Here is a 71,938-nt window from a genome sequence, read left to right as displayed (position 1 = left end):
TGCGTCATAGTTCATTTTCATAAAGTTGAGAAAATTTGAAATTTTCACTCTGTTGCCGTGTTGCTTGCCACTAGTTGCTAAATCGCGGCTACAAATCACGTATCTGGATGGTTGGAAAATGGCATGCTCTACAATCTGTCAGAGACAAGATCTCATATTCAAACACTTGTGCGCAGATAAAGAACACATGGCTTGTGGGAATGGTGTATAGCATTGGTTGCTAAGCAGTGACTGTAGGGCTGAGAAAATAATGCAGAGCTTGACAGAGAGAGTAATGATTTGATTGGCCATAACACAGTGACAGCACTCACAATAAATATTCTGTCAATATTGGATTGGGTAGGCTGGTGATCAATCTGGGTAGGCCCTATCCATGACTACACCAATAAATGATGCAGCCCTGGAGACTGGTTTGGGAACGACTGTTGTAGAGAAAACCCTGCTAACATTAAGTAGATTCTAAAAAACATTTTGTTTCATATGAGCTGCATTTATTTTGATCATTAATAGGCTGACTAAGGTCTAAAAACATTCTGTAACTTTTTAACCTGCATCTACATATCATCGTCTAATCCTCAAAATCAGAGCAGCAGACACCGTATTACTTCTAAGTTTGAAGTAAGAAGAACATTTTCCATCTCTCACCTTGTGCGTGTCTGCGGAAATGCTGGTCACGCTCTTGATCCGGAAGTCAAATGGCTCAAGTTTGAATCCAGCCTTTTCCATAAACACTATGAGGAACCCACCCAAGCACGCATCCACATGGAAAGGGATGTTGTATTTTTCTGCCAACTAAAAATAAAACAGTATTTATAATATACATATTTACAAACACATTCGAAGCATTAACTTATTCTAAAATCTGATGGAGAGCTTCTCTTGTTGCGAATATGAATCAAGACGCCTTTACCTTCCCCACTTCTACAATGGGATCTATGATTCCATGAGGGAACTGAGGAGCAGAACACACCAGCATGGCTGTGTTCTTAGAGATGGCTCTCTTCATTGCCTAGAAGGAAATTAAGGAGATGATAACTATCTTGTTTACAATATCTAAAAAAGGTGTCTGTTTATCATGTGCACTCTTAGAACATGTTACCTTCACATCAACTTTCATGGTCTTCTTATCCAAAGGTACATGAATGAGTTTCATTCCAAAATAATGTGCTGCTTTGTCAAACGCAGCATGGACACTCACTGGTGCAATTCTTAAACAAGAAAACGTATGCAACATAGAACATCAGAAGACATTACTAATAGTAGATGTGACAAAGATGTGACAAATAGTAGGTCTATGTTGAAAAATAATATGCAGGATCAAATTAAATCACTACACACACTAGCAGAAAACTTGGACTGACTAAAACAGGACGTACATCTCTGGATGCTTGATTCCTCGCTCGTAAGCCAAATCTCTGTATGCTTTACAGGCCATCAAAATGCTTTCAGTTCCACCAGAGGTGACCTAGGCAAATACACAAGGAGCAAGGGACAGATGCAGTATCAGCGTCAGTGGCAGTATGGTGTGTTGTACATCATTTCAATTTTAACTGGATGATTATTGGTTCATTTCAACAGGAAAGTTACAACAGGATATGTTTCCCTTGCGATTAGTATCCTCACATGTGAGCATTTGGCTGCTAATCAAAATGGGTTAACTAAATTTTGGAAGGAAATCCCCTGAGACCTAAACATCAATCATAATTTGCTTAAAAAGAATGAAAACAGACTGACTGTGCCACAGGAGTCTGGCCCGCCATTGAAAAGTGAACATGCCATCCGCACCACCTCTGCTTCCATCTTTCTCACCCCAGGGAAAATGTCTGGATGGAGGGGATTGCTCCAGGCAAAGTCACCATACACCTGGAGATGGGTAAAAAAAAGATCTAAATAAATGTACAATCCACATAACCTAACATAATTAGCATTGTTCCAACATGAAACCTGAGTTAATTATTAAACCAGATGGATTTTCTTTAGTTTTCTTGAAAACAAAGGAAAAGCAGCTAAATGTATTTAATGTTAGACTTGCTTTTAAAAATACTAAGCAAAAATACACCTTCACTAGGAGTTCTGTGAGCTTTTCATCCCCCCAGTAGACTGCCCCTGACACTTTGCCTTTGGTCCACTGCACTTCATCTGTAACAAAGAGAAAAATGTTGAAAAAAGGTTGCATTTACATTAAATGCCTGAGGTATAAAACAGTGTATCACATATGCTCTAATAAGGATTACAATACAAAATGAAATGGTAATCATAAGGAAAAGAAATATATATGTTTTATTTTTTATAGAAAGAACCTTAGTGTCCATGTACTGACTGATGTGTGTCAGTATTAATGTCAATCCAGTGCTGTACTGATCTTTTAAATGTAGTCCAACACCAGACAGCTTGAAGTGACTCACTCAGTGTCTGGTACTGCCTGATGCTGTCCAGGACTTGTTTCTGGGAGAGGCCATGTGCTGGCAGGAGCTTAGTGTAGCTCATTCCCTCCTTCAGCGTGCACAGACTCATCGACATGTCATCCAGAGCTTTGTTCAGCTGTTTCTGGATCTACAAAGGGGAAGTGAGAAAGACAGAAATGACAAGAAATTACTGTCAAACTGCCAAACCTTCTAAAGAAATTTACATACGGTTGATAAGCAGCACAGTTAAGCTTATAGATGAATGTTAGTGGTGTGAAATTGCACCGATGTTATATGGCGCACCTATTAGAAAGAAGAAATGATAGAAATTATAATCAATTATAATAACATTCAATAAAATATATTCTCATTTTTGGACTAAAACAAAATTCTCTGGCTATTTTCAAATGTCAAAGAAAACAGCATATTAAGAGTGTACTAATTGCTTGAGTATTAACTTTCAATTGTCTACATCACATTACTGTGTGAGTCGTTCTCCTACTAACATTCCTCATTCAAGGTATTTTTTAAAATAATTCTGCACTGTATTAGAATAATCCAATCGTGGTATAACCTGAGATGTCCGTGAGTCTGAAATCTTTTTTAAAACTGAATCAAATCATTGTGGGGTCAGACATTTTCTCTATTAGTGACCACAAATGTTTTACTTAAACAGCAAAGACTCATTCGGAAAAACATGACGATGGCCTGGAGTAATCCCTGGAATAATCACAGGGTCATGATGTAAAACGTTTTTTAAAAGTTTCACTGCTGCTACAGCATCATAAGGAATGAGTCAGATGTGTTAGATCAGCAGCAAATAAAACCCTAAAGCCTTTTTAAGGAAGCGGCAGAGAACAGAAAACCACAAGACACTTACTGACGTGCCAATAAATGGAATTTTTCTGATGAGTCGAAAGCACTGCTTCTTGATTCGAGACGTCAGACCTGCAGACCCCAAAACAAACATCAGACTGTGGAACAAATGTGACGTATTTTGGGAACAAACATGTCTGAATGCAACACTACAGATTTTTAATATGTTTTTATTATTATTACTTTGTAACAGCTAATGGCAGCTTACCAGCAGCCACAATCAAACCCTTCATATCTATATTATATATATATATATATATATATATATATATATATTTATAATGACATTACAAGACACAATTCAAGCAACTGCTTGAAGAGTGACTTAGAGGAGAAACTACAATGATTTTAAAAGCACCCTTAATATAATATTTCATTATTATCTAACCAGTTTAATTACAAAATGTTACTGTATAATGATTCCAGTTACATTTTAACACATTTCTGGCTTGAGAATTTATCCCACTCTTCTGATGTGTTGGTCTTGGCTATTTGGATTTACTTACTCTCCTGCTGAAAGAGGAAGCCCTTGGCCCACACTGTCCCAAGGGTGAGCAGCAGTGTGGCCGCAATGATCTGCCATGGCTCCAGATCCGCACACTGGGAGTTGACGTAATTCTTTGCCTCCTGACAGTGCAGCAGCAACATCTCCTTATACACTTCCAAGGCACTCTAAACAGAAGAGCAAAAATACAGTAAATCAAGACAGTACTGGTGCTAGGGATGAGCTATATGATAAGCTCGCTTAAAAAACGGACCCACAATAAATGATCTTTATTGTTTTTTATGGTCACATAGCTGCTTTACTGAAAAATCTCAGGTTGCTGTATCTCCACAGATATTATAAAGTAAACGGCTTGAAATCTGCTTGTAACTGCTGTCCCATCATTTCTTTTTTCTTCCAGTGACATTTCATACTTGCCAATAATAAAATTTACAAGCTCACCAGACTGCAGTAATTGCTGAATTCACATCAAAACACTTATTGTTACTGAACAATTCCTATTGTCACTCAAGTTTCCTCACTATTGTTCAACACAGGCGCCTGTCAACCCTTAAAATGTCAAGGTTACACAATTAACATTGTCATTTCACCAAGTACACCAAGCTAAGACCCTTCTGACCCGTCAGTGTTCCAGTTTTAATGTTACATTGTATATAAGACAGATGATTGATGGTGTTTTAAACTAGGTCATGTTCTTATAATGGTGAAACAGCTAGAAGTATGAGAAAACAGTATTTTAAAAAAAAATAATATAGTAATTACGTTAGTAGAAATAGCCATCTTTATATCTCTACAAGCCACATGTGAAAAAAGTAAAAAGACTACACAACCTCTAACTAAACCTGACAGTCCGGTGGAAACCGAACTTTATCCTGCTTGACACATTTTGCTGTTTGTTATCAATTATCAGAAACACAGACTGCAATTTCCCACTGAAACTGAACCAGATAGCAAACACATTTTTGTAAGCAAGCATAAAAATACACAATGAAAAAATCTTAATGTTAAATGATTAATGCATATCTAAGGCCTTTTGTAAGGGCACTAATATATATTACAGCTATTCTGCAAATGCACTTATCTCTTTTTTACAACACAAAGACACTAGATAACAATGCTGAGAGTTTCTCAAGAGACACATGCAGATGTAGGCTGAAGGTCCATGACATATTTTAACCACTTTCATAACTGCTGAATTAAGGTGTCAGCACATATGGCTATCTTGAACAACCATTGTGCATAGGTCCCTGATAAGATCTTTGATTAAATTAGAAGAGTAGAAATAACAGTGATGTAAAAAAGTTAAATTAGCCAAAAGGAATGACTTGTTCAACAGTCCACTATTCTTAAAAATACCTTGTTTTGTCGATTCTAAACTAAATGAAAAATGTATAAGGCTCAGCTGGAGCAGTCATACTCATTAGTGTAATCTAAACCACTTTCAGACTCGACCCCCATTTTACTTTTGATGAACGTTATGCATGACTCTGCTATTAGGATCGTCAGAGGGGTAACGAATGAACTAGTTAATGAGCATAATCACTACCTAAGACTACACCCAGTGAATGGAAGTTTAAAATCTGGTCCAAGCTCTCTGACAGGTTTGACAGGGTGAGCCAAGACTGGAAAGCAGGTAAACAGGTCACAGAGGAGCCACAGAAACCCTCTGACTAGGAAGAGCGTCCACTGTGACACTAGGATCCATATACAACAAAGGGGCAATGCACAGACATGAGTGCAGCACCAAAACCTGGGCAAAAACGTGGCAACTGTTTATGCATGTTGATTCAATAAATGTTGTTTATATAATGCGATAAAGAAGCATTATTTTTTGTCTCCAAGCCCCTGCAATTACCATAAGAGCAGAGGAGACCATGGTTTGACATCATTTGTGTTCATGGGCAGTTTTTTTGTGCCCGTTTTAAATTATATAGTTAACTCATACATCAAATAAACCTTACTTACTGTACATTTCCATGACTAATAGCAGATAAAGTAATTGAGTGATATCTTAGAAGTACATTAATACAACATGATTCAACATGGAAGTCAGTAAGCCTGCCTCCATTTTGCAATTAACTTAAGCATTCATTTTAAAGGCCAATTAGATTTTTACACATTTCTGCCTAATTTCAGTCAGTCAGAGTGATTTGATGCAAAAGCGTTCACTATAGAGAAACATACTGTTTCAGAATTATTTATAAAGGTGTTGTTAGGAACCAGGGGTTGCAATATGTACAACACAAATATAGCCATTTATTTTCCATCCAAAAAGACCAGGAAACCTATACATGCATTCTGAGCTTTTACATATAAGGTTAATAATGATAAAATTGAGGTTGATCTAAAACAAGTTTGTGGTAGATCTGCAAAACAAGTTTTGTATTGCAATGTTCTGTATGTATCTCTCCACTATATATACATCTTAAAAACATTCTCAGGCCTCAGGTAGTGTATTCATAACCGTTTAATGTTCTGTGAAGTAGCTTTTAGAGGCATTATACTCTTCAGATGTCTGGTTTCTATCACCACCACTGAACAATTCTGACTGTAAGTTTCTCTAGAATAGATAGGCCTGTCACAATTATTACCTAATCACCTAATGGCAATCATTTGAGAGGATCGCAATTATTCTCCACAGTCTACACATTTCACACTCTTATTATGCCACAACAAGCAAAATGTGAATTGTGTGGGTTGGGTTAAGGCACATTAATGTAAATAAGAGAATGCAGTAAATGCATTCATTGAGACACATCATGGGAGTTGTGAAAACAAGAAAAGTTCTAACTTGTAACTTTGTGCTCTAAGATGTTTTGGTTCCTAGCTGATCAACCATTTTATGCTTGTACTTTAGCTGCAGACAATGAAAAAGAAACGCCAATCAAATTGTTAATCGCAATTACATGACAATTCACTGTCAGCTAAAATGTCTTGATCATGACAGCCCAGAAAACACAACATTTCACATGAAAACCACTCAGAATGACTTAATTTATGTTTTACTTATTTAACTGTGCAAAAAATCACTTTAGTTTCTTATCAGGTCCTACCGCGTTTACTTCCTTAACCTATTACTTTAGAACCAGCACCAGGCAGGAATCAGTGTGATAGAAGATAATACAAAAATACTATCTTTATCTTCAGTCTCTTGAGAAAATGTACAATACAATACATCAACCCTCCTCTATCGGAGAAAGGCCCAGAATGGCACTAATACAAAACAAATGTATTAGAAATTACACAGAAGTGTCCCTAACACACTTCTGTGTAGAGTTGAAGACAACGCTTTTTTCTAAAATGTGTTAAAACAGATGAGAGTTACAAAATGTGTTTGAAAAAAAAAAGTTAGTGAGTGGACAGAGGCTGACAGCTGCTTCAATGTATGCATTTATACATTTTAAGTCATGTCTCCTCAATGTATCCAGGCTCTAACGTTCACAGAGCAGATTAGCTCAAAAGCTGAGGCATCAGTGGTCATAAACAGCTGAGATTAGGTTATCTTATACAGGGCAAAAGGCAAAGAGAGTAGCAATATGTTTCAATAGATGGATCCTTACACAAGGCTGCTTTGTTATCTAGCATATTTCTCTCTGTATTTGCAAGATAACATGATTGATTTTGCTAAACAAGACTTGTGAACATGTTTTTGAACTGAAGACTGAAGAAATATTTGGTCAATTTTACAAGGACCATAGCTTCCCATTGTGTTGCAGACACGAGCGCCCTTGTTACTCCCATGCTTAGACAAGCTTTGTAATGAAGGCTTTGTTGAGCCTGGAAGGAGATCATATTTCTATCTGAGAAGTATTAGTGTTTAGAAGGCAACAGACTGCTAATGTAGCATCATACTTTGTTCCTTCTCAACTGCTTCATGTAATATCTGACTGAGCTGCAATCTCAAAAAGCATACATGAATCAGTTCCATGTAACATGATGGAATCAGTGCATGGTGAAGCAGACCACGATGGTCACAAACACTGTATTGCACAACACATCACGAGTGCCTGACTTAAGCTGTGAAACAGAGTGAACAGATGTTGTTGGACAGCAGTCAAAGCAGATCTGCCCACTGCCCTCATTGTACATTGCTTTGTTAATAATAGCACTTCCTGTATGTTTGTAGCTCACACAGGAAGTCTCTTGATGGACAAGCACACAATGAACTGTTCCAATCTAAAAATTCCCCCCTACTGCACCTGCAGAAACAACTGAAACAGACAGGGGGTCTTTCACTAGGATAGATTGTTAATAAGCAGATTTTACTAACTACGATGTCATTTTGATAGGACTGTCACCCCGGCCTGAACCCATGTTGCTTGGAGATATTTAAAAAACCCAACATTTCTGTACTGCACTCCAGTGAGTGACAATATGAAAGAGATTCTGCAGAAAAAGTATGTAATCAGCCACACAAATCTACATACTCTCAACACACACTAGAAAACTTCACGTTATAACATGCTGTTTGTGCAGAGGACCTCATTCCTCACTAGCTATGTGGAGGTTTATTTTAAGAGATTCCTTCACTTAGTGATGGCTAGAAAGAGGTCCCTGTCGGTAAGTGCTTATGAGAACGTCTCAGACTTTTGAGCTTTATCATTTTCCTCTAGACCAAGCGTGCCTCCAAAAGAGACAAGCTTCAGTTCCTATGCTGATAAATGCTGGATAAGTGAAGAAATTCCACTGCAGTTCTTTAAAGGGGAAATCCACAGATTTCTCATCATGACTGTACAGTTAAATAGCTGAGATGTGAACAAAGTCAATTAGAGTTGTGTGATGTGAAATGCTTCATTCTTGAGATCTTGCCAAGTTAGAATTATTCACAGTGGTAGTGAGTAGGAACCAGAAGTTTTTAATGCCTCTAAAAGCTCTGTTATAGTCTGTCATGCTCTGTCATGCACGAGACATTGTGACATTGTGCTCTGTCATGCACAAGACATTGTTTTACTATAGTTTTGAGAGAAGGTTTTGGCCTTATTTTTTAAAAGGCAGAAAGGTACAGGTACACAGTTGTAAGGCAAAACAGTCCCCAAAGTAAACTTATTTTTCCTGATTTACCACTATTTTACCATCATTGACAGTACAAAAAATGAAACTCCAAAGACACGTGTAGGTTCACTGTTGGTTTTGGATAGGAAATAAAAGGGCTATATTGATGTAGTAGACATCAGGACTCCTGGTTCCTATCACCACCACTGTAAAGAAATTTCAGCTTTCCCCACAATGAGTCATTTCACAGCAAAACACTCTGAAAGGTTTTCTTGAAAAATCAGTGGAACTCCCCTTTAAGGTTCAGTTTCTCAGTACTTTAGTACGTTTTTTGAACAGGTACTACTGCACTTCTGCTCAAGTTGTGACTTTTACTTCACTTTTCTACTTGAGTCATAATTTCACAGAAGTAACAATACTTCTACATGATCATGAATTTAGGCGACTCTAGCGTACAGAAGCTTCAGCCTACTGGGCAGAGTAAAAACAGGGCTGAATATGCTCAAAAACAAAACAACACAGGGACTGCTCACACTGTACTGCCGTGTGATTCCAAGTGTCAAAGACACTGACTGACTGACCAGATCTCAAAATGGACCATGAATCTTTATCCGTGCCGCAACAACTGAACTGCTAAGACCTGGGGTTAAAATTTGCTCTCTGTGCACCCGGTGTGAACTCCTGCCTGAGCTGCTGCTGTTCGTGTGGTCCTTCATCATGACAAATTTGTTTAGAAGCGCTGCTCCACTTCTATTGTAACACACGTTCTTGAACTGACATTAAACATGAGACACACTTACCCAGTAGTCCATGTCGCTTTGTCAAGTGCACACCAGCAGAAAACAGATGTCGATGCTGCCTAGCAGTAAAAAAGCAACTGCTGAGACCTTTTGTTTGAGTTGTTACACGAACACCGACGACCGACTTACATGACCCAATCACGGGCTCAACCCCTCTATCAGGAAGTGCTCAGTAAGAGCCAGTACGATTCGTTTGGCAGCGTGCAGGCGGAGGGTAAGAGCTGAGCTGAGACGAACTTCAAGCCATATCCATTTCCTCACGCGCTAAACTTCACCGCGACACATGATGTGGAGATCTGCTCAGTCGCTTCCGCTCATCTACGCCGAGCGCTGAGCCAAGCACTTTCGTCGCCAGTGACGTTTTCCGGAAGACTATTAGGATCCCTTTTTTATTCATCTATTTTTTTTTACTGGATAATACCCGGATTACGGATAGAAAACGTTTTATAGCCCTGTTGTTCTTAGAATTTTCAATAGCTATAAAATAGTGTTTAATATTTGTATTTGTGAATATAGAATTTAGCATGAAAAATCAATAAATTAGTAAGACAGAACTTTGTTTCGATTGCAGATATTATAGAACTCAAACAATACATTTTTAAAAAGTAAAGAAAAATCAACTAAAAATCAACTAAAATATTGCCAATTACATATCTTGCCATAATTTCGTCGTATATGAACAGTAGGCCTACTACAATAAATGCAAAAGGGTTTCAGGACGCTCTGTACAGAATCTTTAGCCAAGGCTGATATCATTTTTAAACTCTTGTAAGAATACATTGGATAACATCTGTGGATCTTTTTTAAAAGACATTTCTTTAATTTTATTTGTAAACAAATATTTTTCAAGTCCAAACCATTTCCATCTCATATTATTTACTAAGCCCATTCAGTTCTCATCTACACTCGAGCAGCTCTCGGTGAGTAGCACTGTGTACACTGCGAGTAAAAGTAGAGCTTGATTTTGACTCGCTGGTATGAGATAGCACTGTTCAAAAAATCCTTTCTTTAAATGTGCCCCAAATACACAGTGTTAAATATCAAAGGGCCCATATTGTCACAAAAATTGCACATGTACCACATGTTCAGGCTACAGTAGTTTAGTCTGACTATTCACACTGAAGGATATAAGGAGCACAAGGCAGGGCTGTGAGTTAGAACAGGGATCATTTACATATCAGTCTTAAAAGACACAGTAACAAAAACAGCCTGCTGGAAAATGATCATGTAAAAACGAATTTTGGTTGTGTCTCATAAAATTGTGTAAACATTATTTGTGGATTTCTGGGGAAAAATAAAATACAAGAAAATGCAGTTGGGCCCTTTAAACTCATTTGTCTTTTACTCAAAACAGACAGACGCCCCAGTCCAGTACGGCCTCCAGCCTCATCCACTGTCCTAATTGGCTCAGTCAGTTTTTACTGACTCATGCTCACACCTTCATTTGAAGAAGTTACAGAAAGCAACCAAAAGATCAGTTGAATAGAATAGAAGACCTTGTAGATTACAGACATCTGTGGTTCACAAAGTAAGTTTGCTCCCATAATCCAACAAGAGTAGAGCTTATAAGAGAGATAAGAGAGAAAGAGTGACCCCTATCAACCAAACAGTCCATTTGCATCTGAGGTCACTGATCTCTGCTTTGTATTTAGCAAACATTCTTAAAATAGAAAGGTTCTAAACAAATATAAAACATTTTTATCTATATTGTACTCAATCTAAGGAAAGATTTTAGAACATATGGATTAATTTCAACAATCTGTTCTTTCATTTTGTTAATAAGAAGATTCATAAGAGTAAAGACCACACTTTTCTCCACTGCTATATCACCCCAATATGTCCACGTGATTATGTGAATGAAGCTCTAACAACTACATTCTGTGCCATTCTGATGCTCTGTTGAAATTCACCACATTATGATTTGAGATCTTCTAATATTATTGGCCAACCACTTTGGAAAACCATAAACCAAATTTTAAATTCTATAAAGATGTTATTAATAAATAATTAATGAATTAATAAAGCTTTTTTAATGGATTGTTTATCACTGACGTTCTGAAAATACAAGCCCAAAATTGACTTGTGTCCATGCATGATTACTTTCTAGTCAGTAAGACATCATTGATTCTTTTGGATAATATGCTATAAACATCCAAAGAGTGAGCCCTATAAGTAAGTCTGGATGGGTCTTAAAGTTTAGAACATAAGATTCTCCTTTTTGAGAGTAAATATCTAAATGTAATTGGTTTGTGCATTTTCAATAAGGGGGTTTACATTTTAACAAGCACTTTGTATTTTGTTCTTTGGTGATGACTGTACGCAGGAATGTTACCTGATTCTTTAGTTGGATATGGCATTCACATCCTTTAATGTCAACTTTAAATCAAAATAGATCTTTTATACCTGGTCATAATTAGCATGATTAACATATTAAGCATGAATTATCAAAATTCCTGTTCTCATTAGTCTAACAATAAAATGTAATGACTTTGCCTGCCAAACAGTCATCTGAGTTTTGATTATAACAGTATGCACCAGCAGGCAGGGAAAATAATATTAACCAATAATATCACGGTGCACTCTTTAAAAAGATGGTTCTTCAAGGGTTCTTTAGTAAAGACAATGGTTCTATATAGAACCATGAACATGCAAAGACCCATTTGCATGCTTACAGTTTCTTTGCATGGTCAAATGATTCTTCAGATTGAAGGCGAATGTGTTATATCTAGTACTATATTGAACATTTTTTAAAAGAGTTCAACATAGATCATGTCATATAATTAAATGTACATAAATGTCGACTACAATCAACATTTTTGTACATTCTTAAAAAAGATTAACGATTTGCACCAAAAAGTGTTCTACTATTGTCACGATGTCAAGCTTGTAACAATAAAAGAATCCTTTTTGTTGCAAATCGTTAATCTTTTTTAAGAATGTACAAAAGTGTTGGTTGTAGTGGACATTTATGTACATTTAATTATATGACATGATCTGTAATACCAATACCAATAATGTATTCCTGACAATTCCACAAAACTAGTAGTTCATATAATCACAATTACAAGATCAAAATTACACTTACATATTCTTATGGGCTGCCAAAGATGGGGCAAATGGATGAAGAAAATCAACAAATTCACAGCGCTATGTGTGAGGTGAGGTCATAACTGCTCTATAAATGTAGAAGAATTAAATTTCAGCATTGCTCAAAACATAGTAATGCCCTCAGGAAGCGCACTGTTAGAAATAAAGGTTCTGTGCAGGTACATTTTTCAGTCATCAAGGTACAAACAATGTAAATGTTCCCTCAAAGGTACAACAGTGGTTTTAAGGTCCAATTGTGTACACTAAGTAAGTTTTTCCCAGGTGAAAAGTATGCAGTCCTGTGTTTTCATAACCTAATGCTTTAAAACAGAACAATAAAATAAAAAGCCTGGAGATGAGATGGGGTGTGTGGATTCAATACAACTTAGAAAATATAATTTTAGTGGATTATGGTACAATTATGTTCCTTGACTAAAGGTACTGAGATGTAACCCTGAGGATACCACCCTAGTGACAGTTTAGTACTTTGATGGAGCAATTCTGTCTACCACTCAGGTAAAATCCATTGTTTTGACTGTGTAACTCCTTGATTTCTGTCACTGAAGCAAAAACAAATAAATGATTATCTGATGGTCAAATTCACACAATGCCTCAAAGCGTGAACTGAGGACAACAGAGAAGATCAAGCATTTATTTAGGATGTATCCAAATTTCACTGCAAGAGAGGGCATGTAGATCTCCCACATGTTTAACTGGTAATTGTAAGTATAAAGCAATTTTGGTGAAATTCGTATAACACCTGTTTGTGTCCACCTAAGTGTGGACCACCTAAAAAGTCTCAGTGCTCCAAGAAATGAGATATTTACTCAGTTGTGGTGAGCAGAAATAACAACAATGTAATTTATAAGAGCTGATGGGGCACCATAGACATACAGAGATTCAACACTATACAGGGTCACATCGATTATCTGATCACAGATTTTTTTTCCCCAATGACAGGCTTGTGAGGCTTACAAGGCCCAGGCTTTCCACATAGTCTCTAGGTCTGCTGGCTTACAGTCCATCAGCCAAGTCTTGGGACAAGAGGCACATTCATCTAGAATGTAAATGCCTACATTCAAACCCCTCGCTGTCACTGGAGGTTCTTGGTGAAGGAGGCAGCCTTAGTGAGGGGAGCAGCTGTTTGTTATTTTATCATAAAGCCATTAGTAAAACATGGTGGTTGCAACTCTGAATTGTGTGTGACATTCCCAGGATGAAGGGAAGCAAAAAGAAGACATTAAGTAATTGAACAGTCAAGCCAAGAGAGAACTACAATGAGTTGAAGTATTCATGCTATGGCTGCCCCAAAAAACCTAGTACAGGCAGTTTCACTGAAAAATGTTAGCTAAGCACTGAGAAACCAGTGGTGCAGATTAGGTTGTTAAGGGGGTGCAGTTCCGTAAGGTATAGTTAGATGACACAACCACACCCAGCTGTAGCCTCAGTTATATGTTAAAAATACCACTAGAACTGAAAGATAGCAGTTAGCATCTGGATTACGGCATCTATGAGGTGTGCGAAATGTTGCAGCTACCAAGTAACAGGCTCTAGAGTAATGAAACCTAAGGAAGGATGTGGCTAGATGATGCAGCTACCACTAGCTAGGGAGTGGTGGTTAACTTCCTAATTAGTCAAACGCTTTTTGTAGCCAGTACAGAGAGTAGTCTTTCTATTCTTGCTTAAACATTTTCACCCTCTCTTCTTGGCAGAATGTTTCTAGTTCTGCAATATTCTTGGGCAATCTTGCATAAACAACACACACATTTGAGATCTACCAGCAGATTTTGAATGATGTTCCATAATAATAAGGGCCATAATAATGACCTCAGCTTGCATTTCTTGACGTAGTTTTCGGTGGATTGTGTAGTCCATTCGTAGCAGCCAGTCTCCTTCCAGCTTCATTTTCTGACAGACTGTCCCATTTGCTTAATAATAATAATAATAATAATAATAATAATAATAATTAGTGTTATTTAATGGAATCCAGTCTTCCCTGTGCCACTGGCTGCCACACAGTCCCAAATCAAAGCAGATCTACCCCCATGCGTAACACTTGGTAAGATGTTCTTTTCATCAAATGCTGTCCTTTCTTCTCCAAACATATCTTTGGTGATTGTGGCCAGAGAGTTTCATTTTTACTTCATTGGTCCACAGCACTTGTCGTCTAAAATGCCTCTGGCTTAACTAGATGCTTTTTTGTATACTTCAGATGTTGATTTAGTGATGAGCTGGCAGGTAAAGTTTCCCTCTGATTACTCTTCAATGCAGATTATGTTGTGTAAGCAGTGCTGCACAGCAGAACGATAGACCACCACTCCTATGTCAGCTAAACCTTCTTGCAGGCCCTTTCGTGATAGTGTATGAGCAGTTCTATCTAATGTTTTTTTTTGGCTTGCCTTAACTTCCTCCATTCGTCTTCGCTTCTCTTGTTTTCTAATGACATTTTAGACATTTTAGTGGCAATTATGAACTGCAATAAGATATCTGTTTATAGCTTTCCTCTGTTTATAGCTGTCCTCTGCTGAATTGTCATCAGTTAACAATTCCTAGTGACAATTCTTGACCTGCCTAACCAGTCCTAATAAGTCATTTAAGCCCTAACAAGTTAATAAAGTTCTGAGACCTGTATAACTGCAAGTGTCCAACCTATTGGACATGCCACAAGTACTATTTTATTTTATATTTTGTATGTTTTTTATTTCTCTCTTTTTAAAGTTTGCTGCAGAGAATCAACTAAATATATAATTTGGCCAGGGGCACCCAAAGCGGGTCAGGGCCTGCCTCAGATGGTCTATTCCAAACCATGAAGGGCAAAGTTCATTAGTTTCAGAATGAACACAATTTAAATGAGCTGAGTTGCACTTCAGTTATAACTTCACTAAGTGTAGATATCTATTATAGAGATCTAGGCAAGACTGGCTATAGCACTGTGAGGCTGAGTAGATGTAGAAGCTACACCTAGATCTGAGGGGAAGCAGCTAGCTCTGTGCCAAAGTCTGATATGGCATTGTCCAGGCAACTCATGGCTAGCCCTGTAGCTTAGCAGAATATATATCTTCAGTACTTCCTCAACATTAGTGGTGGTATCCAAAGGCTATAACATCCTCCACTCTTCTAGGAAGGTCTCTTCTGAAGATGTGTGCCCATTCAGTCACAAGAGAATTTGTGTGGTCAGGCACTGATCTTGGACAAAAGGGCTTGGCTCGCAAGTGACGTTCAAATTCATCCTACAGGTGCTCAGTAAGGTTGAAGTCAGGGGTCTGTGCAGGCCACCGGAGTTCCCCCACACCAAACTTGTGAAACCATGTCTTTATGGAACTCACTTCGCACACAGGGGCACAGTCATGCTGGAACAGCAAAGAGCTCTGCCCAAATTGTTGCTACAAAATTGGGATTTCATAATTGTCTACTATGTCAATTATGCTGTAGCGTTAAATTTACCCTTCACTGGAACTAAAGGGCCTAGACCAAACCATGAAAAGGAGTCTCAGACCATTATCCCTCCTCCACCAAACTTTACTGTCAGCACTATGCATTCCAGTAGGTAGTGTTGTCCTGGCATCCGCCAAACCCAGATTTGTCCATCAGACATCCCGATAGCGAAGTATTATTCACCCATCACTCCAGAGAACACATTTCCACTGCTCCAGTGCTGAATCCAATGTTGGCATGTTTCACATCACTCCAGCCAACACTTGGAATTGCACATAGAGATCTTAGGTTTGTGTGCAGCTACTCACCCATGAACAACCATTTCATGAAGTTCCTGACACACAGGTTGTGCTGAGTGACGAACTAGAGGATAGGTGATTTTTATGCACTATGTGCCTTAGTGCTTGGTGACCCCACTCTGAGCATGATCTACCACTTCATGGCTGCGCTGTTGCTGCTCCTATACACTTGCATTTCACAATAATAGCACTTACAGTTGACTGGGGCAGATCAGGTCAAACATTTCATAAACAGACTTGGCAAAGGTGGCATAATGTGACAGTGCCATGTTTAAAGTTGCTGAGCTTTTCAGTATGACCAGTTCTGCTGACAGTGTTTGTCTTTGGAGATTGCATTACTGTGTGCTTGATTTTATACACCTGTCCACACACTTTTGGCCATATAGTGTATGTTGGCCAGAGTAATATAAGCAGGTAAGTTGCTTGTCTCACGGCTCGCCATGAAGGACAGGGTAGGATGTTAAAGCCCCAGGAGTACTGCTGGGCTGTACAAGAGTAACCAAAGCAATTGACATATTTAGGTAACTGAAAAAGAGGAAAGTGGGGAGGGAAAATTTTAATGGCTGTCACACATCATGTTACTACTTGTGCAGGCTGAATCATTAACATCATTAACATCATAGTATCATTAACATTCTTTTCCTTGCAATGTTAAGGTGAATCCAATATCAGACCAGCTAAAGGGATTCCATGTCAGTCTAAAAAAATGATGCATTCTGAGTTGGCATGTTCATTTTTCCATCCTTACAAATGAGTGATTTAATTTCAAGAAGCACTTTCACTGCTCAGTGTTCAGAATTGAGGCATCTTCATCACTGCTCATGACTATTTCACAGGATGCCCCTGTGAAGTCTCTGTCAAGACTCTTGAGATGGTGAATGTTAGCCAATTGGCGGACAAAACAAACTCTTAAGAATAAAGGTGCCAAATTAAACCCTAAAGCGTTCTTTGGAATGATGCCAAAGGAGAACCACGTTTGATTCCCTATAGAATCCTTGGAACCATTTGTATAAATGATATGTATGTGAAGTGCGAAGAACCTTTTTTCAAAGAACCTCCACATGATTCAAAGGTTCTACAGGTTTTTACCATACATCTAAGCCAAGAAACATTTAAAAAATACTCTTATTTTTAAGGGTGCTTAGTTAGAATTAAAGTCTCACACTGTTATTTCACTGATATTTAGTCTCTCTGAGGAATAGTAGGTCAACAAATATAAAGACATAAAGCTGTGTTTATTAAAATGTGTTATTTTCCATAAGAGTGGCATCACACTTTCATTTAACCAAGAACAGTGAATTGATTTATTGTATCAAAAAAAATCTACTTTGTATCAGACCACCCCTCCAAAAAAGCACGCTTTAACCTCGTGCGCGATCAATTAACAAGGCTAATCCGCGTTTTAAATGGGTCCGCCTCACTATAGTGCTCTGTCTGTCTCGGGGCGTAAATATATAAACATTTAGAGGAGCCAAATTCACTAGAGTCGGTGCGCACCACTCAAATGGGGCCCGGTGTCTAAACCCTCTGCCTTGAACTGGCCCATTCACAGCGCCAAAGCTTGATTAATCTGCGTGACCCCAATTGCTTAAGCGAAATTGGGGTTTACCAAGGAGTTCTCCGCTATTCACTTATAATTGGTGTATTCGGTCATCACAAGCATATGCGTGATAGCACAAAGGGAGGACTCTAAAAAGAGCTTCAACAGCACATTAAACTAGCATTACTTCTTCCAAGAAGTGTACTCAAGGTCATTCTGGTCTTGATGCGCACACCTCTCCAAAAGCGCACACGTCTCCAAAAGCGCACGTTTTACCTCACAAAAGAGTTGACATTGTTTGAGTTTTTACAAGAGGTGTACATATGGCATCCGGGTTGTAATTAAATGTTTTAAGTTGTGTGTTTTTTTCTTCCTCCGGAGCGAAGTTTCCTTTTCTTCTTTATGTGCAGCCTTTTCCCGTGTCTGAACAAGAGGGAAGAATTCAATAGCTTGTCTGCCAGTTTAGGACAAATGGATGGCAAAAAGCTGGTCAGCGAGTTTTTAGTCTTTGATTGCCCTCTTCAAATGTCCTCCAAACAAAAGCTGAGGATGAAAATAAAGCCCCACCTGGTACTTCTGTTTGCTAAAATAATAATAAATAGATTTCGTTTAATAAATAATTACAACAGATTGTAAAGTGGAGTAGTTGAGGAAGTATTAATCAAGAAGGCGAGGGCAGGTATCACCTGCTCTCCTAAGTCTCGTTTATTGTTAAATATTGTTAAATCGCGTTCGGACCAACTCTTTGTCGATATCTGAGATTTCCACAGCAACTGCTCGCTCATGTTTGCCCATACTTTGCATAACAAGCAGGATATTACACGACACTGATAAAAAAAAAGGAGGCCAAAAAACTGACAGCTCCAAACTCACACCTGTCTGCGATATCCGAATACAGATTTGGCATCAATGCTTATTTGTAAAGCGGTGAGATTTGGTTTACTTTGGATTATTTCGAGCCTTTTACAACAGCACGACGACATCCCCCCTATCTCCCTGCCTTATTTGTCCAGTTTATTGAAAGCATATGGTTATCAGATATCCTACAAAATACATATTTAGTTAGACTGTAGATGAGTGCTTTTGCGGAGACTTCGTGGACGATGGCAAATATTTTTCGTCCACGGTAACATGCTGTGCTCTCTCCAATAAACCAAGATTTATCAAGACTTGAGGCAGAGAGTAAACTTAGGTCAATCATTCATCTTTAAAACTCTTTTATGCGCCACCGCGACCAGATAGGGAATGCGCACTGGCCGTCAGCAAACAAGAGCTCCAGTTGGAGACCCCAGTGCGCACGCTTATTTGAATAATTATTCTGGATATAGAGGGGATTTATTGTGCTGCCCGTGAATGGCACGCGCCATAGACATCACCTGTTTAAAAAAACACCTGTTTTAAAGGATTTCTAAGGCCCCTTTTCGTTCAAAACTAACTTTGCGCACAAGAAAGTGTTTATTGCGCACGACGGCACATGTGCAAAGAATATTAGTACAAAGTACACTTGGAATAAAAGGCAGTTATTGTTGAGAGGAGTTTGAAGGAGGGCTGTCCTCGTGCGTGCCTACTTATAATAGGCAGATATAGATGGTTGACCTCAAAACAAACATGGAAAACAACACAGTCTTCTTTGCGCTTTGGTTCTGGTAACTCTTAGTGGAGCGAGTGGAACTGCCACGAGCTATCTTTATTGATTGGGTGATTTATGTATCATATAGAAATATATCATCTTGGAAATGTTTTTGACATCCTGACCACAAATAATTGAATCAGTAAAAGTGTCTACAAACAATATGTGTTTCGCAAGAAGACCAATATCCACAGAACGTGCCAGAATAATTGGAAATGATGGTAAACTCGGCCTGTTATTACTATGGACTTCTGATGATCTGCTCTTACACCTGTTCTCCAGACCTTCTCTTAACTGTGATCAAAAACAAAGCTGACTCTGAAAAAAAAGACCCAGCATGAGTTTTTGTGTGTGTGTGTGCGCTTGTGCCAACAGACTAATGCGCAGGAGTAATAAGAGAGTGCTCGCTCTTCAGGGCAATCTGATTGCCCTCCTCCCTCCCTCCCTTTTTTTTTACCGGCGCTCTTGCCCTACACAATCCAGATAAGATAAAAGGAACACACATGAACAGGGGGAGCATCACCTGCCTATTGTCTCTGCAGATTTATATAGTGGGGATAAGAAGCGCTCTCACTTCATTTCTCAGTCTAGTGAGACTTGGCGCTCCAAGAGCCTGACACTGAAGCGGACTTGTTGCTTAATAAAAGTAAGTAAATGCGGCACGTGCTCTCTTTAACAGTTTTGGACAGATATTTCTATATTATGGACTTTGGGTTGATAACCTGTTACTCTGTTTCATTTTGCAGGATGTCCCCCAAGTGCGCATCCGTGGAAAGACATGGCACGTGCGCATCTCGCGCTCAGTCCGCGAGGGATTTGACTGCAGAGCCCTTAGAGAGAGACGTCATCAGCTCCAGCAGTGAACTTGACCTAAGCAACGACGAAGACGCGCTCGCTTCGACCCCGAGGAAAAATCGCCACAGCGCAAAGTGGTCAGGCAGATGCGCTTCCAGGCCGTGCGGAGGAAGCCGCAGGGCAAAGGCCAACGACCGCGAGAGGCACCGTATGCACAACCTCAACTCCGCCCTGGACGCGCTGAGGAGCGTGCTGCCCACTTTCCCCGACGACGCGAAGCTGACCAAAATCGAGACGCTAAGATTTGCGCACAATTACATCTGGGCGCTGACAGAAACACTCCGAATCGCTGACCCCGCCCGGCACCCTGCGGACCTAGAGAAGGACGTGGAAGGTGTCCATGCGCCCGGCGCAGCCTGTCCAGCGAGCTGGCGCGGAGCGCAAGGACACTACACGGACATACTGCTGCAAGAGGTGGACTGCAGGTTTCAAGAGAACCTGATGCTTGCTTTTGATGAAGATGAGGTGTTCAGGAATGGATGGGCGTGTTTTCCAAAGACACACAGCGCTGGCATTAATGACTGCAGGTTGTGAGGACGGATAGAGAATTTTCTCGACAAAATTGGAGATGGTGCCATTTAGGCTACTTGTGCCGCATTCATTTTAAGCATCTAATTGAATGTCTTGCGTTTATTCTCCAAATGGATCAGTTCACAGAGCATAATGGGCGAAAATGACCCCATCTTTAAAAATATTTTTCTACAAAAAAGCAACGTTTTGTATCTTTTTGTAACGTTTTTGGTTCTTCTGGATAATTCTTTCAGAGTGGTTTGATGTAAAATAGGAACCTGATGTCTACAATACAAATATGTGCATTTTATTTACTTTCATATATATATATGTATATATATATATATATATATATATATATATATATATATATACACATATACACATATATATGTACACATATATATGTATATATATATATACATATATATATTATATATATATATTTATATATATATATTATATATATACTTTCATATATATATATATATATATATATATATATATATATATATATATGAATGCAAATAAAATGCATGTATATGTATACATAACGTGTAGGTTCGTTATATGTACTTGGCAGCTATTTTGAACGTCCAGTATGTCCCCCTCCCCACGAACATGATTTTTCATCTTAATTTTTGAAAAATCGATTTTCCTTTAAGAAGGGAAATAAAATAGTAATTGTTCTTTGTATTTTGACAATATTTAATTGTGTATATAATATTTCAGTGGAACATCATATTCCTGTTTCTTACTGTAACATATAGTTGAAAGTTCACCTTCTTGCCATCTTGTGCCTCAAAGACAAAAAAAAAGATTCTCTAGCACGGAGTAAGTGGATTATTTCTCTGGTCTTAAGTGCTTTCCAGTGATAATTTATTACCTTCAGGGGTTTAACCAGATCACATTACATCATTTCATGATGATAATAAGTAAAATCAGTTTCCTCAGAACCATTTGAAACAATGATAATCAGATGTGTCAACAATTAAATGACCAAAGCTAGTAGCATCTGATGAAAGTACTGAGTCCTTTCATCAGGACAACAGATTTGTTTCCACTCATAATAGCCCAGCATGGGCTTAAGTGTTTTTGTTTTTACCCTTAAGTCTATTCATGAGGGAATAAATCAAGCTCATCTGTTGCTACATTACAGGAAAAGTTAAATCACCCAGAATCTATCAGCCTTATTCTCTGATGGTCCCCACACTGTAAAAGATGAATAATTTTGTGAGTTTGATTCATTATACACATTTCCTCTCAGTTGACATTCTGGCAAGTTTCTAAATATTCTGTGGTGGTTGGAGGCTTTGTTATATTTTCTGTATTCCACCATGCCCTGCCCCCTTCTCTCATTGTAAAGATTAGCCATCTTATATTTGAACCAAATCAGTCAAAATAATTAACTTAAACTAAATGTTGAACATATTCATTTAGAAAAAGTTTGTCAGCAATAATTAATTACCAGCGTCTAATGGATCATATGTGGCACATAAAACAATGCAAAAATAAAAATGGGCAAAAAGGGATTTTCAGTTAAAACAAACACACACGCACACATGCGCGCACACACACAGTTTCTATTAAAAACTAACGAATGAACATATCTGCTATATATCTTCATATAATAAACTATTAACTATTGTAATAATTAATAATATCATAAATATAAATAATATATAATTATTGAGATAAGAATTTTGGGGCCATTAAAAATGTTTATGTAAACATTTATTTATTGAAACAAGTTATGCAGGCTGTACATGGTTGTCATAAAAAAAGATTATTCGTTCCATCATATTTATTACAAATGCTGCAGCAAAGCCATTGGAAGATATAATACTTTACATAAAAAAAATCAGTCCCTAATTAACCAATTTAGAGACTATAGAACGGCCTGTGATGTCGCTCATATATGGAGATGATAACATTTCACTTTTCCAGTAAGATGAGAACAGTTGGTCCCTTCATCCTCTTGGATGGCCAAAATAAAGTGGTAAAACTTATAATATAGATATAGTAAATGTGCCAAAAGGTCAATATTCACTACAGTAAGTTATTCGCACAATCCATGTCCAAGTTAAGTGCAAAAATGTTAGGTATTTTGTCTTTTTGAGTCTCAGCTTTTGTAGTTCTGTCACAAATGCACTGCTGTTTCTTTTTACTACTCTACATATGGAATGACTACAATACAGGAATGTCTGATATAAGTACCACTTCATATGGATAGTCGCCGAGAAATACGATGTGGAGAGAATAACCAAATACTGCCATTGACATCCACAGAGCCTCAAGTTGAACAGATATAAGCGTTTTTGTTTTTTTCCCCTCAAAACATTCCGACAAAAGCTTCTGGAAAACTATCCAAATGAAGTGATGGAGATGTCCTGTAGAGAATTCCCCAAAACAGGGAAAATGTGCAATTCTGAAGCAGATTTGAAGAAGGATCTACTTTGGGAAGACTGTGACGACATCATAGCCTTCAGGTGGAGTAACCCGTTCACGTGCATGCTTCTCACAGTAAATCTTGTCCTCGACGAAAAAGTGCCCCTTCTGTTTCAGATTTACCCCGCAGTCCGTGCAGACATAGCACTCAGGGTGTCGGAATTTATCTCGGAGCTTGACAATCATTCCCCTGTATTTGCAAAGTAAACAATAAAAAAAATACATGTATATAATAACATGAAACATGAAAGAGCTCAATTGTGTGTCATTTTCATAGGTCATATAAATTACAAAACTGTAGCTACATCCAGTGGAAAAAGACCAGTCCAGTAAATACTGAGCCACATTAAATCAAAAGAAAACAGAGAGCTGTGGGGATTTCCACAACCATCCACTAGGTGGCAAAACCACCACAGTAGCATCAGCTTAGCACTTAGGACTCTTGTCCAAAAAATAAAAATAATTCTCAAAATCAAGACTGAGTGAATGATTTACTTACACAATCCCTGATCCACATTTGTCACATACGTTGAGTTTCTCAGCACTGCCCACAGAAGAAGCAATTTTTGCAGTAGGAGCTTTCACACTTCTAAAGCCAGAAGGTTTGTCAGAATCACCTGTGCAAAGATTCAGAAAACAACAAAGCTCCCCTTAATGTTTGACCTTATTTCAGGGGTGTCCAAAAAGCAATTTTGAAGGGTGCTTACATTTGCTTTTGAGGAATACATCAATAATATATACAGTTGTATACAAATGTTTGAGCATCCCAGTCAAGTCAGTTTGCAGAAAAATCAAGTCAAGTTGCAGAAAAATCCCATATTTGCACGTGCTGTTAACTTATTTTTACTTAATTTAATTTGAAAAGGGTATGATCAAAAATGAAATTAATTAAAAATCACTTTAATATATTTACCGAAGATTCCTGCATCCAACAGATGTCCAAATCCCTCCCCCAAAGTGTAACGTCTTTCATTGGATTAGCACATAAGTTTAAAATTTGAAAGTTTAATATGCACGTTTTTCCCAATGGTTAGAGATAAACATGTATTAACGCTGCGTGCATGTGTTTTTTGTTGTTGTTGATTTTTTATTTTATTTTTTTTACCAGTCTCAAGGATCTCCTGCAGGACTTTGAATGACGCAGACTGGCGTGGGGGCTCGTCTGTCTCTTGGTTTTCCTGCAGCATTTTGTAGACCTCAGAGTCAGTGGCAATTGGTGGTCTCGGTTGGCTAGCTCTTGGGGGTTCTGGGCTGAGACACAGAACAGTTTAATTGACAGCACATATGCTTTTTTTGTCCAAACATATAATACAAAACACAATATACTGAAATCATTAGGATCTCTGTCCATAAATGGTGTCACACTGGACACATTTTCACTTCCATACATGCTTTCAAACATGTTAAAGGTACTCACACAATAGGTTGTCAGGCTAGATTATGACTGCACAATGACCAGACACTAAGCAGAAATCCACAGAATACTTACTTATTGCTGAAATCACTAGATGTGGCAACGGTCTTGACACCATCAACAGAGCTGTTAAAGCTCTTAATGTTCTCAGAAGAGTACAGGCCTGCAGGATTGTTGTACTGGCTGGTAACCAACTTAGAACCAGGTGAATTGAAAGGAAGAGCACTCCTGTTGTGAGCAGAGCCTATGTGTTTCACTTCCTATAGAGAGTGGAGAAAGAGGTTACAAATTCCAGAAAGAATATAAGGTAGTAAGAGTTACAGCCATAAGACACAAAACCACATAAAACAATAATACTGAATAACAATTTTGTGCAGTTTTGTGACAGAATACATCTTTGCATAACATGGAAAATGATGTCACTGTCAGAAAAAAACCTCACATCTCCAAAATGTTAACTTTACAGGAGAAGAAAAATATGTTCTTAACTTCTAAGAGAAGCAAATGCAGAATTTATTTAAAGTAATTTTGGACCATTTTTAAAGGTCCATTCATCATAAAATGTTGATATAATGCAAAGGACAGCTGGCATTTTCAAATTATGTAAAAGAAATGCACAGATTCATTTGTCTTCATTTGTCTGGGGATTAACAACGTTGATTTACTGCTGCCAATAAAACTCTTTTGTTCCTTTCTAAAAACATCATTGCAGAGTTTGCCTAAGAATACAAAAGACAAAATAAATAATAAAAACCATTCTGGTTTACAGCGCAATTTATCTTTCTTGTACATCATCAGCAGTAGTAGACTGCATTCAGTTCTCTAAGTTGTCAAATGCTTTATCTAGTTAAAACATCTTTCCTACTATGACAGTAAGAATTTGAAATATTACACCTCCCTCTCCCCTGAGACAAGCACATACATTTCCGGGACACGTTCACTCTTTGACCTCAAATTTCCAAGCTAGCCTGCAGGAACTGTGTGTTGCGTCATGGTCTGGCTCATAAACCCCAGTCTCCATGGATATAGTTTGTTGGAATATAAATAATGACTTCACTTGGCAGTGTGTGCTGCCCTGCCTTTGTTTGTTTTTTTGTCTATGAGAAAAGTCTCTGTTCTGCATGCCTTTAGTGGCCATTGTAAAACAGCAAGACCTGGTCAAAGGTCCTTTTAAAAGCCACTTAAAGTTAACTTCACACAAATACCTGTGGTTCTGATGCCAGATTCATCTTGTATGGATGGCTCTTCCCCTCTTCAGCAACAAGAGGAGACCACATTTTTGATTCGGATCTAAGAAAAGAAAAGGTATTGAAATTTCAAAGAAGAAATTTAACCGTGAGAGGCTACATTATGATAATATAATCTAAACACATGCAAGCAGGACCCTGGAGTAGCAAAGCTTCAGTTTGTTCATGGCTCTCCATTCCATGGCAATATGCCTCATTTTAATCAATAACAGTTCAGATTTACTTGAAAACAGAACAGGGAACAGTCTCTAACAATCCAGGCCCTGAGACAGCGAGAGCAAATAAAAGACAACCAACACAAAACTTTCAGAGAAAAGTCAACGAAGCAAGAAGTACAAAAGATTCAATTCAGTGAACTAGTCTGGAAGAAAAATAGCAGAGAAATGATGCCACTGGCACCACAGTGCTGCTGAGACTTGGCTTTTGAGTGGACAATGCTTTCAGCTTGGGTCAGTTATATCTTAGATGGTTTTAGAGATGAAAAAGGCACTTTCCAATGTACCTGTCAATGGAGAGGACCATTTCTTCTACACAGCTTTTGATCTTGTTCTGTGCTTCCAAGTGAGTCATGCCTTCAGTTGGATCCCCATCAATGGCAAGGATCATATCCCCAATACAAAGGTTGGCCTGGGCAGCTTTACTTCCAGGGGTCACCTGGAGATGTAACAGGAATGGGGGTGTTAGTTGGCATCCCCTGGGATTTACATATTTATTTATTCAAAACAGTGCAGAGAAATACTCGTATATCAAGGGAAACTTTTTTTTTAGTTTCCACTCCCCGAGGTCCCAAACGTTCTCTTGTCACAGGAGGATTTCCGTCTTTAGAAGATAAGGGAAGTTCTCTAACTGGAGAGCCTCCTCTTGTAAGTACCCAAGAACAGCAAGTCATCTCTGGGCAGTTGGTTGCAGATGTAGGTTACATAAGAAAGGCCCAAAAATGAAGTTGCTGTGTTATGCAGACTTTCACAGTCCATGCACTTAAAACATGGAAACTGAGAAGAATATTTCTACTGAAGCAACAGAAGCTGTATACTAATAGAAATTACGGGCTGATACAAATTCTTCCTTGAAAGCCTCTCTTGCCAGCAAGGTAGGACCGTACAGCTCAATACTAGCTAAAACACATTCTGTTAGCTAAAACACATTCTGTTACCTTAGCACTAGCCACCATATGGCGCTGGGCAGATGGCGATAGCATGGCTGTAACTTTGTGAAACTCAGGATCCATAATCTAGAGGTGACCTCAAATAAGGTAGGTTATATTACTTTACAAAGAGTGGGCATCACTTAGGGTCATTCCCCCAAAATGAATCGAAACCACACGACCACGTTAAATAATACAAGTGACGAAAAGTTTCGATTAGCTCGCTAGGACCCATGACTAGTTGTAACTTTTTGCCCTTCGTGGTTCAGTCAGCGCTTCGCTGAGAGCAACAGCTCGAAAAAAGACCAACAACGCGCTCATCCAGAGCTCCATACTTAACCCGGGTGAAAACTATGCACTTACTTACCCGTGAAATAGTGAGGGGCTGCTCAAAATCTTTCCCACCGACCAGCCTAAAGCCCCAAGGTCCAGGACCTTGCATTACAACTCGCAGCGGCATATTAAAATGATGTTTCCTTATGAGCAAGGTTTAGAGACCGCTTAGCCTTCCCTGTTTGACGAGCAAAGCGAAATAAAATCTTTCTTGGAAGTTCAGTCGGGCAGGGCGGTAACTTGGTAAAAGAGGGGAGAGGGGCGGGGCTTCCAGCAGAATGAGCCAATCAGCTCTGGGGGCTTTTCGCTGATAAGAACCCATTTCCTATGTTTGTTTAGAGGTGGGACGTTACATCATCATTGTGAAGCTTACCATGTATGGTAGAGCCAAATCCCAGGATGTGGAATGTGCCACTCCCGACTGTGAATTCCTGGCAGTGATAGGATTGGGCAGATGGTAACATGTTGAAGTGGGGGTCACATTCTCGACCTATCGATGGTAAGTTTAGACTAAACCAAAGAGGGAAAGGGTGAGAATTAAACTGTCTCTTTGGATTATATACCCGTGTAATGTACAAGACTGAATGTGCTAAAGTTGCTTTCACAAACGTGAGAATGTAAGTATGCGTAAGCATACATGATGGCATACAGGTAGTATAGGAATCTCTCTCTCTCTCTCTCTCTCTCTCTCTCTCTCTCTCTCTCTCTCTCTCTCTCTCTCTCTCTCTCTCTCCATTTCTCATTTCTCTACTTTTCCACATGCTCCTACAAGTACAAACAATATCATCCTTAGTTTGAATCACCAGTTGATAAATTCCTTTTCCATGGCATCTTTCATGGCTGCACATGTGAGATGCAGAAAAGCTCCTTATATGATGCAGCAAACTTACTTCCTTCACTTACTTCCACAAGTGTTTTTTTAATGGTGAACTCCTCTTGAATGGCTAGTTATGGTTACATAGACAGACATGTTTGTATCAAATGTATTACCATAGTTCATGTTTTTAAATTGTAAACACGAGTTGTGTCCGAAACTGTTAACCATTCACTATTTAGTGCACTATTTGGGGTTCCACTATTTTGTAGTTTTACCCAAAAGCATAATGCAGATGATCCAGTGCACTCAAACAATCCCACAGCGCACCACAATAAGTAGTGTACAACCGATGTACCCTAGTGAACAGGTGATGTCTATAACGCACATTGTTTGGTTTGAAGATTCTTATGACACTTCTCTGAGTAGGATTAGTGAGCTCAGCTACAATGTCTCCACACACCTCTCTTCAGACCTGTTACAGATGTAAGTAAGCTCTTCCGATGTGTGCAGTCAAACTCAAGCAGTTATAGTGGGCTGGTGGCATGGCGTTTATAGTGTTTATGTGACGGAATCGGCTGTTTATAGTGTTCATGTTGTTTACAACCATCACGAATTCAGATTTCTACAATATTGTTCTATGTAGTGATCCAGATTTTCAAATGTAGAACATAGTGATTAGGGGGGCCAGATGCGAGAAGCAGTATGAGCCTACACTGCTGATGCAAAACAAGTGTCATCTGGCTCTTATTCAGGGCAGAAAGAACTTGTTGCTCAACCACCTATTGCTACAGACCTTACGTCCCACATCAGTGAGACAAGGCCCTGGAGGCTGTGCCAGGACTCATGCCACTTCCCACGGCACTCACCAGCCTGTAGGCTCAAGCTGGCCTCATGCCGCCTCTTGCCAGCCCCTGGCACTGTTCTAGTACCAGGTAGCATGCTACTGCAGTAGCTTAGCCTGCAACAGTTTTACAACAGCACAGCTCACTAAGCCTCAGTGTTGAGTGTAAAGACTCAAATCTAGCAAGTAAACCTGTGTACTTAAGTGTGGACCTGTTAGCCTAAGATACTTTTTCAACCATGTTTGACCACATTCACTAGAAGCAAGTGTTACCTTAGCTTAAGGCTTATGCTTTACACGTAACCACACAAGTTCATTCTGGCTCACTGAAGCCTCATTGACACAAGTTTAGAGAATGAGACTCAAATCTGAGCAGGTGTGTTTTGTGTTGTGTGGTGTTAGCTTTAGCTACTTTTATTTATAACTTTTGTAGCACCAAAGTTTAATGTTAACTTAGCAAGAAGGCTAAGCCAGTGCTTCTGGCTCACATATGCTCCAAGTTTAGAGGATAAAAACTCAAATCTGAGAAAGTGAAATCAAATGATTAAATAATTGTGCATATTCCTATGTCTTCAAATTCTTAATGAGGATTGAGGTTTAGGGATGCTCCTGTGCCATTTTTAGTATTTTCTTGGGCATAACAATAATAGATAAAACTATTCATGCAAAGGTGAGTGTGACTTTGAGCAGAAGTGAAGAGATGGGTTTGCTACAAATGAACTCTGCAGATACATCCAGGTGAGTTCAAGAGCTCCTTTTTTATTGAAGTGTTTACACACAAGACGTATATACCTTTTCAAGAGGAGTTAAAAACAAAAGTTCAACTTGAGTTAACCCCAGTTAACCTCTGGCAGTCATAGAATATATTTAAAATACATGTATTACGTTGTATATAATTGAATGTCTCTTTAGAGCCTTTGGGTGCGTTACGCTAAAAACAATTCTGGTGAAGTGTCAGGTCCCTCTGACATCATCACAATTTAACATTTTATTATTCAACATAGATTTTTGTGTGTTTTAATTTATGACTTTAGGGGTACTTAGGGAATGGTTTTCTCTGTTTCTCCAGGTGAATCTTCAAGTTTGAAATGTTGGCCTTTAAAGTTCTCTGTGACAAACCAGAAATATGCACTGCAATTTATTACCTGCATAAATCATGGAGTTTTAATTATTTATTTTTTTTAAATCATCTTCCATACTATTTGCTTATGATAAAATTCTACTAGTTTCAGATTGTAATACTCGTGAAGATGATGTTTCTGATGGACCTACCTCAGAATTCTTAAGGAATATTGAATGTCTTAGGTTTTTGCAACTTGTTCCTGGCCCTTCATGGTCATAAACTGGATTGCAAAAATTGGAACAATTTTTACTGGCCTAAGTACAGAATTCTCTCAGTTCACTCAAATCAATGATTTGTCTAGATGTTTTAATGATTTATACACGTGTCAGGCTCTAGTCCTCATGGGCCAAAACACTGCAGACTTCAGCACACTGCCTCATTAAACACACCTGATTCAACACTTCAGCAAGGCCTTCATGAACTGGTTTTAGAGCGTTTGATGAGGGTAAATGCTAATCTCTGCAGCACTTTGGCCTGGAAGGTCCCCAGTTTGACATGCCTGATTATGCTCTGCCACATTAGATGATGTTGCTTTTTAAGATCACGTCTAAACCCTTAACTAAGTCTTCCCCTTGGTTATATTGGTATAGTTTGCATTTGAAAAGAGAATGCAGGTAGTTGAAGCATTGGTGGATTGGTGACTGAGCTTCAGGTTCATTACCTGTGTGTTAAGTGCTTATTGATTTTGTGTAATAGAGCGGTTAGAGATGCAAGAGCCATGAATTAACAGGGCTGGGATGTAACAGAATGCAAGTATAGGGAATTTTAAGAATTCAGAATACAGAAATTAAGTGTCTGTATTCGGTCCAAGTTACATTTCGTAAAGGCAGTTACTTTTTACATTTTTAGGACAATACTTTTAGAATACTTACCCACTAAAGAAACATCACCAATGCTTGTTTATGATTTTAGAATCGAGCGCACAACATGTAGCAAACATGCTTGTTAGACGAATTCTGAAGAGGACCTCAATTAATGGCTTTTTTTACAAACATTTTAAAGCCTGATTAGACTGATAAATCAGTGTCATGAACAATTATTAATCTCATTGTCACTGAGCTCTGCTAAAGCCTGAGTAGACTGATGAATCAATGTGATGATCAGTTATTAATCTCAGTGTTACTGAGCTCTGCTGAAGCCTGAGTAGACTGATAAATCAGTGTGATGACCATTTATTAATCTCAGCGTTATTGAGCTCTGCTGAAGCCTGAGTAGACTGATGAATCAGTGTGATGACCAGTTATTTATCTCAGCATTATTGAGCTCTGCTGAAGCCTGAGTAGACTGATGAATCTATGTGATGACCAGTTATTAATCTCAGTGTTACTGAGCTCTGCTAAAGCCTGAGTAGAGTGATAAATCAGTGTGATGACCAGTTATTTATCTCAGTGTTACTGAGCTCTGCTAAAGCCTGAGTAGACTGATAAATCAGTGTGATGACCAGTTATTTATCTCAGCGTTACTGAGCTCTGCTAAAGCCTGAGTAGATTGATGAATCTATGTGATGACCAGTTATTAATCTCAGTGTTACTGAGCTCTGCTAAAGCCTGAATGGACTGATAAATCAATGTGATGACCAGTTATTAATCTCAGTGTTGTTGTGCTCTGCTAAAGGAATGATCAAACTAATAATCTTTTTAGTAGCGGACATGTTTTCAAATGATAAGTTTAGCACCAGTGTTGTACTGGACTTCTGCTCGGAGGACTGTGGGAGCAGCAGTGAACTGAGCAAAAAGTATTCAAAGTATTTTGCTCAACCCTGTGAATTAATTATGTCTTCATATCCTAATATCTCCTTAGAGTAGATAATGAAGACTGTGATGTGGTCCCTGTGGTGTCCTTCCTGAGAATTTTCTTTAAAAGGTTTTACAATCTGTCTGTGTCCAATTTAACTGTAACTTTAGAGTGCGTTCAGGGTTTCTTTCAATTGGCTAGTGTTCAGCCTCTTCTTAAGAAACCTGGCCTTGAACCAACCAGTTGTAATAATTTTAGTTATTCTTTAGTTATTCTTACCGCTAAGCTTTAGGCCATTTAGTGATAAGTAATTAAAAATGGACTTCTATTGGACTAAGTGGTTTAAAATCTACTTCGGCTGACGCTGGAGGTAGAAAAAAATCAATCTGGATTCCTCTGGAAACATAGCACTGAGAAAGCCCTTTAAGAGTCTTAAATGTTCTAATGCACGCTGATTTCAGGGACGTTTGTGTTTTGTTACTGTTTGTTCTTAGCGCAGCCTGTTTGGCACTGTCTTATTGATTTTCTAAGTAAAAATAAATACACATCCTCTACAGAGAACATGCTTCTGAGTTTAACATGGGGCAAAAATAAAACTTAAATATGGCCTGTGCAAATGTTATGGCACATTTTATATTCATATATTTAAAAAAAAATATATATATATTTATTATGTTCAACTTAACAAATAACAGAAATTATGTACTAAAATTTGAATAAAAGCAGAAAAATAACATATTTAAGTTTGTTCCTTTTGGAGGATGTGTTAACTTATTTTGACTTGTAAGATCAACTAAACATGTAATTTGATCTGGGATTACTATTGGATTGGCATGAACCGCTCTGATGTTTTTTTTTATGTTTTTATATTATTTATACATTATTTAAGTTTATTGTCTATTGTCTAGAGCAGTGGTCACCAACCCTGGTCCTGGAGGTATACCTACCTGCGAAGATTCATTTCAACCACCATCCACCACACCTGCTCCAGCTAAATAACTTCTTCAGAAGTCTGGTTTGACTGGATCAGATGCCTGGAAGCAGCATGTTAGATGCAGGTTGGAACTAAACTGTGCTGGAAGGTAGATCTCCAGGAGGAGGGTTGGTGACCACTAGTCTAGAATCTATTGCTGATAAGATGTCCTCTACTGCTGATCTTACGTGGGGTGGGGTGCCCCAGGACCCTGTTCTTGGCACTATTTTATTTTAACTTTATATGGACTTTTGACTTAGTCAAGGAGCTCTGGCTGCTTGTCTTCTTACAAAGACTAGAAGTAAGGAGTAGATTAGCCCAGTCTTGCTTCTCTTCACTGGCTACCAGTGAAATTTAGAATTGGTTTTACATTACTGGTTACTAAACCAGTTAAATTTGTTATTAAATTAAATGACACATTTGTTAGCTTGCTATACAAATTTGAAGTCTTTTAATTCATCTTAACCTTTTTAAGCAAGGACTTTCAGTCGTCCCAAGTACTAAACTGAAGTAAAGAGGGACTGCTTCCCATGCCCATAAACTTTGGAACAGTCTTCTCTGTGATATTAGACCCTCAGAGTCAACAACTGTTTTAAGAGAAGGCGTAAGACCTATTTAAATTTTATGGCTTTTACTAACCAAATTTTTGGCCAATGTTTTGGCTGTTACACATGTAGCATGTTTAATGGTAGTTTTAACTGTGTTAATGTGTTTTTTTTCCTTGTGTTTTATTGTAATGAAACAAAAAGTGCTATATAAATAAGATCTCTTATTTAAGTATGAACCTAAACATTTGGAAGGTTTACATATTTTTTCCTCCTTTTACAAGTAGAGGAGAACGGGGTTGGCTAACACAGGGGTTGGTTGGCACATGCTTCAGCCTGCCCAAAGTGGAGGGCTAGTGTCACAAACATATAGTAGTTTATATTATACACTGTACACATAATAAATAACTAAACTAATTCTACTGTTTAGATTAAATTTGCTTTAAGTTTGTAACAGGTTGTTCATGCCTCTAAGCTTTAGGTCATTTAGTGATAAATGATTCTATCTTAAGATGAAAAGAGCATAAATTTGAACCCAAACTATTTTTGCATTAAATAATTATTACAAAAGAGTTTTGAAACTTTTATTTTATTATAACTTACATTATTATGTTTAACAAAACAATATTCAAATATAATTATATGTAAATGATTGTGTATAATGTATAAATTGTAATATTTTAATGTAGTCTAATAAAAGAAACAAAAGGACTTTTAAATAAAGTGGTCCGGTTTTATTTTTTTTATTATTTTTCTTCAGTATACAGTATTAGTAAAATAAATGAAACATTCCTAACATTTCATTTGAAATTGTTTCTCACTGAATGTTTTTATTTGTGATTTGGCTTCAGTTAAAGCCTCTGATTATTTCTATTTGATGTTTTATTTTTATATTATTGCTTTTATTTATTTTTTTGCTATTTATTTGCTTTTTAACAAGTGCCAAACAATTCCATGCACTGTTAAATTAATTGAACTTTGAATAGCAAGTTAACAGAACAAAAATTGTGTTTCATGCTCGATCAACTTTTTATTTAAGTTTAAATAAAAAACAAACACGAATACTGACTTTTTAAAGTTAAACCCTCAAATTTTCTTTTTACTGTGTATTTGGCTAATTCCCACAAGTGCACAACATAAAGCTAAGATTAGCTGCTTTCATTTGCTGCTATTTGTGTTACACTAATGTATGGTATGATATGGGGCAGAGGGTGAAAGTTGTGCCAACAAACCCCACGTCTCCCTATATTGTGTGATACCTAAACCAATGGCATCATCCACCACTGACATTTGGAAGAGTTTCATAATAAGCACACTATATACACAGGAAAATCATCAATTCTGAAACAAAAAAAAACATTTGCTGAGTATGAACCTTTTCCATATCATATATCATATCATATATCATATCATATCATATCATATCATATCATATGTTGCCAGCTAATTCTAGTTCATCAAACATGTCTCAATGTGGTCATGGATGATCAATTGTAGCTGTGAAAGTCATTAACTGTAACAATCTTTTCCACCAGCAGAGGGCACACTCATTCTGCTGAAACTAAAGTCAGAGGCGGCTCTCTTATGATGTTTCATTTTCCACTCCCCTTTTCCATGACAGTGTTACAAAGAAGAACAGAAAAAACACTGAAAGACTGAAAGTAGTTCACTAATGTATATACATGATAAGCAAGTGAACGTCTTGCATCTTTGGATGTATATTATATGTACATACAAAAGCCTATCTGTAGAATTGTATTGCCTCATTGAGGAAAGTAAACCTCATATTTTGAGCAACATAAAGATACTAGATGACGTGACTATTCAGTTTATGAAAATCAATTTCACATTATATTTCTGTTGATATAAGAGCTACGAGTGTGTTAGGTAGATGAAAGACGGCTTAAGCAGGTGTGCTTGTTATTGTGGTTCTCCTCTGAAAATGTGTACAGCTGAAAAGCAGAAGTAAGCCATGTGACCTGGGTAGAGAGTCAGAGTAGGTTCAAAAGTAGCCTTTACTCTGTTTGGATTCTGGTTAGCCACGAATTCCTATTACTGCCGTTCTCATGTCACAGGCAGCGCCAGAGAGGAGTTGTGTGATGACAGTGCGTGGGTCTAGGGTCCTAATGACGGACACGGATCGTGACACTGGAACATGGCGTTTGATGTCAGAGTGTGAGAGTGAACGAAGCTTGCGGTTTTTTGGTGGGCTCGGGGGCTCGCTGTGACATTTACAGCTGCGTTTACACTCTCTCTCCCACTTAACCTCCCCCCATCCACAGACTCTGACGCACATGGGCTTGACCACTGTTGTTAGCAGGTGCCGAGGGCACACTTTCTACAATCCAACCAGAGGACAACATGTGAGATAACATCTAACATGAAACAAAGTGAAACAGAGGGGGCGCTGCCAGTGGGCTTTTTTCCTGTCACACAAACATTAACATAAATAAGAAAAAAGCAGTTATCAGTTCAGAAGTTACTTTGTGTGAGTTGGTGAATTACAGTTATTAAATTCAGAAATCGTGAAAATAGTAATCCCAAAATTTGCTCTAATATTGTTTTATAAGTGAAAATTTTATATATATTTATTTTTAGTTTAACTTTCATGATTAACTTGATTTTTTTTAACTCGCTTTGATGAACATTTGATATTTTGTTTTATAATTGGATCTATATTGGATTAACCATTTGTTTATAGCACTTTGCATTTAAGAAAACTGCAATATAGCACAATTTCGTACAGTTTACAGTTTGTCATGATCAGCTTCTACATAGTGAGATACCATAACAAGTGTTGATGCATTTTGCTACATATACAGATATATGAGGATTTACGGCATATACAGTGCAGTCTATACGTAACTGTGACACAGTTTTTGTTGCACTGTCTGTATTTTCCAGCACATTCACCCTGAATTGACAATAATGTGATGTATACAGTGTAAAGTGCAGACTGCCAGCATATCAACTTATCAGTGGAACATGGTTGCACAGACTTGTATGGCTGCAAATGGAACTGACTCACTTGTTATTGATGATGGTATTACTGATAGTCTGCAGAAGCATCTAAACCTCTCAGATCCAACACAACGCTTCGATACCTAGTTCACAGTGCTTTACCTGGCAGCATGGCGGTGACCTGAATCGCAACTCAGTGGTTGGGAAAGTCCTTAAGTGAAAGTATGAGTTCTTTGTCAAAATCATACTCAGAAGTATGGAGCCAAAAAGATTTTTGAGTGAAAGTTAAAAGTATCTGCTTTAAACATAGTTTATAGCATAAAAGTAAAAAGTAGATCTTTTAATAAATAAATGAAAAGTTTTCTTTCTGTGGTGGTGTGTGATCAGAAGTACTAGTCCTTACACAAAGATAAATTAGCATAGTTATGAGCAGATTCATTTTACAATGATATGAATTTGGTTGGACGTCTTAATAAAAAACAATCAAAAAATCAGTTCAAATGCACAGGAACATGAGGAGTTTGTATTTCTCTTTTGTAAATGTAATAAAAAAAACTAAAAGTATAAGTGTTCAGTTTCAGTGATACTTCCGTAAAGTACAAATCTTCCAAAGTAATACTTAAGTTCTACTAACAAAGAACAATTCAAAGAAGTATTTTCCACCCATGAAGCAACTGTGGAGTTTTTCAAAGTCAGAAAGCAGTCTTGGCTTTTTTGGCTTCACCACCACTATTTTACTAACTGAAAACTGAAGGCAACATTAGGAACTGAAAATGGTTTCATTATAGGCTGCTCAAAGCATCACTAGGGAAGATACTCAGTGTCTGCTGATATCTGTGGGTCAGAAGCTTCAGGTAGTCATTGATTGCAAAATATTTGCAAGACAAGCCACAGTTTCATTTCTAGTTTTGTTTTTTGTTTGGTTGCTTTTATTTCTACATGGCTCATCCAATATAAAGCATTCTAGGGGATTAGTTCAAAGTGTGGTCCCACAGCACACACACACACACATAGCATTGCCTTCATGCAGTGCCGGCTTTAGCATATTGGGCGTCCTAAGCAGGATCTTTTTTGGGGGCCCTCATCTGCCTTGGCTCACCCCCCCAGTCCTACGCCTTGTAAACAGTTTTAAAAAGCTTTATATTAAATGATCAAATTGAGCAACTCATTTGATGTGTTATGTTCCTGTTTTAGCTGTCTTCGTGATTGAATACCGTCATAGTATGTTTGTTTTGAGTCTAATTTTGTTTATTAAAAAGCCAAGTGGAAGATTTAGTCTCTACATTTAAACATTTGCTTAATAAATAATCTAACTATATGCATAGGAAACTATTCCTTTGCACAAACTATATTAACAATGAATTAACCTGTGAAACAGCAGTTTGGCAGCTGTTTCTAAAGCAAATATTAGAATCAGTAAATGAGTGGTGCCCTCCAAATGGTTTAGTGGTGTAGAAAAATGCAAGCATTCTGGTGTAAGAGCCACCTGCAAGATATAGGGATTTTCCCTGTGCACTGAAATCTGAGATTCATTGTATGAGGTAAGCATTTCAGCCAAACAGACAGCAACTATGTAATTAAGCAGAGCTTCACAAAGGTTATTTTCCACCAACTGTCTCCTGGGAGATGAAAAAACTATTACCGTAGCATTATAAGCCTCTGAAAGGTCTCAAGTCTTCACAAGAAAAGTGAACTTCGCCAAAAGGCTGTTGTAATCTAGAAGTAAATAATGACAAGTACAAAGCTTTGCAACTCGGTCTCAGTGTGGTTGCTAGATCGGTTCAACTTCAGCCTAAGTTAAATGTTTGACCAATCAGATTGTCTACATTTTATGTCTTTGGTGCATGATAACTAGCATGTTTGATTTGATTGGAGCCCTCTTTCTCACACATGTACTGCATGCTGATGGCTTGTGTGCATGATGAATGTGACCTGTATGAGCTGTAACCTGATCTCCTAACTTCCCCATTCTCCTGGAGAGGCCCAAAGCTCACACTGAGCAGGTTTTTGAGATGTGCCATCATAAACTAATGCATGTGTGTGTGTGCTTGTGACGAAGCACGAGGGAGGAGCTTGACTGGAACTGATAGAGCTGTTGGAGATCATGTTTTTTTTGCCCTGGCAATGTTCCAGGGCTGAAATACCGTTTATAACTCTCACAATGTTTCTTTTAATCACACACACAAAAAAGTACAGTAAACCTCTGGTGCATATCTCCTATTGGCCCAGCAGTTTGTGTAATATGAGATTTGTGTCCTAGCTGCAAGATATTCTAATTTCCCCCACCTCCCTCCCACATACAGACACGTACAACAGAAAATATGCTGGAGAACAAGGCTAGAAATTTGTTAATTCATGGTTAGGACTTCGCAACAGTTGGATGCTTGTGGTGGCCTTTCCCATAGTCACCCATTCTCAGCTCAAACCAGTCTAAAACACAAACCTAGATCACAGATGAAGATTAGATTTATCCTGAGCTTCATCTTGCTCTAAAGCCTCGTCAGTTCGATCAAGGCGGATCAAACCAGACCTCTTACCTTATTTTGGTTATATAGCTGTCACTGATGACTCTAATTAAAACAAACGTCATATTCAATCCAAATTATCGCCTGTATCTTAGACAAAAGCCAAGTGAAGGAAATCCTTTAGTGACATCTTCGTCACCAGGGCAGCTTTCAGCTAATCTCCCTCCTATTTCCCTCCTTCTGTTTATAACTGCACATGCCTGAATTGTTTTGCTGTTTGTGGTTTGCTGTGCTACAGACAGGCAGGAAGCTACGATTTTAACCTGCAGTCTTCTTGATAAGACGTGAAAGGTCCTAAATTCTCAGGTATTGACGTATTTATAGGGAAGAGACTTCTCACCTTTTCTGATTCATTAAAGGAGAAACGGACTGTGTTACACGGAAACAGTGTATCTCTTGCATCACATAGTTTAGCTGTACAACTGTACAACTGAATCTTGACAAAAATAATATGAGAAATCATATATATAAAAAGGTACACCACTGTGTCAAATCATGTTTTTGCGTGCCTTTAAAAGTCATCTTACATTTAAATTCACAGTTAATATTTTATTTATCCCTCATATCCCCAAACCTTTGGCCCACATGAAGCATAAAAGCTTGCAGTGCTCTTTGAGGCTGGGATTCACCAAACCACATATTCTAATCTGCAGCACAGCAGACTATTAGACGACATGCCAGATCCTGTTGCGGAGGCTCTGAGGATGGTGCGTCATAAAAGAACAATCACACAGCCTCTTATGTCTAAATGAACTGATATACGTACATCAGAGCAACCAGACTAGAAGAAGTAGAGGTACTTTCTGCTACAGAGACTAGTCAGCATTTCACTCAGTGGACCACTCTGTACTGGCTTGTGCTGGTACTGCAATATTCAGGATAACTTACTATTGCTCTGCTGATGATGCATGAGGTTCATGGTAGTTCATATGTACTCCAGTGGACCAAAGCAAAGGCTTGTTGTGTGATGTGAATAATACACATGAGAAGGAGCCTGATTGAAAATGAAATAGCTGATTGTGGTGATCTTTTTGCCCTGGCAGTGTTCCAGGGCAGATAGGGTTTCCATGCTACTCATGGTTGAACTAACTATGATGATGTTTTTGCCCTGGCAATGATCCAGGGCGAACATGCTATTTATCATGACACTCACAATATTTCTCACATGAATAATGTGAAGATCATGTTACTTGATCTGCTCACTGAAGTGCACTTAAAGTCAAAAGCTGTTGTCACCAAAATAAATTAATTTATGACATCACATCACATTTCAGGGAGATCTAACACAGTAAAGAGTGTACGTATGATGTATGTGTATATCTATACACACACACACATGTGAAAGAGAAAGTGAAAGGAAAGTACTTTGGTTGCTTCAAAATTATCATATGACAGTCCAGATAATCCAGAATTGCAAAAGTGGTTGGGCAACCCACCTAAAAATGTATTTCTTGTTTTAATGTTAGACTTTACTTAATTACTGGAATAGAAAGTGTGCCAAACAGACTTATTTCACAATCAGAATATTCCAAATATGAGTAGAAATATATCATGCTGCTTTGCAGAGCAAGTATATGTAATCATCATTATGGTGGCAAGTTGCAATGGCCCTTGTGAAAGACTTCATAACCACAGAATAAGCAATGTGACACATTAATTGATATTATGGGCTTCACACCCAAAAACATATTTCACAGTGTCATTTCTGTGCAAATACGTTTTTAAAGCACTGCTACAAGCATTGTGGATAAATGCAGTTCATTCAACAGGAAGAACTTCTAAAACACATACTCACACACAAACAATGTTTTTTTTATGTCATTTTATTGTATAAAAATATCAAACATTTAAAAAAATGCATTCAGAAAAATATGAAGTACAATTGATTTCACCATGAAGCTGAAACAAGTACCATAGAAACCAGTAAGCAACAAATAAGGCTCTTTGCCAGTGAATATTATAAAATAGCAAAGAAAAAATATCAACATGTTCTAAAGGCATAACATAACTTCAGTTATTCTGTAAAGGCTTTGTGTAAGAAACTGTTTTCTTTAAACATAGTATTTTGAGAACTTTGGATGGAACATTTCTTTAATATGACATAGCCATTACGCAGGGTTTGAAGTCCCTGCAAGTTCCAGAGAACAGAATTACTTTGCCACACTTGGGAAAGCTTGGATGCTTTTTCCAGAATTCCCAAATATGACCTTCAAAATCTATGTACATAAATGCTCATTGAAATCATGCTGCCTTTTTGACATGACAGTGGTGTTTTACAGTAATATTTACCTCATAGTTAAATGAGCTCACATGATCTTGAAGAAAAGAAAAAAAACACAAAGCATTAAATGGAGCCTATATTCATGGCAGAAATTATGGTTTCAGCTATCAAATCTCAAAACAATAGCATGTATATCGTACTCTCCATAGTTCAGTGCAGTGTTGAACTTGATCCTCTGAATTATTCTTCACTGAACTGCGGTGTGTTGTTACTCTGGATAGTAGGGCCAGTTCAGTTCATGGACCATGGAGAAAGATGGGGTTTGTGTGTTCCTCTGCCCTGGCCCATTGGTCCCACTATTGGTTGCCTGCCTCATGGGCTCCTGGGAACTGCCATTGGTTGATGGGTAGTTAAGCATGGTGAAGGACTGTGTGCATTCAGAGGGGGCAGAGCTGGCAGGTCCCAACATGGTAAGATTACTCTGACCTGGAGGCTCTTGTTTTAAATGCAGACCCGTCTGAGAGCCCACCAGGCTCTGGAGAATCTCACTTCCATCCTGGCCCTCTGTGTATGGGTAGCTCATCCCCATCATGCCACCTGTGTTTGGTGCCCCATTCTGTGTCCCCTGAGCCCCCTGGAGCTCAAAGTTAAACCACAGTGATTCTCCAGAAGTAACAGATTCCTTCCTGTGGGGAGGCTGCTGGGCATGCTGGACATTCTGGTCTTGTTGCTCCTGCCGAGGCTGGCTGCTTGAGGGGCCCTGGGTGTCGAGAAACTCCAGATCCACTGAACTCAGTAAAGGTAGGCTGCTTCCACTCTCGCCCGTGGTGTTGAGGGTGGGAACGGGGTTAACTGGGTTAACTTGTTGCATGCCCACCCCATTACTGGGCCCAGGGCTGCTATTTGCTGTGTTAAAGTGAAGTGAAGAACTGGGCCATTGATTGAATGCTGCAGGAGCTGGAGATGCTGAAGCTGATGGCATCATGTAGCTGCTGTTGTACATGCTCTGTTGATTTGGTCTCATCATTCCATGGCTGGGGAGCTTTCCATAGAAATTTGTCGGTTCTGTGGGAGATGCATGTTGATATGCACAATATTATATACAGTCCTACATGGCAGTAAACATTAAGAACACAAACCAAAAAGACAGTTTCTTACCAGTTTTAATTCTTTGGGCCATTTTTGTCCTGCCCATAGGGCCCATAGGTCCAGATGTAAAGCTGGAGAAGGATTTCATTAGACTGTCTATTTTTCGCTTCTTCTCCTGACAGCCATAAGGATCTAAATGAAACAGACACATTTTGAGCAAGGGAACAACTTAAGACTAGGACACATGGTGCAAAAATTTCAGCATTTGTCAGGTGCTTTCTTTTAACCTTACATACAGTTATAAATGTATAACAAATGTGTAACAACTATAGATGTGGATTTAAGGGTGACTTGCTGATTCATAAATTACTTTATGGGTCAGTTTAAAGTGAAAGAAAGGGAAGTCTTACCTTTGTCATCAGGTAGGTACCTGAACTCCATGGGCTCGCTCACCTCTTGGTCAGAGGGGCGGCGCAGTTGCATGTGTACAGTGATGGGAGATGTGATGGAGGTGTCACAGTAGGCAGGTGTACGAAAGACGATGGCCACCTGCCTGTGCACATCTGCCTGAGAGAAGGAGCCTCTCGCCTCCCAGGTCTGGGTGAAGAAGCGCACCTCTATATCGTCTATAGTATGATGAGGGATTGAGGGATGAGGTGAAAGATGTGAGAATTAATGAAATGATGAGGAAAGCATGCGAGTATGAATTCATAAATGAATGGCTGAAGGTATGTAAGGTATGAAAGTAGAATGTCAGGATGAATGAGTGGATGAAGAAATGAACACATGGACAGAGGAATGGAGATTCAAATGAGTAATTTCTTTGCATGCTCTACGAAGAAGGTTTCTACCTTTCTGCACTTTATCACAAAGCAGGAAGATCTCATCGCCGCCCTTCACGCTCCCGCTGTTTTTGTTGACCCGGCAAATGCGCAGCTCTGCTGTGTTTGGGGCTCCTGGAGAGCGATGAAAACAATGAGGTCATAGATTAAAAGGTCAGGTCACTATTTATGACAAAAAAAGGCCCACAAGGCCATAAAAACAGAGACTAGCATGAGCTCTGATAAGATGATTCCTATATTGCTCTCTGTAACTGTATCAACATACCAGGAAGTGCATGAAGTAGCTGTTTTAGAACATTAAAGTGGGGCTGTTTGGGGCCTTGACTTTGAGTACACAAAGGTGTCTATGATAGGGGCAACTGAAAGAGCCTAAATAGCAGTGTCAGCCAGGTAGTAGATTTGTTCTACCATGCTTCAAAAGAATTCTACCTCATCTCACCTGGCTTACAAAAACTCTTAAAACAATAAACACCCAAAAATGTTTCCTTCCTGTACTGTGACACCCACTCTAACTGCATGTAGTATGGACAAGCACAGTGGCTCATAAATTGCTCTGTGCAGTGGCTTCCGCTGTGCACTGTACTCAGGAAGTGCTGAATGGGGCATGCTCACTTCCTGTGAAGTACTATGCCCCAAAGACAGCTCTGTGACTTCTGAATCATCATGCATATTCTAACATGTCTCTTAAGCTTGTCTGCAGCTTGAGGCATCCCCAATCCTTAACTCGCTCTATGTGGGCCCAAAATTGAGCTCTTCGCTTTCATAACTATGTAACTTATGTATTAGCTTTACAGTAAAACTGAATAATTAATAGTAGTTACTAAATAATTCAGTTGTTACTGAATATAAGCCTTAAGATTAATAGCTGAATAATAGTCTAAGGTTCAAGAAGTTAACTGAAACCCCATCTTGACGCTCCATTTTTGCATACAGCATTCCTGAAGCTAAAACTGAATTTATTCAGTAAATCATTCAGATAAAATGTCTTGTCAGGTATCACATTACACAAAGGCTATTCAGCTCCAGTGCTGTTCAGTGACTATAGTAGGTGTATTTGGTGGGCACTCACGGTTGTCATAGATGGGATTAGAGATGACAGGGGACAGTGCAATGCTGTAACGTCCAGCCTCGTCCTGCAGAAAGACTTGGAAACACAGACGCACCACGTTCAAGTCGTACTCCTCCGTCTGCAAGAGCTGCTCCCGAGGAACTGCACATTCAAAAACACAAACAGCACAAACATTAGTATGTATTTCCTTTTTGTGTTTGATAACGAAGTGCTTCATTGTTAAGTTCTGTTCTATTGTGTTTTCTATTGTCCCTCTAGTTTTCCTTTGTTTTATTTTTGTGATAAACATATGCATCATTGTTTGGCTCTGATTTTGAGGCTTTGCAAAGTGATCTTGCGTTTAGGAAAGGTATTCTATAAATAAAATGTACTGTTGTTATTGTTATTATCATTAGTGTTAATAATAGCATATTCCCTAAGACCGTTTTCATTTTGTAGAGTCTGCAGTCCTTAACCCCCTAAACTTGTAAGGGCTTGGGCCCACGTCTCAGTTGTTTCTGTCTCTAATAACTGTAAGTTTTATAGTAGTTATCAAATAATACGTAGTAGTTTATTTATTACAAATATTATCATTATAATTAATAAGCATAAATATATTATTTATATATCGCTGTCCAAAATAGTAACTTTTCAGGAGAAGACAAAAATGTTCTTAACTTTTAATGTAAGCTGTCATTACGATAGTTTGGAGCATTTCAATTTGCCCAAACACTGTGAAATCTGAACAATGCACAGTGTTTTACACTATGTGAAGGACAGTATTCAAATGATATAGACAAATAAGGGTTTAAAAAGGGTTTGTTTTCTTTGAACAGTGACCCCATTATTGTAGTTGTTATTATTATAACGAATGAGATCACATCATATCTTGGTGTTATCACATCATATGGGAAAGACTGACAGTCAGACGAAGAAAAAAACAAAAACAGCAGCAGACTGCATCACCATGATAATGCGTGTGCCAGACGAAGAAATGACTTAATTCAAAGGCTGATAATCTTGAATATCTCTGAGTGACTCTCTCTCGACGTCATAACATTGCAAATACTACTCAGCGGTATCCCCACTGACACATGCGCCCACACAAACACAGAGACATTGGCTTATATTGAGAGACGCACACACACACACACACACACACACACACATCCCACACAAAATGCGTGCGACGTTTTCTCGGTGCGTGCATGCTAGCCCACTCTTTTTCTCTTTCGGGTGCGCTCTCGCAGTGGACTAGCCCGCCCACTACTGGTGTGACGCGCGGGTGACAGCCTGAGGTGAGGTCACAGGTGGAAATATCACAGCGAAGCGAGAAGTCAGAGGGGTAAGGGACGGATGACGACTCTGCAGCGAAGAGGCTGCTAACCTGACACTTAGAGCACTGCCTCTGCTCAAACCACAAAGCTCCGAGGAGGGAAAAAGAGAGGGAGAGGAGGATAGATGCTGAAATGGGAGTTGAGTGTGCAGACACTAGGGGAGAGAAGCAGACAGAAAAACAGCTAAGCAGACAGATAGCTGATGTATAGAGAGAAGGTGGGAGGCTGTGAGTGGGTGTAGAAGATAGAGGCAGAGTGTGAAAATGAGGAGGTGGTGTGCGTGCATGCTTTTTTGCATATACATAAACGTGTGTGCATAAGGGGACAGAGAGGCGCATAGACAAACACTCAAGGCTTGTGGGTGTTGAGAGGGCGATCATTTGGGTTAGTGTGGGCAGGCAGCGGACGAAACACAGAATGAGGGAGCTGAAGGAAAGGTAGATCCTCCATCCAGTGGGCATGGTGCCATTACCAGCACCTACACACGTCTCCAGCCACTGCACTGTCTAACACATTTTCTCACATTATTCATGAGTTCTTTTTTGGCAATGTTCCCTCACCTCATACCCAAGCCGCACGTCGTCATCAATCTAAATAACATTCAGATATTATTCAAATAGTTGTGGAAAGCTAATTACAAGCCATTGATGCCGTCACCGCATGAGTCAGAAAGGCCAATAACAGTGGGACTGCTTTAGTGAAAGTGATAGCATTGCATGCCTGACTAAACATCACAACTAATATCAAAAGCATTCTCATTACACTCTCATTATGCAGCCACAGTCTACTTAGACTACCATGGGAGACTCTAGCAGTGGGCAATATGATGAAAAGTTTGCATTATTGTGATAAATTATTATCACTTGTAATGTATTGTTATTGTGTGTGAGTACACAATGATTATTGCTTCCTTGCTACGCTCAACAACTGCATCTATCATAAATAAAGATAAAATTAAAAGAGCCTGGAAACACCAACAATGTGTACAGTGCACAGTAGCTGCATAAACTACAAGTAACTGCAGTAACTGCAAGTAAGTATTTTATTAATTTATTTTTACTAAATGTTAAATATTTCCTTGTTTTTTTTCTCAAAAAGTTTAAGAAACAATGTTGAAAAAAAAAATTATTATATCCAAAATATATTTTTAGCCTTTTTTAAACATGGCAAACTCTTTGCCGGTGCATTCATATTGTTTAGAAAACCTCAGAAACACCTAAATATCAGGATACATATAATTAATTGCAAAAATGTCCGCAAGTTTGTGACGCCACATCGCCCACCCGTAGTAGATTCTTCTACATGCTAAACGTACTATCTCTGATCATAAAAGTTGTGTTGGGTTTAGGAAGGAACAGAGTGGGACACATCATCACTTCAGGAAGCACTGAGCCCTCAGAGCGGAAGTGAGAGTGATCACCAAGTCACCTTGGAGACAAGCTAATGACCAAGAGGAAGTAATAACAGGACAACGTAGCCCGTTGTGAAATGTCCTTCTACAGTGACCAACTGACAATCTGATTCTCTCAGTGTCCAAAAAGGGATTGTTAAAGGGTCCTAAGAGGCACTGTGGGCTAATGGATGCAGCCATTCACCCTTAGGGTTCCTGCCAGCAAGATGAACCATGTTAGCATATTAGCAACACTAAAGAATTCTGGATGCTGAAGGTAAAAGCTTCAGCAGTATCATGTTGGTACAGTGCCACTGTGTTTAGTCACTGTGCCCATGTCCCAGTGATCATTGATAAATAAATACTTGGCAAGCAGTAATACCTATTAATTACTGAAACATGACCATGTAAAATACATTATACAGTTTCTACTTCCTCTTGAAGTTTTCAGGCAGTGCAAAATAAAGAGTTTTTTCAGGAGTGTGCCTCTATTCCTGCTCTGAATAAATTCCCCCTGGTCACATGCAATGTAACACCGCAGCCAGTTGTGCAACAGTTTGTTAAAAAAGAGAAGTGACTTTTTTTTCTCTTATCCTAATGATACCACCATAGCTTGAACTACAGGAGTAACAGAAAGCAAGTCACTGGTCTGTATGTTGTAATGATTTACAATGAGTCACCTGTTTATGTATCTGATCTCAAATCACTCTTATTTTATTTATCACTCTTAATACAACTTTAATCACTGTCAAACTGTAAGAGCAAAACAAAAGACTGCATGGAAAAAGTCATAAGAATCAGATCTCACCACTAAAGGGGTTGATGCCTCGGTTCACTCTCTGCATGATGGCATCTCTAACCTCTCTTCTCCTTACACACTGGATGCCCAGGTTTTGGAAACTGTGAAATAAATCAAATAACAGTCAAGCTGACCCCTTGTTTTGAAAGTGAAGTCAGTAAGTCCATTGATTCGCACAAATTAGGTGGTTCCAGTAACTCCAATACTAACCACGCTAAGAAAAATCGTACTGATTTTCTGAATTTTAAACCACGAGAGATGGCCAGGCTGATAATTCTGAGGGCTGGACAGAACACTGTAGCTCTAAGGTACGCATTTTGCATACCAGGGGAATCCCCTCACTGCTTCCCCTCTCTGGAACAATTTTTTTTATATTAAAAAAAGACACACAGATCTTTTAAAGAGTACTGCAGCAGCATGCAGATGGTGTGTGTACATATGGGGGTGGGTAGGTGGGTGTATGGTATTCTGACATTAAACTCCACAAAGAGAGGGGAGCAGGAATGACTTTGATGTGGAGCACAGTAATGTTTTAACTTCATTAGGAAAGAAAATGGCAACGGGACAAAAACACACTGTCGAACAAATAAGCAGTGGATTTTCTAGCCAGCTTCTTCACAAGTTTTACACTGTTCCATCTACATGATTTTTCACGGGCATTTCATAAGCATAATGTACAAAGAAAGCATGATTCAGCATGAACAGTCATATTTAGAGTGCATACAGAGTGTCTTGGCTCACTTTTTGTTTTAATGCTTTGACGGATGAGTTCATTGATAGTGCAGACTTACGCAATGACCCTGCGTTCAGGTCCGAATTCTGCTTCATAGTAACCATCCTTACAGTCTTTTCCAACCAGGTCATGTGGATGTGGTCTGTAGGGATCATTCTTGGTCACCAAGGACACACGCACTTTTCCTTTTCCACAGGTATTCAGAATCTGAGAGCAAAAAGTAGAATGTCAGAAAAGCAATCACTGCCTATCTGGATAGGGAAAGGACTGGCAAAGATGGGCAGTAAAATACTGTAGGAGTCTTTAAGAAAAGGCCCTATCGATACCTGAATGCTTGGGTAAGTCCTGTTATTATCCGAGCTTCTCTCTCCAGGTATACTGCCCGCTGAACGGCCCTCGCATTTATACCTGAAGCGCATGCCTCTTTGTTTGGGTTGTTCAAAGATCTGAACACAGGGCTCTCCCACTAATGAAAGACAGGGTAAGAGAGAGAGCAGAGGTGAGACAGTGAGGGTTGATTGCAATCATTTACAATAGTTTGTATCAGCTAGCTTTAGAAGACACCATAACGAATCATAGACTTCTCCAAAGAAAAAGCAAAAGTTTTAAAGCAAGCAGCATCAAGACAGAAAGCAGAAAGACATCATTAACCATTAGCAAGCAGTGTGAGGTCATAAGTAGAACCGCTAAACTGTAAAGATCTAAACATCTGCAGACCGCAGCATTTTCCTCAGAACCTGCTCAAACCACCCCAAACAAGAAAAAAACATCAAATAATTTCCCCCTTGCTACACCTGTCAGTGCACTTCTCACAGGCTCTCTCAAATCAATGGACCACAGTGGACCACAAAGGCAGATTATGATTATCAAAGCTGCTTCACACACCTGCTCAGATGCAGCTGCGTGTGGCACGAGATGCTCAAGGTTCCTGTTCCAGTTTTCTCTCTTCATACACAAACTAACACCTTAAGTGCATCTGTCTGAACTTTACACACAGCAGTTTTAGCAGAGACTACTATGGTTTCACAGGGGTCCAAGAACTGATTCCAGGTGCATTTCATGGTTCCCTAATGGGACCTAAAGGTGTGCTACAGGAAACTGGTGGTCTTTGGGCCGATTCCCATTAGACAGCGAAACCATCAGGTTTTAATCCTAATGGTTCAAAAGGTCTTTTTCAGCAGGGCTCACTCTTAAAAAGATGGTCCTCCAATGGTTCTTTAGTAAAGAAAATGGTTCTATATAGAATCATGAATGCTCATATAACCCTTTGCATGTTTAAAGGGTTCTCTGCATCATGATTGATGGAGAACGTTCTGTAGATGGTTCTATAGGGTTCTTCTATCATTACGATGTCAAGCTTGTGTTCACGGTTCTGTATAGAACCGTCTTTTTTTTACTAAAGAACCCTTGAAGAACCGTAATTTTTAAGTGTGTAGAGCAGTAACTCTTTTACCTGGTATCTACAGCACACAGGAAGTGAGTGTCACTCTACAAACGAACACTCAGCAAGCCACCCATGGCCAAAAAGAGGGAAGTAGTCAAAAAGTTATAAAGGCGGTTATAGATCATTATAAGCATGTAAGCATGTAGAGAAAAAGCTTTACACTTGGCAGAGAAGTAATGTTATTAACTTACTGTTCAGCATGGGAAAATGAGCTGCGCAAGGAAAGACGAAATGGATCAGGAGATCAATACGGTGAACAGACAAATGCAAAATCAGAAGACATTTGCGAGCAGTTCTGCTAATGGGAACTTCAAGTCAAAACCAGTAGAAGGAGGTTCCTCATTTTGATTTCCTGGTGCAGATTTACCCGTCATGGATCTCAGTCAGATCGTTCATGTAGACTGCATTCTACCATTAACCATTACGTTTAAAACGCGAAGGTACTTGGTTATGATGTTGAATCAGGAAATAAAAAAGTATTTCTTCATGTTGCCTCTGGCCGAGACTTCCTCCGAGTTGTGAAACGAAGAGCAATCATTATTTTAACGGATGAACTGGTTGTTCTAGTCAGAGCAAAAAGCCAGTGGTAACCGGAATCAAGTACAAAATACAAGCGCTTAATCTACGAGAACAAAACAGTCCACTAACAGAGAACTAGGAACCTGGTGTCATTTAATATCGCTTAAACTAAACACATTATCCTTTGTTCCGCATCTGTGTAAATGTGGAGTCTGATATCTTAATTAGTAAAGAAAAGCTGTTAAGGCGGGAAAAGTGAATTAGCTTAGAGAATCATTAAACACTGTTACTCACCATCCATTTTGGTGGACACCCTTACGGCAGCGCACTGTGTATGTGTATGAGCTCCAAAGTGAATGAGCAAAGTGTTACTCCCAGAGAGGCGGGGAATTCCCCCTCTGCTCCGTGCTCCTCCCCTCTACCAGCTACACACACACACACACGCACACACACACACACACACACACACACACACACACACACACACACCCACATATATATATATATATATGTATATATATATAGTATACACAAACCATAACGTTAAAACCATCTCCTTATTTCTACACTCATTGTCCACTTTACCAATTTCACTTACCATATAGGTGCACTTTGTAATTCTACAATTACAAACTGTAGTCCATCTGTTTCCCTTCGTACTTTGTTAGCCCCTTTTATCCTGTTCTTCAATGATCAGGACCCCCACAGAGCAGGTATTATTTGAGTGATGGATTATCCTCAGCACTGCAGTGACACTGATGTTGTGGTGTCGTGTTAGTGTGTGTTGCGCTGACACAGACACAGCAGTGCTGCTGGAGTTTTTAAATATCTCAGTATCACTGCTGGACTGAGAATAGTCCACAAACCAAAAACATCCAGCAGCATTCTGTGACCACTGATGAAGGACTAGCGGATGACCAACACAAACTGTGCAGCAAGAGATCAGCTACTGTCTCTCACTTTACATCATCAAGGTGGACCCACAAGGTAGGTGTGTTTAATACAGTGGACAGTGAGTGGACACAGTGTTTAAAAACTTCAGCGGCACTGAAGTTTCTATTTTTCTGGGCAGTACACATTTGTCTGCTTATTGATATGTCTGTCAATATGTTTATTTAATCCTTTTCAAACCTGTCCTCATGGCAGCCCAGTATTATTTGTAGATATCATCCAAAACCTGATTTGGCTAATAAATTTTTCATTAAGTTAAATCAGTTGTGTGGATTTGAACTGGCTGGGGGCATCGAAGGGAAACCTGGAACACAGCCTGTCTCCTTCTAACTAGCTCATAAGATCAACTACTTTGTTTGAAAACATCAAATTCTTGTTATTTTCATGGTATTTATGTTTATTTGTGTTTGTATATTTTGATTTTCCTGGCAAAAACACACAAGATAAATAGGTTCTGTTCTTGACGTTTCTTTGTCCCTTATTTGTATCTTTGTAATTGAAAATTACTAATGAAAATAAAAAAAAATGACATATCTAGCTTATTGATACCTCCTTTCAGTAATAGGGGTCAACATAGTAATTTTTACACCATGTCAGAAAGCATGCCAAAAGGTGAAGTCTACTGATTTACATGAGGTCTTGAATATCTGTTTCACAGACACTATTAAAGTTGGTGCGAAAACTCAAAACTGAATGCAGTGGTGCATGCAGGCTCCTTCAGTACTTCTGGAAATCGAAAAAGGACCCTTAGATGTCCGCTGTTTAGATTTTATACCTTTCCTGATTATTAAGAAAAATATAAAGCAACTGACTAACATTCAGGAACTTAGGAAAGTGACTGATTTCTGTATAACCCACTCTATCTCTGCTTCGGTGAAAGAAGAGCTTCAAAGTTTATTAAGCACTTAGCATGGCTAATACGTATCCTGCATGTCCAAAAGTTTGCCACTTGCTAATTCAAAATCAAGGGGTTTAATAAGGAGTTTATCCCCCTTCGTCTCTCCTCTAAATGTTGCAACACTGCTATGATGATTTGATTGCAGTCACAAGAGCATTAGTGAAGTCAGATACTCAGGCTGGATGGTCAGCTCTAGACTACAAACACCACTCCAACTCATTCCAAATGTATTAGATGGAGCTCCATTACTCCATCCAACGCAATGCTGTTCCGCGCTGAGAAGCTGGATACTCCTCTAGTCGACGCTGGGCACTGAGTATGGTAACCCCCCAGGCTCATGTGCGGCTGCTCCAGTGCGTCCCCTTCTGCTGCCTATGCTATTTTTGTATGGACATCAAGCCGCGTGTGAAGTTGAACGAGTGCACTTTTAAGTAGCTGCATTCACGAATGAGAGTAAGTGTCTGAATCTCTCTTGGACACAGTATATCTTGAGACTGATCCGGTAAAACTGAGGCAGGAGTGCAGCGCAGTAAAGATTGAGGGCCTGTGCTGTTGTCAAGGGTAATCCCCTCGTGACGTCACTCGCCTACACGGACAACCGGGAATCTCCCAGAAAACAACACGAACGAGGAAGTTTGGTCCAGACAATAAAACATAAACACACCCAGCGGGTCTGTCACCTTCTCTAATCGTAGTACACGACAGCCTAGAAAAATAAAAAATGAGCACACTACATTTAGCGGGGCGACGGTTTGTCTTCTGCACAAGACGCCCCAACTGGACTTTTTTTCCTCTCTCTCTCTCTCAAAAAAACAAAAAACAAAAAAACCCTTATTAGGAGAGAATGATAGTTCATCTACACTTTTAAAACACATTCGGTCTCAAACGAGACACACCAGTGTGTTACGTTTAACAGAAAATGTGTTGAAATATTTCTTTCCCCCGTTATGGATGACATTTTTGGTTACTTTTAACACCAAACGTGTTTAATCAGAAAACAATGACACAAAAAGTGTTAAAACGGGTAACATAAGTTAGTGTGTTGTTATTTAACACATCACTTTTTGTGACTGTATAATGAAACGTAAAGCAACTAAACATCAGCTCTCAGTTTACTATCGTGTAACTATTGTGATTGTACTAAACCACTGTAGTTATACGATGCCTTATAAACAGCCGTAACGTATTTCGTCCTACGCTCCAACTCCATCACACTTCACTCCCAGATTCCGCAACTTTAAATGCTTACAGCTCACAACCCGGGCCGGTTTGGCAGTTCGGTGCAGTTCAGCTTTTTCCTCTCGAAGGCAAAACGACTGAGGTTTGCTGACATCACGCCGTTCAGCGCAGGAGCAGAAAAGGATTATTCCACCAAACTTCCTATGAGGAAATCGACCACTACGTGCAATACAATGGAATGTACAGAGTTCTATAAACAGTAGACCAGCAGTAAAGACAACAGAGTCGGGATGGGGTTTTGTGAAACTTTATGGTCTCAGTTCAAAGGAGGCAGAATACATTACATACAAAAATACGTTTCGAAATAACTTTTTTGCCCTACCATAAAAAATAAAAATAAAAATAAAAAAAAAAATCAGGACAAGTGTATTTACTACTATATAATGCACATATATAGTAGTTTCCCTAAAGCAAGTTCAACAAGAAGACTCAAAACCGAGCGGTGTAAATGATGTTCTGAAGAAAACTCCAACTGCAATGCCTGTGATATAAAAATTACATGGTACAAATAAGCAAATATAAATAAAAGGTTAAGGAACCCCGAAATTAATAGTAAGCCTCTTTTTGAAATAATACATTGATGCTTCTCTGTACAACGGGCAAAAACAGTGGTTTATGGGAAGGGAAAAAAAACAAAAAACCAAAACAAATGGGAAATTCAACATTTCATTTGTAACTTTTTGTTCTCACTGAAATTAAGATGCTGCCAAAGAAACCTCCATGGGAGGCGCAGGGGTGAAGCCCTAAAGTCAGGGAATAATTTTGTCACTCATTCGCACACGTGCACACATACACACTAAATTCACTCTGAGGCCATTCAGCAAAGCTATAAACCATTTCAGCAAAACACAAGGCTACTCATGACCTGCTCAGTAATCCTCGCCCTACTAACCATACCCAACAGCAGCCCTCTCACTTTGTTGCTGGAAGGGTAAATACATCTGTAATGGTTCACTGGGTTGATATCAGTAAAGGGGTCCTAGTTATGACAATGCAGGTCCATTCGCACACAAAGTCCTCCTCAAACCCCCATCAGAACCTATACAATGATAACAAAAGACCGTGAGGAGGAAAACACTGACAAAAACAATGGGGATTCTTTTACAAGAACAAACAAGACATTTTTTTTAAACTTTTTTTTTTGTTAGTAAAAACTACATTAGAATGGTATAGAAAGACTAACAATGATTTTAAAGACATTATATACAAACTACACCTACTGTACAAGTTTCGCTTCAAAACACTCTCAGATAGGTGTTTACTTAGCAAGCATTGACACATTAAGGCGGTATTAAAAAAAATATATATCAAGAGTCTTATACTTTACAATTATAACATTTACAATGTCATCCGGAAGATCAGATGCACGCCATAGGCAGCCAGAGCACTCTCATTGGCCACAGTGGTCTGGCTCTGTGCAGACAGCTGTGTGAAAGAGGGTGAACTCAGAAAGAGGGAAACCTGGAGTGGCTGCCACGCTCAACATTACCTGCGGAGAGCTCACTGTTATCGGTTAAGAGTGAGCCTGATTGAGTTCTTAATGACACGCAAGTTGCTTGTGGGAATGGGAGAGGAGGCATCTGGTAGCTCCTTACTGGGCAGCCTCTGAAAAATAAAAAATAAAATAAAAAATAAAACCCAGACAACTACATGTCACAAAGTATCAGGTTTAATCAGTGTCCTGAATAATGACATACTGAGTATACTAAATACCTGTGTCCTTGATGTATCAATAGTTGGAATGGGCATAGGTTTTGTCATTGCAGGACCCTCCTGTTTAAAACAGATTTCAGTCAGCTGATTGTAAAGGTAGGCAATATATTTCATCATACTGTAATAAATTATAACATGCAGTATGTCAAGAACACCGACCAACTGCATGTTTCATTGGGAAAAAAGAGCACAATTAGGCCTGTGTAATCCAAGTTAGTGCAGTTCCTTTGCAGTTGATTGCCTTTAAGACAACTTTAAATTACATTAAAATATTCTGTGATATAAGTGGATAAAGTAAAATATAGTAGCAATCTAGATTAATTGCATGCACCTGTGGACTACACTTACCACTGCAGGGCCGTCTCCTTGATCCTGTCCATTACTAGAAGGTGGGTATGGTTCTTTAAAAGCAGAATCATCTGAGAACGTCTGGATTAAAAACACAAGAGCTGAGATTCTTAAAGAGAAGCACCTCAGTTAAGTATAACAGAAAACTGTGTAAACTACTTTTAACTAATACTACTTTTAACTACTAATTTTAAACTACTTAAAAAGTATGTGTCAAACAAAAGCAAATATAACAGGAAAACATTCAGCATCCTTAATGACATTAAACATCTACTTAGCGAATGCGGTTTTGATTATTTAGAGAAGACAAAAATAGACCAAAGAGGCAAGACAGACTGCATTAAATCAATTTTTTCATGGTGATTATTTCATACAACTGCAAATGGATGCAGACACTGAGTTTACCTGCTCTGTGTCTTTGAGTTTCTTGGGTGGCTCCTCCAATGAGGGTGAGTGGGGTCTCTTAGGGGCAGCTCCATTAAGGCCGTTGGGCAGGTCAGACGGGCTGGCGTTTGGTGAGCTCATACGTGGAATGACGTTTCGGCCCACCACAGTGGGAATAGTGCTGCCTACAGGGGGTGCAGTGGACTTTACCGTGGCTAAAGGTTAAGAGCCGAGAAAGAGAAGACACAGACAGACCCAGATCAAACATTTACACACCTTTGTGTTTGTGCAAACAAGCAACAATAACGAACTCAGCATGAGCTACATAAATAAATCAATCAATCAATCAATCAACACAGAAGCATGCAAACACTCACTTGCTCCAATAACTGGTATGGACATTCCCAGCTCTTTCCCAGAAGGAGAAGACTCAGAGACTGGGGAGCATTCCACATACAGTGGGGCCGGAGGTTTGGGAGGGGTAATACTGATCAAAGCATCACAAAACAATTTGATTAAAAAAAAGCAAGGCACAAGAATATTCAGAACGGCACTGTCAGTTAAACACAATCCAAACATTTCTAGTCATGATTTTGAAACTACCTGTCACCAGGGGTGGATGCTGATTTGCATGCTTTACTGACTGGGGTGGGTGAGCTGAAAGGGGTGCCTGTATCCGTATCTCTGGAACTATCGAGCTGACTGCCGTCCAGTGAACAACGTTTTGACCCCCCACTGTTAGAACTGCGGTTCAGGTCTCCCAGGCTCTGATAAGATGGCAAAATTAGAATTTCATGTAAGTTGTGCAAAACTACCCACAGTCATTGTTTTAGTCAACATTTCCATTCTAAGAGCTGTCCAAACCTTCTTCTTGCCCCTGTGCACCATTTCAGCAGGCAGGTACTGGTGTAGCTGCTTCTTCTTCACGTGTGTGGCTTCAATGGTCATCCCATCCTTCAACATGTTAATGTTGCTGGCCTGCCTATAGACTGCCCCCCCGCCCCCCAAAAAATAAAATAAAATTCCTTTAGGCAAATCTCTAGTACACCTTAAATTCTATAAGATCATATTTTTATTTAAATACAGTTAACTAATACACAAAAACATTAGTACAAATGAAAAAAGTAATTTACCGGTGTCTGTAAAGGACTGGATGTCATAGGTTAGGTCAATGTTCACACAATCAGCATTCTCCAGTTTCTTGAAGTTGATTCCAATGAACCACATTGACACAAACTCATTCCTGTACAAATCACGTTTAAAGTAAATGCCACTGAAGGGAAACCAGCAAAAGATTATGCCAACAGATATACTGTATCAAGTATCACATAAGACTCTGTCAAACCCCACAACAAAGCCCACGTCTTGGCTAGCATTTAAAATGCTTTGACGTGCATTCTGCACAAGTGAACTTTTGTGCTGTGCAAACCCAATGATGAAGTGTTAAGTGCACTCCAGTTCTAAGGTGAAATCAAGATACTTACTCGCTGCGGCTCTCCTTCGACCATGGGAAAGACTGCGGGTTTACGTGTGCAAGTGTGATGTATTCATTGCGCTCCAAATTGCCAACCAGAACTCTGATCTTAGACTCTACCAGACCAACCCTAAGAAGAGAAAACAGATGTATCAAAAGTCTGTGGTGCTACTCACATGGGGACAGCCCCTGTTCAATAACAGCAACTTGCAAGTTTTCTATGCAAAAGCAGTAATAAATGCTTTTTTTGCTTACCATTCCAAGTGATTCTCCTCAGTGGATGCACTGGCAGTGAGCACAATATAATGCCTGTAACAAACATACAAGCAGGCCAATTGTTAAAGCCTTGACACACAGTATAACAGTACAGCAGAACTGCAATATGCAGTCACTTACTTGTACTTCTGGAAAAAGTTTGGCGGTTCAAACAACTTGGACCAGTCAGCTTTGCCCTGAAGGATTTCATCTGTGACTGTAAGGCCTGGAGGGGGAGAAGTCTAACCATTGACAAATACAAGTATGTGCAGGTGAGTAAAGAATTTTATGCAGAGCTTTATTCCTTAATACAAACCATATTTGAATTCCTCGCTCATGATAGTGCGTGTGGAAGTGGAGACGTTATAGGTGGAATTCTGTTGGGGGTATGCAGGTGTGATGATCGGCATCAAATGGTATCTGTCTGAAGGGTTTACCTAGGGGCACAACAAGAGATAATGACAGATAGAAGAATAGCAAGCAGTTACATAAACACTGGGCCTTATATTTTTGGTGAAAGTAGGGGAATACGCTCACCCGTGGGTCCCAGACTGGCAGATTCAAGTTGCTGTCTTCAGGCTGTTTTAAAAGCACAGGGTTTGGCCACTCCCTGCAGTGCACACAAAATGAAATTGTGTTTAAAAGCATTTGTTTAAATATTTAGAATTTGTATAGATTTAACCGCAATAAGCTAAGGACCTCACCATTTGGAGAAGACAAGAAAGAACTTGTGCACAAGGGTGGCAGCCACAGCATTTGGGTAAAGCTGACAGGTTCTAGCTACCAGCATGGCCCAGGACACACCACCAAGGAAACCAAGCATGTTGGAGTAGATTCCACGGCCTGTAGGAAGCATTTCAAAATAAAGAAAATCGAAATGTACTGAGGTCTAAGAATGTCTTTCACTGTTTCACGGTAGAATGTTCTTTGAATTATGGCAGCATATAGTAGAATCATTACAATATCTAACTACCTGTATTTATAATGCTACTTCCTATCTATAAATGCTATGCTGTGTGAATATGAACACTGCTTATCTTTGAGATACATCAGTGTCCCTATATCAATCACCAACAGCTGCACTTACAAGACTTAACTTCTCATTCAGATATCATGTAGTTTATTGACTGTACGCAAACAGTAATATTACTCCCATGTTCGATGAGTACAGGTCAGTTTCCAAGCACAGAAACTCTGAAGCTGTACTCTGCAGCCCCCTAGTGGACCTTTAGGATATTGTTGGAGAGAAAAAAAAAAAAAACCCTCAAAACAGTAATGCAAACTTGTACATTTTTTCTTCCTTAGTCACCCCTTAAGACTGCACTCCTCAAAAGGGACATAATGTGTCTCCAAAGCCCAAAAAAATAGACATTTTTTAAAGTGGTATAAAGAGTGTAAAGAGGTAAAATAATAGCACAGATAAATCACTGGTCTAAAGGCATTACAATTGGGCAGATGAAAAAGTATAGAACTCACTGGTCTGCAGCAAACTGCTACATCCAAGAGTACAGCTGTAGACCATACCTTCAAAAGAAGCTGGCTATACTTTGCCTTCACCAAATGTTTAATGTGCAGTGTTGTTCAATGCTGTTCAGTCAGGTAACATTTTGTGTGCCGCAGAGTGAAATAGAATATGCTTTTTCAAACTACTTTAAAACTTCAGGCTGTTCATGTGGAGTTCAAGTTAGAAAAACAGAACCATGAAATTACCAAAAGTAGCTTTAGGACTCTGTCTAATTTAACTTACGCTTAGCCCACAGTTTGATCGCTCTCAAGGTAAGTCTGAAGTTCTCTTTATCAGGAACCAAGTACAGGATCTCATCAGTAACACGGCAACCTGTAAAAACCACCATTTGAGAGTTAGGGTGAGACAAAATAGTAGATGTAGGACTGACTGACTAGGTGTAGAAATTAAACAGCAACAAAAAGATGATATTAAACACCAAGGAGAAACTCAGGGAATTACCGTTTAGACTGCGAATACATCTTATGTCCAGGTTTCTAAGCAGAGAGTCTCCTCTAAGGTCCAGGTTATCAGGGATGGACGGCAGAGCAAGTCTTGCAAAAAGAAGATCAATCTGTGGACAAGCAGGTTGAGATTGAAAAGACCTCTGAAATCCAGTGTCATTCTGTAGTAGGAATCATAAAATTAGGAACTCTGGGTCCAAGCTGATTATGTCTATGGCAAAAATGAATGTCATTTTAAAATCAATGCTGTTGCATCCCATGGTTGACAAAAATGTTGCAAAGCCAATACGTTTGGTCCTGTGTACATTTGGTGAGGTTGCCAGCCTTATGATGTTAATTCAGTGTGCAGCAGCACTAGCTTGCATGTAGCAATCGCCATGTTCAGCTCCTTAACGACCTCTTAATTCTGGAGGATCTGGTGACGTTCTGAGGAAAAATGTATCGGCTTTGAAATGACACATTAGACCCAGATTTCCTAATATGGTCATGACGACACTTCCTCAGAAGTACGCTATAAAAATTAAAAAGAACTGCTTTACCTCAATCCCATCGAACTTAAATTTGATTACTGGTACAAAGGCATCTTCCACAGCCTAAAACAGAAGTATTGAGACACCTGAAATGACAGACCTGTGTACAAATTTGTAACAGAGTAGCACATGAAAAAACGTGAAGTACTCACTCGTAGGTCCTTGATCTCATCATGCTGTTTCAGTTTTTCAAAGAAAGATGAGAAAAAGTCACTCCTCTCAACATGACGAGGTGCCACACAAAGAGCATCTATATCAGCACCTGCACCAGAACAGAAGTTTGACGTGTTCCTTCTAGTTAAACGTCACAAATGTGATGTAAATGTTTGAATTCTAAGGTTATTTTAGGTCTAGCTGATCAACATTATCAAGAATACCTTTTGTGTGCACTCCCAGTCTGTAAGACCCAAAGGTAAAGATTTTGCCTCCAACATTCACTACAGCTGAAGGTGGCAGATTCTATAACAGAAGACATTTGTTTAGGACTGTTTATTGCCCATAAAAAGCCAAATGAAAAGGAGGAAAATCATAAGCAGGTTTACCTTTGATTCACTGATTTCTGCAATCCACTCTTTAACAAATGAATTAAGTTTTCCAAGAACTGCAAGTCTGACAAAAAAAATTGAACAATCGAAACCTTAGCTTAGTTTTCACCATGACAAACAGAAGCTCACACAACTTTGTCTCTGCCACACACAAATGCTGAAAATCTCATAAGTGTCACATTGCAAACAAGAAAGACACCAAGAAAACACTTGACAGAGTAGATAGCTGCAAGGGTGAATTTCCTCCACTTAATCAGTGTAGCCACAATAATATGCAGTACTCAATATTACCGGTTACTGGTCAAAACAGCGAAAGCACTTGGCAAAATCGACAGAATCAAAAGGCACATGTGATACTAACTACAGACCAGTAAGCAGAAGTCGTTTGAGAGCAGCTTCAGAGGTAAACAAAGTAAGTGGAAGTTGAGTATGAGTTAGTATATGTACTGAATTAAAAATGAATCAAAACACATGCACTCAACATTAGAATCTTCAGGGCCCATTTGTAGCTTAATTAGCTTCTTTCACAGCCCTCACCTGTGATTGAGCTCATCTTCATCCTCAAACACTCCAAAAGGTTTCATGGCCTCTATGAGCTTCTGAGTGTACAGGCGGTCTATCTCCCTGGGAAAGGCCAGGCTGATTGAGGACGTGATGCCAAAGTGTTTCTGAGGCTGCTGCCCACTAAGCATATTATTACTGGCTCTGGTGATTGGAACAAAGAAGTACAGTTAAGCATACATCTTTCTTTCTTATCAGCCACCATTTACCACACCATTCAGCATTAAGATCACAACTCCGAGGACCTAAACTGAGAAAAGGACTGAAGTATGAGGTCATACATTAAACTTCTTTTATCTCCACTATCAAGAATAATCAAAAAGGAAAGGATTAAGCTAATTTGTTGTTTTCACACTTTAAATGATGAAGAATGCCACATTATCTTAATAAATGGACAAAACTGCTAATACTTAGTTGCGGTATAAACCAAGTGTGAATTCTGTAGACAAAGTAAGACAATATCCTTTGTGCCAACAGACTAATCAAAAGCTTGTGCATACACTATATGTCCAACTGCTCAGCCAACGAAATCAAGGGTATTAACAGGGATTTTATCTAGATGTTGGCATACTGCTGTGAAGATCTGAATGCATTCAGCCACAAGAGCATTAGTGAGGTCAGGTACTGATGATGGATGGTTAGGTCTGGATCATAAATGTCACTTCAACTCATCACCCAAGAGAAGTGGTTCTCAAACTGGTCATCAGAGACCCCCAAGACAGTTCATATTTTTGCCCTATCCCTATGTGTTGCAAGTTAGGTTGGAGAAACAATCTGGACTGTCTCGTCATACCTGAGAACCAGTTTGAGAACCACTGCTCCACGGCCCAATGCTGGGAGGCTCATACATGTCCAGCTGATACTTAGTATTGGGCATGGTGACCTTAGGCTCATGTCCGGCTGCTCTAGGGTGTCTCATTCTATGGACAATGCTTTTCTGTAGAGATAAGAGTGTAGGCTATGAACTAGTAATCTAGCTACATGCCTCCAGTTGACAATAGCACACGTCGAGAAGGCTGGTATGTCTCTTTTACGACAACCTCAGATACCCAGCACACTGGCTCGGTCGAAGAAGACACGTAAAACATGCCAGTGCTAACACGAGGGGGTAACTTATGTTGCGCTACACTGGATCTTCTACTACCAAAACACAGTAATCTAACACCGTCATAATAATATTTCACATATAAGTTTGGTTTACGAAGTCATTTAGCTATTTGCCAGGGCCTTCGCTAGCTAACTTCCAACTGTTAATGTCTTAAAACATAGTTAGCTCGCTTGTTGCGAAACGATCAGCTAAAGTTAACGTTACTGCGATTGAGCAGTGGCAGATTTTCCCAACAGTAGTAAATAAAACGTGCCATATTTAAATTAAACATATAAGCAGCATCCATCAGAAGCTGCTAGGATGTCTGCTATGTTCTATAGCTTGTATGTAGCTACGTTCGCTAACTACAAAACAAAGTGCATCAACTACAGCTTTGCAAATCTCAGTTCCTTTATCCGACTCATTCCAACTTATCGACCCGACTTGGATGGCAAACAAAAGATAATTATTAGCCTAATCAAAAAATAGACACCGCAAATCTGTCACACGTTACACGCTGAGGTTGTCTGTGTTTAAGCGCACGAAGGATTCGTGAATCTGCAGAGAAATGTTTATGTAAAGTACAGTTTTGCTGGTTGTTGATGTTCCACCTGCTAGCAAGCTGTTAGCTGGCTAAATTAGCCTAGCTACGACTACTGTGTTACCGTTAACTCAACAGAGCACAGCGAAAACAGAGCAGCCCGTGCACAAGTGCGCGTTACTTACGCTGACATTTCTTTCATGACCCTTCGTAGAAAAGACCCTGTATATTTAGATCGCAACAGTAGAAAAGATGAACTCAGCCAGCAGCAGCCCCCCTCTTGCTCCTTCTCTCTCTCTCCTTATAACAATAGCTTTACTCCAATATGGCGCCCACCGGGCCACCGTGTCCCGACACGCTTTGCGCCTAGACAGCGATGACGTTGTATTTGTATTTTTATTTATTTTTATTATTTATTTATTTATTTATTCAAACTTATCCACGTTACTACAATGAAGATCATAGTGTACACACTATGTATATGTTAGGAAGTCACAGTAATAGTATACCACGAAAAATAAAAATAAATCTAAACAAATCAAACTAAATTAATTAATTAATCAATGAACAAAAATAAAACAAAAAGTACATTTAAAAAATAAATACATTTTCACTAAGGATTTTTTTGCATGAAACGTAGCTGGAATGATTAATAAATTTGTAGTTTATATCTTTTCTAAGCTTCTTTCATAATTAAAGTAGCCAAACAGGACAGACGACAGAATAGATCTTCTCTGTAATAAGCTTTGAGACGTCTTGCCATAGGTTTTTAGTGTTATGACAAGGAGTTCCTTATATTCACTTCATCCTTAAATTAATCTTTGAAATGTTTTGCAGGGTTAAACATATGCAAAGACGTACCTTATCTTATTTGTTTTTAAACATCAGTGGAGCAATAGTCAAACCTTTTCACCACTAGAGCCCTGTTTCTTGTCTGTTTTCAGAGAATTTTTTTAAACTATGAAGAGTGTCTCTCTCATTTACCTGGTTATTCTCTGACATGTAGCTGCTTTGATTTCATTCCTATGTTACAGAAGTCCCCAAAGATTCCCAAAAAATACCAAACTCCTGTCTTTTCTCTTATCTATATTTACAAGATCTGAAGGACATGCCAGGGCTCTGGTACACATCTGGAAAAAAGTAAAAAAAAACAGGTTTCCAAACCAGAGTGTATGTTGTAACAGAAGCAAATGTTTTCAAAAATACTCAAAATGCCAACTTTCTAAATCTGCTTAGGAGAAAAAGTGTTGGATAATTCCCCACAGCATGAGTGCACTTAGAAGACAAATGTAAAAATCTAGAAAATAATTTTTAAAAGTGAAAAAAAAAAAAAGATTTCAAATTTCAAAATTAAAATCAGATTCAAATTTCACTTGGAAAATCTTTTCAGCATTACAGGCATACTCAGTGATGAACTGAAAAGGAGACAGAAGAAAAAATCTCAGATGAATAATTTCCAAAAATGAAACCAAAGTAGAGCAGACCATTAAAATCCTATTACAGCTGCAGGTTCTCTTCTCTTTTTCTCTGCTCCCAAACAAAACTACTTTAATGCAAATGATACATTTATCACACTAATCAAATACATGAATTTTATTTGTTATTTTAAAATCAGAGCTGTCAATATATCTATGATTGGTCTTGAAATCATGCGAAAACGTAATACTAATGACTACAAGAAAGAATATTGGATGGCATTAACCAACATAGACTGTGTGGGTAGTGGCAAATGAACATCTTGTCGTTCAGTTTCAATGAGTATGAAATGGTTCCATCATGTCTGTAAGGATAGCTTGTAGATGGATATAAACAAGTTCTTATCTCATGTCACTGAGCTTTAGTGTTCTGGCTTGTATGCAACTTTAAGCCACATAGAACAGGCATGCATATGCAGACTAGACTGAGGAGAGGTAACAGTACGTCACTCAGACAGCTTGTTGTCTTGTAGTCCTTTATGCTCCTGTGTCTCCACTACAAAGCTGCTCAGTTATGCCCAGCAGGGGCTCCTCCCAGCACAGTGAAAACTTGTTGCAGTCTTCAGCGTCTTCAGAAGGAAAACTCAGAACCTCACAGCTCCTGAAAAGTACAAAACAACCTTTAAGGCTTAACAGATGGTCATCAAGATTTGATACCTGACTAGAGGCCTGTTTGTTGCCTTTTTTCAGAGTTAACATTTTTTTGAAAATGTGAGATTTTTCAAATCTTTGTGTAAATCAAGTGTCAAATTATGGTATTGAATTTAAGTTTTCATTTTGAGCCCAGCATTGCATATGTGAGTTACATACAAACATACACATATGCTGTCTTTTTCCATATGACATTTTCTGCTGCTGATATGCTTCCATAATGCATTAGATTAATATTAACATATTAGATTGACGTTCCTTAAGTATCAAGTTAATGCAGTAAAGAAGGAGTGAAAAGTTAAGATAAGTGCCACAAATCCACAACTTAGGGTGACAAAAAAGGACACCCAGCCATACCTTTGTGGGGCAATCATGCATTGAGAGTTAGTCTAGGTTGGCATATATGCAGGGTTTGAATTGAGGAGGGGTTTGGGGGATCTCAGACTGCCCTTAAGACTAAAGGGACCTCCATGAGAGAGGCAAAATTGAACTTTGGAAAGGGGGAGGGGGTCCTGTGTTATTTCCATGAATAAAATTTGAATTTTCTGACAAAATGAATGCGGTGAATGAGGTGACTGTCTTCTTTTCAGTTTTCATCATGTTCAACATTTGACTCCTCCCCCTGAACAAGCTGTAAACTCACTCAGCCCAAATTAATTCATTTAGCACACAAAACCACATTGTGAAGTTTAAAGCTTGAGCGCATCTCAAACTGCTGAGAAACTTTAGATATGTTTACTTAAAGTTAGCAACAGCAATGAAAACAGAGAAACTGTTAGCAGCCGTGCCATACACCAACCAATATATATTGCAAATGTTTGTACACCCCTGGTCAAAAGTTTTTTCTTAATGAAAATAAGTACACATCCTCTACAGCAGGGTTTCTTAATCACTGCGCCATAGACCACAAGTGGGCCATGTTGCACCCCTTGGTAGTCTTAGGGCTAATACTGAAGGTGATATAAAAATGAATTTGCTACAAAAATGAGAGAACAAATAATTGACTTACCAATAAAAAAATAATGTTTTCAAATGGTAAACAATATAAATACAAGCCCTGCAAAAAATGGCACACAAACGCAAATTTGCCTCTAGAAACAAAATACACTTCTCAAATGTTTGTTGTCCACTTGTGTCAGTACTAAAAAAAACTCTCACACACACAAAATAATTGTGTGTTAGAAATATTCCACTTAATTTGCTTATTTATGTTGACTGATGATGAAAATTTCCCAAAATGAAATTTTTAAGTAAAAAAGAATTCTGTTTTCCTGTGGGCCTTTATGGTTTTTTAGTGATAAATATGTATATTTTGAAAAATATAACATATATAAATACATAGGCTAAAACAGGGCAGCCCAGAAAATCTACATACATGCAGGTACCACATGAACCCTTATGTGGGCGTGTTTCAGTATATTTTTTTGTTTCTTGTGCAAATATTGCTTACTTTTTAGTTTTACAGAAGAGTATATTACATTTCTTTTGACAGTTATTTACCAGTGATGATAGTGAATGCATTTGGTGCATTAAATGTATTACAGCGGGTTCTTAACCAAGGCCTTGGTGGGGGGTATTTTTTTTTTAGGCTATGACTTTTCTTACATATAAGTGACAAAAATGGTCACGAAGTCAAAATGTCATTAGTTTGTTTGGCTGGTTACTTAGGTCTACATAGTGAGATGTATTTATGTATTAATTTAAAAAAATTACAAATGAATATTTCCTGAAAAAGGATCCATAGTGGATGTGCGCTGTGAGCACGCGCCGCCCACGTGGAGAGTTCAAAAGTTAACGGACTTTCCCGCTCTATTTCACCTGGTTTTCATACGGACGAAGCGGCAGCAGCAAAGATGAAATAAAAGAAAACGAAAGAGAGCATTACTTCAAGAAGGTAGCTACGTAATATCCAGATACATACGTCTATTGTGTAAATTCATGACATAGTTGAGTGTAACTAAGGTTGTGTGGTACTAATATTGGAAATTAAACTTGTAGAAAGTTCTAGAAGTTGCAAGTACATGAAACGTCAAGGTTGTAGAGGTTATTCGCCAGCGGACTAACGTTAACGATAACATTACGGCCTAACACCTGGAAAGCTCAGGATAGCTGGGTTAGAAGTAGCACGTCATTAATTAGTTACTAAAACCTGTTTTAATTTACTATTTTGCAAATGTGAGCTAATGCTACTGCTTGGAGTAAAATGTAAAATATCCACCAATGTTTGCATACAGTTTAAGATTAACCATATCAGCTAGCTTATATGTGAAAGCTAATTTAGTACATCGGATTTAATGCAGTATTTCAGTTTGGAGGTTAGCTAATAATGTATGTATGATTATACTGTAGTATACTGTATATTAGCCTGTGTTCTTAGGGGATAAGGTAGTGTCCTTAGCTAATTATAGGTTAGGTATTTTGGTAGGTGTTATCTTGGCTAACGTTGGGGAAATGCTTTATGCTTGTTTTCTGACTGCGGTTCCTTGGGGAACGTTAGCTGACATTTCGTCACGTCGTCCTGTGAGACAGAGCGCATGTAGGCCACGCCCACGCCGTGGGAGAATACAACTCTGCACTTTCCGTTGATTTGCATTGCTCGCTTCTCTTAATTGGTTTTAAACTAAAATTCCGAATATGCTGACTGTGGTCGTGTTTCATATTTACAGGTAAAAGGTCACCAAAACCTTATTCTTGCACAGCAGTAACTGTAAACTGTAAATGATAGCTGTTTTCACACCAACTTCCTCACTGACTTGAACAGGCTGTGAGTGATGTATGACTTTATTATTGAGTAACTTTGACATTATTATTATTATTATTATTATTATTATTACAGTGAATTTACAGCATATTTATCTAATACACAAATATATAGGTATTACAATTGTAGCTATATTACGTTATAGATATTTATATGTGCTTTTATTATTATTATTAATTATTCCTTGAAAGAATATGAATAATTGTATGGTTTATCTGGATATTTGGAAAATACCTGTGAATTAAAAGGAATTCACCTGCCTTGTGTCTACTAGGTCTGGACAAAATCTAAAAACAGCATGATATTCTCTAGTTAAAAAATCGCAATTATCAATTATATATACAATCAGATTCAGCAGAGACTGTGGGGAACTTACTTTACCATAGCTTGATGGCTTTTAAATGTCCCAATTATAACTTATCATTTTTACAGTAAAAGTTAGTACTATTTATTGTTATTTAAAACTGTTTGTTACCTTTTTTCTGATCCTGTTTCACGGCCATAGACAGGGATCGGAACTTTCTCTCCAGGGCTGGAGCTAGCTGCTCAAGGGTAAAATCCAGTCGCTTTAGCTTGTTTTTGGTTGTTTTACTGTAGTGAGTCACATTGAAGCAAGTTGATATTCCAAAGCGCGATGACATGTATTTCTGGTTCCATGCACTCAAGCTAAACTTAATGTAAAGTAAAATAATTTGCTAGCAATACAGTTATAGCACAGCGAACTAACAGACATCCACTTGACAAACCTCTCTGTTTGTTAAGTGTGTGTGTCTCACTCTCCGTCTCTCTCTTTCTCACACACATACACACACACACACACACACACACACATTAACAGAAAAAAATGATTGTTGGGGTGTGCACTCACACCCTTCTTAATGGAACGTGAACCCAACATATTTAGCATACTGTTTAACGGTAAATTAGTCCTCTCTAGTTCTCTGTCAGTTATTTTGCCAACATGGCGATTATCACCTTTTACCCATTTCCTTCGGGTTACTTGTCAATGGTCAATATTCCATTACGTTGCCCTGTCGCCCAGGCCTAGCACCTACATGCATTGCCAATTTCATGAGATACACCTACTATATATGTGTGCTTTGTAGGTGTACAATTATTGACTGTAGTTCATCCATTGCTGCACAGTTTTTCCACCTTACACTCTTGCCGTCAGTGAAAGGGGACCACCATAGCACCACTGCTGACCAGATATTATTTGAGTGGTGGACCATTCTTAGCACAGCACTGACACCAACATGGAAGTGGCATGTTAGTGGGTGTTGTGCTGGTTTGAGTTTGTCAGACGGAGCAGCATTGTTGGACATGTGACGTGGCCTCTGCCAAAATGATAAATATCCTTCTGTTTACATGGCAGAAATATTATAGACATATCATACTAACATTTTATAACATCATATGGCCTATTTTTGCGCAGGAACAAATTCAGTTTAGTAGTATAATGCCAACATGTTGCAACATGTGGGAGTAAGCACATTTTCTCCCCTTTTTCTCAGGTGCTATTTTATGTGACCCAAAACATAAGTGTCTGCACTGAGGTGGGTGGAGTGGCACAACAAGGAGTATGGCATTAAAAAACAACATCAACATAGTTGTCTTTTCGAACTCACCTTGACACTTATGTTACTGCCTTCCAGATCCCACTTTTAGTGCAGAGGCAAGGATAAAACTATGTTTTCGAAATACTTTTATTCAAATAGCAAAGAAGTACAAACAGCTCATTAAACTTTTTGTCATCAAGCACTCGACCTCGTGGGTGAACTGCCTTTAACAGAACAACCCACAACCGCACAAGAAGACAGAAAATGCATGTGTTGTAAGTTGTCCTGCCCGTTGGTTTTTAAAAGAGAATGAGAGAAGTTACTTTGATTAGAAATTGCTGCTGCACTCCTAACCACACCAAATTGATTATGTAGTCATTCTCACCCAACCCCTTTTATAGATGTGCCATTCTTTGTGAAGTTACCTCTTGCATCATTTGTAAATGAATACTGAAAATATATCTGTCACTCCCCACATGTGCCTTAATTTTGCACTCAAGTTATGGTGGTGAAAATAGATAAAAAACGGGCAGGTTATTATTTTAACCTGTCTGATGTTAGCATGTACTTTTTAAAAGCTAAAACTTTGGCTTCTTAAACAGCCAACTTGCTTCTTATCATCTAACAGTATTTGAATATTGTAGTGTTTTGATTCTGTTTTGTCGGTTATCAACTGTCACATCATATTCTTCACTGCAAGTCAGCCTCTCTTAGTGACCTCTCTTAAATTATCTTTATGGATGCTGAGATGATTTCAAATAGATCAATGCAATGTAGGATCAATGTAGCTAGATTCGAGGCTGGGTTTTGAGTTGTCTGCTCTGTGTTGGACTGTAAAGCAGTCTTGGAATGTGGAAATTAATTTGGAATGTTGATTAAAAACTTAAATAAACATTCTCCATCAGTTTGTCCCATACAGTCCATATATTTAGGATCTTAGGAAACAAGAATTCTTGTACAAGAATTGTTCAGATTGCCCCACCTCAGCCCATAAAATTCACAAGTTTATTCCCACTGAGGTCTCTTCCACAATGCACTGCACCAGGTAACTGCTTATGCTGCTTTCAAGTGGTCTTCATTTTATTGCAAAACAAGGAAGCATTGTGTGTACACCCTTCGAAACTGGATGATGAAGTCAGATACATTGAAATTTTTAGTGCAGCACAAATTGGTTCTAATGTTAACACCATGGAAAGAGCCGGCACAATGTAAAAGTTAAAATAAGACTGTACAAATTTAATAATCAATATTTGTAAAATCGTAACATTCAAAAGTACAGTCAACCCACATTTCTTTTCTGCTTTGTCTGTGTTTCAATGCACACGTTAAATAGGCTAAAACTAGTAGTTGGCAGCTGGCTAATAAACTACAACAACCATACCATGTTTACCTTCCACATAATTATATATAAACTTGCACTTGACAGCAGCATTAGACACTCCCAAGTAACACCTCAAACACACCAAAGGGGCGTGTTTACCTGTAAGTATGCAGAGTAAAACACATACTGAAAAAGAGCAGTGCGTGTTTGTTTTGCAGCATTTTATAATTGTACACAGTTGTGATGAAGGCATGTTAAATGTGACGTTCCATGTTATTTACGTATATGACCAGTCTGCATTTCATGAATGAGTAACGTTTTTTATTTTTCTGTGAGCCGTGCATGATTACTTGGTTAATCCTCTGATGTTGAGAGCTGTTGAAAGATGTTAGAATAAATTCTGTCCAGGAAACACATTGAAGCAAATGAATTTTGTCTCTGTATACATTAAAAAATAAAGACAGTACCAGTCACCGGGAGCCGGGACTCCCTCAGCTGGCTGGTGTTACTCTCACTGCTAGCTCGCCTCTCTCGAAAGTTTGTAGCTCTGTATTCTAGCTGAACATGATTATATTTCTGCATGCATTATATTAGCCAGAAAATTGCCCAGACATCATTTATTAGTGCTTACAAAGAAACAATTGTCTCTGGATCCACAAGATGCATTGAAATATGTTTCTCTTCAGTCAGAAATGTTCTTCTGCTCATGAGGGCATTTATTTTAATGTGTAAAATCAACAAAATATCACTTAAAGAACACTCTGGATGTAGTGAAGCTCTTGATCGTTCTTCAGCGCTGCTTTACTTCCAATGAAATGTGTTAAAATGGGTAACATGGGTAAGTGTGCTGTTATTTAACACATTATTTTTGAGAGTGTGGACTTTCCCTGGTGGCCCCCTGTGGTAATGGCTAGTCAGTACTTTGCCTTGTCTTTGTCTTCAAGAGTATCTTCAGTGGAACATTGCAAGAATATGTAAAAAAGGCAAGCACGAGTGATGCTTTGTCCTCCTTACTGTACTCTGTACTCTATGGCTAGGTTACCTATCAGCAGGCTTCTCACCACTAGTTTGTGTTTTTGGACAAAAGAGCTGGTATTTATGGTTGTGTGGTCAGATAGTGAAGGCACATCACAAAGTAGACCTTGTTGAATGGATTTTAGTAGTGCTCTGAAGGTGAGTAATGGTGCTTGTACAAAATAAATACTGCTTATAAAAC

General features: G+C 38.7%; 4 protein-coding genes across 5 annotated transcripts in view; all 4 read right to left on the bottom strand.

Moving 5' to 3' along the window:
- Positions 1–9,753, bottom strand: part of sgpl1 (sphingosine-1-phosphate lyase 1) — a 13,862-nt gene extending 4,109 nt beyond the window's left edge. Inside the window, exons 1-10 of the mRNA XM_036574308.1 lie at positions 9,579–9,753; positions 3,788–3,953; positions 3,286–3,353; positions 2,406–2,553; positions 2,060–2,139; positions 1,735–1,863; positions 1,377–1,465; positions 1,100–1,208; positions 911–1,009; positions 646–792 (exon numbers count right to left, since the gene is read on the bottom strand). Coding sequence (XP_036430201.1) covers positions 646–792; positions 911–1,009; positions 1,100–1,208; positions 1,377–1,465; positions 1,735–1,863; positions 2,060–2,139; positions 2,406–2,553; positions 3,286–3,353; positions 3,788–3,953; positions 9,579–9,590 — 1,047 coding nt within the window. The 5' untranslated portion in view covers positions 9,591–9,753. The remainder of the gene's footprint in view (positions 1–645; positions 793–910; positions 1,010–1,099; positions 1,209–1,376; positions 1,466–1,734; positions 1,864–2,059; positions 2,140–2,405; positions 2,554–3,285; positions 3,354–3,787; positions 3,954–9,578) is intronic.
- Positions 9,754–22,651: 12,898 nt separating this feature from the next.
- Positions 22,652–27,761, bottom strand: pdlim1 (PDZ and LIM domain 1 (elfin)). Its single transcript, XM_036574307.1, has 7 exons — positions 27,555–27,761; positions 26,546–26,697; positions 26,002–26,086; positions 24,872–25,056; positions 24,488–24,633; positions 23,882–23,999; positions 22,652–23,572 (listed from the first exon to the last, which is right to left on the bottom strand). Exons 1-7 carry the CDS (start codon positions 27,645–27,647, stop codon positions 23,386–23,388), a joined length of 966 nt encoding a protein of 321 aa, XP_036430200.1. The 5' UTR covers positions 27,648–27,761; the 3' UTR covers positions 22,652–23,385.
- Positions 27,762–40,884: 13,123 nt separating this feature from the next.
- Positions 40,885–50,841, bottom strand: rel (v-rel avian reticuloendotheliosis viral oncogene homolog). 2 transcript variants are annotated; one of them, XM_036574305.1, is made up of 10 exons: positions 50,756–50,794; positions 50,134–50,154; positions 48,825–48,964; positions 48,557–48,705; positions 47,775–47,866; positions 44,261–44,401; positions 43,201–43,305; positions 42,760–42,975; positions 42,419–42,541; positions 40,885–42,325 (listed from the first exon to the last, which is right to left on the bottom strand). In XM_036574305.1, exons 1-10 carry the CDS (start codon positions 50,760–50,762, stop codon positions 41,529–41,531), a joined length of 1,791 nt encoding a protein of 596 aa, XP_036430198.1. In that variant the 5' UTR covers positions 50,763–50,794; the 3' UTR covers positions 40,885–41,528. The 2 variants fall into 2 exon arrangements, with proteins under 2 accessions (XP_036430198.1, XP_036430199.1); XM_036574306.1 differs by lacking the exon at positions 50,134–50,154 and having other exon boundaries at positions 40,886–42,325; positions 50,756–50,841.
- A 4,171-nt stretch (positions 50,842–55,012) lies between these two features.
- Positions 55,013–63,284, bottom strand: papolg (poly(A) polymerase gamma). The gene is made up of 22 exons (XM_036574304.1): positions 63,141–63,284; positions 61,304–61,471; positions 60,764–60,830; positions 60,599–60,680; positions 60,374–60,483; positions 60,231–60,284; positions 59,690–59,801; positions 59,471–59,560; positions 58,428–58,566; positions 58,261–58,333; positions 58,040–58,160; positions 57,865–57,949; positions 57,724–57,777; positions 57,479–57,598; positions 57,128–57,237; positions 56,859–56,983; positions 56,598–56,761; positions 56,372–56,481; positions 56,016–56,209; positions 55,611–55,691; positions 55,263–55,322; positions 55,013–55,154 (listed from the first exon to the last, which is right to left on the bottom strand). The coding sequence occupies exons 1-22, from the start codon at positions 63,155–63,157 to the stop codon at positions 55,056–55,058; spliced, it is 2,235 nt and encodes a 744-aa protein (XP_036430197.1). The 5' UTR covers positions 63,158–63,284; the 3' UTR covers positions 55,013–55,055.
- Positions 63,285–71,938: the final 8,654 nt, after the last annotated feature.

The sequence above is a fragment of the Colossoma macropomum genome, unplaced genomic scaffold (assembly GCF_904425465.1).
Source record: "Colossoma macropomum unplaced genomic scaffold, Colossoma_macropomum, whole genome shotgun sequence".
Taxonomy (NCBI): domain Eukaryota; kingdom Metazoa; phylum Chordata; class Actinopteri; order Characiformes; family Serrasalmidae; genus Colossoma; species Colossoma macropomum.
This window is presented reverse-complemented; position numbering and strand designations above follow the sequence as displayed.

What these genes read in the sequence shown, in the direction of transcription:
- papolg (XM_036574304.1), bottom strand. An exon ending in ATGTATTCGCAGTCTAAACG is followed by an intron (nt 59,561 to 59,689) that starts GTAATTCCCTGA and finishes TGGTTTTTACAG; the next exon opens with GTTGCCGTGTTACTGATGAG. An exon ending in GAGGAGAATCACTTGGAATG is followed by an intron (nt 57,599 to 57,723) that starts GTAAGCAAAAAA and finishes TTCTCTTCTTAG; the next exon opens with GGTTGGTCTGGTAGAGTCTA.
- rel (XM_036574305.1), bottom strand. An exon ending in TTGTGATAAAGTGCAGAAAG is followed by an intron (nt 42,976 to 43,200) that starts GTAGAAACCTTC and finishes ATCATACTATAG; the next exon opens with ACGATATAGAGGTGCGCTTC. An exon ending in GTACCTACCTGATGACAAAG is followed by an intron (nt 42,542 to 42,759) that starts GTAAGACTTCCC and finishes TGTTTCATTTAG; the next exon opens with ATCCTTATGGCTGTCAGGAG.
- pdlim1 (XM_036574307.1), bottom strand. Translation starts at nt 27,647, where the DNA reads ATGCCGCTGCGAGTTGTAATGCAAGGTCCTGGACCTTGGGGCTTTAGG. An exon ending in TCTAGTGATTTCAGCAATAA is followed by an intron (nt 24,634 to 24,871) that starts GTAAGTATTCTG and finishes TCTGTGTCTCAG; the next exon opens with CCCAGAACCCCCAAGAGCTA. An exon ending in GCAGGAGATCCTTGAGACTG is followed by an intron (nt 24,000 to 24,487) that starts GTAAAAAAAATA and finishes ATCTTTGCACAG; the next exon opens with GTGATTCTGACAAACCTTCT.